The sequence below is a fragment of the Tauraco erythrolophus genome, chromosome Z (assembly GCF_009769465.1).
Source record: "Tauraco erythrolophus isolate bTauEry1 chromosome Z, bTauEry1.pri, whole genome shotgun sequence".
Taxonomy (NCBI): Eukaryota; Metazoa; Chordata; class Aves; order Musophagiformes; family Musophagidae; genus Tauraco; species Tauraco erythrolophus.
In genome coordinates this window covers 30,769,219-30,839,411 of record NC_141496.1, presented here as the reverse complement: position 1 = coordinate 30,839,411, position 70,193 = coordinate 30,769,219, and the positions used below count along the sequence as shown (strand labels likewise).

General features: G+C 44.5%; 4 protein-coding genes across 5 annotated transcripts; 2 read left to right on the top strand and 2 right to left on the bottom strand.

The window, feature by feature from the left end:
* Positions 1-5,034: 5,034 nt before the first annotated feature.
* FOXD1 (forkhead box D1) lies at positions 5,035-6,311 on the bottom strand. The gene is given in 2 exon segments (XM_086629790.1): positions 5,035-5,370; positions 5,373-6,311. Coding segments are annotated over 2 exon segments (1,275 nt in total).
* Positions 6,312-16,414: 10,103 nt separating this feature from the next.
* On the top strand, positions 16,415-23,243 carry BTF3 (basic transcription factor 3). 2 transcript variants are annotated; one of them, XM_086628962.1, is made up of 6 exons: positions 16,474-16,504; positions 16,812-16,880; positions 19,997-20,110; positions 20,303-20,504; positions 22,297-22,353; positions 22,878-23,243. In XM_086628962.1, exons 2-6 carry the CDS (start codon positions 16,812-16,814, stop codon positions 22,922-22,924), a joined length of 489 nt encoding a protein of 162 aa, XP_086485088.1. In that variant the 5' UTR covers positions 16,474-16,504; the 3' UTR covers positions 22,925-23,243. The 2 variants fall into 2 exon arrangements, with proteins under 2 accessions (XP_086485089.1, XP_086485088.1); XM_086628963.1 differs by lacking the exon at positions 16,812-16,880 and having other exon boundaries at positions 16,415-16,504.
* A 20,934-nt stretch (positions 23,244-44,177) lies between these two features.
* Positions 44,178-53,250, bottom strand: ANKRA2 (ankyrin repeat family A member 2). Its single transcript, XM_009988031.2, has 8 exons — positions 52,863-53,250; positions 50,636-50,794; positions 47,802-47,867; positions 46,322-46,419; positions 46,019-46,144; positions 45,552-45,618; positions 45,380-45,460; positions 44,178-44,322 (listed from the first exon to the last, which is right to left on the bottom strand). The coding sequence occupies exons 1-8, from the start codon at positions 53,158-53,160 to the stop codon at positions 44,267-44,269; spliced, it is 951 nt and encodes a 316-aa protein (XP_009986333.1). The 5' UTR covers positions 53,161-53,250; the 3' UTR covers positions 44,178-44,266.
* Positions 53,251-54,319: 1,069 nt separating this feature from the next.
* Positions 54,320-64,205, top strand: UTP15 (UTP15 small subunit processome component). Its single transcript, XM_086629291.1, has 12 exons — positions 54,320-54,435; positions 54,958-55,050; positions 55,135-55,319; positions 57,157-57,335; positions 57,609-57,734; positions 58,364-58,499; positions 59,648-59,732; positions 62,029-62,175; positions 62,362-62,463; positions 62,664-62,797; positions 63,310-63,368; positions 63,874-64,205. Exons 1-12 carry the CDS (start codon positions 54,346-54,348, stop codon positions 64,095-64,097), a joined length of 1,560 nt encoding a protein of 519 aa, XP_086485417.1. The 5' UTR covers positions 54,320-54,345; the 3' UTR covers positions 64,098-64,205.
* Positions 64,206-70,193: the final 5,988 nt, after the last annotated feature.

Sequence of the window (70,193 nt, the reverse complement as noted above, 5' to 3'; positions counted from 1 at the left end):
CCTGCTCCTACGGGCGGGCTCGGCGCGGAGCATCGCCGCGGCCGCGGAGACTCTGTCCCTCTGCGCAGCTGCGCACAACTCGCGGTGCCACCCGCGCTGCTGTAGCCGGGCGGGACGCGAGTTTTGCCATGGGGCTCCCTGCGCGCCACCCCCCCCCCCCCCCCCCCGATCCCCCCCGCCCCCGCCAACCGCGCAGCCTTTGCCTCTCCTCTTTTAGGTCGCGCCGGGAGCTGAGCGGTGACCGGGCCGGGTGGCAGAGGAGGGCGGAGGGTGCTGTGGTACCGGCAGCCGCAGCACCCCTCCGGGCGGGGACCGTCGGCGGGCCACGGAGCTCTTCTGCAAGAGAAAATCACGAACAAGGGGTTTATTGATTTGGGGCTCGCCTGCAGGTCTGCGCCTCCCCCCGGATCAATGGGCAAACATCTGCGCGGAGAGGCAACGAGCACATTTGCTGCCGCAATATGGATCCGAAAGCAGCTCGTTACCGTCGGCGGTGCCATTTTCCTGCGCACACGTACATACACACATTTACGCACGAATCTTCCCCCTGCATCTCAGTCGTGCTTTGCAGCGGAGGAAAGGGCACCGAGCAGAAAGTTCAGGGCGGCTGCTCGACGTGGCTCTCACGGTGGGGGTTGCGGAGGGGAAAGAACTTACGGAGAAGGGCGGAGAAGCCCTGAAGTCACCTGCGACAGGTCACCGGGGGCGTGCGGGTGAGGGGCGGCAGAGGGCGAGCGGCCACCTTCCTGCTCGGGAGGCGGCCGGCTGCGGCCTCACGGCGGCCGGTCCCCGCCGATCCCGGGGTCTCGCCGGGGCGAGAAACAGGGCGAAACTTCACTGCGGGCGGGGGAGCCGCTGGTTACAAGCTGAAAAACGGATCTGCTTTGGTTAGCCAGTCCCAACGAAGAGACCGTTTGGCTACTACCATAATTTCCATTACTTCTGTCAAATAAAATATTATCAGAGACTACTGAAGTACTTACTGTAAGCAGCAAGGGAAAGTATTACATACGGAGCGGAGCCTTCGGGCCGTGCCAAAGGACTATTAAACCAGACCCACTTTCCGACAGATCCCTCGCGCAGGCCTCAGGCTCGACAGGGGCAACCCTGCACGCTCTGCCCTCGCCACCAGCGCTGCAAGAAAAGGAGCAGCCGAGAGCAGGTGAGGTCCTGCGGTCCTCGCCCCCGCTTTCACCCACCAGACTCGGGGACGGGGCTGGCCCCGGGTACTTGAAATCAGCCTGGAAGGACAGGGAGTGCACCAGCCGACACCCTGCTGCTCCTAGGGGTGCCTCTCGCTGCACCAGAAAAACAACCAGGAGCGAATGTATGGCCCGAAGGAGCTGAAGATGGGGAAGGTTTGGGAGCAGACCAACGTCAGGGCCGGGGATCCGCGCAGAGGAGCCGACGCGGCTCCGCCAGAACCCCGGGCTGCGCTGCCCGCCGCAGCCCACGCCGGTCCCGGCAGAGCCGGCGCGATGTCGGGCCCCTGTGCACAAGGCGGGGGTAGTGCTCCGGCGGGAAGGGCTTAGTCTGCGGACGTGCAAACTAATCATCTCCGAAACGGGGGAGGGAAGGGGAAACTTATTTTATAGGGGATGTGGGAAGGGACCTAACACAGTCCTGCTTGAGAGAAACGTTATACAAGATGCTTGAAAAGAAATAATTTTTTAAAAAGTAATTAAAAATATATAAATCACCCAACAGAAACAAAGAAATATGTGGAAGGAAACGTTTCTGGATAGAGACACTGTGTGTGGCATAAAAAGCGATTGAATACATAAGGGCTTCATTAAATTCCCAATAGATAACATTTGGCTAAACCTATCCCTAGATTAAAACTCTGCATAATAGCACCATAAACTAAAAAGATTCTTTTTGTGTGGTCCTTCTGGAGGAACTGATTGAAACATTAGCCCCCATATAGAGCAATCCCCTCCCAATTCAGCTCCAGTAATTCGCCTCTCAGCCCTACGGGGATATGATGAGAAAAGGAGACGGGTTAATGAATCCACATTTTGTTGCTGGGAGGAGGAGAAGGAGGCGACACCATCCTGTTCGTCCCATCAGCTTGTTTATTAGGGCCCAGCCTATTTTTGAGGAATTGTTCGTCTGGGCTCCGTCCCTACGAGGACTACACGTTCTCTCTGTTCGCCTTGAAAACCGGAGGGGGGGCGGGGGGGGGGAAGGGGGTACGGCGAGCCATTTGCATGCGAATAGGCCGCCGCGGCCCAGCCGCGTTGCGAGCCCATCAAAGGGCTGCTGGGCCGGCGCCTTTTCGGGCGGCACCTGCGCCGGCATCGCCGCCGCGGTTCCACGGCGCAGCGCAGCGCAGCGGCGCGGGGAACCGGGACTGCCGGGCCCCGGGGCCGAGGCCGGGCGGCTTCCCCGTGGACTCGGAGAAAACCAGTGGAGGAGTCTTCCCCCGGCACCACAGCCCCCTTCCCGGACCCGTTTCCTCGGCTCTTGAAAAAAAAAAAGAAAAGAAATAAAGCTGCACAGCGTGTTGCAATGTGCTGCTGCCATCTTCCCTACCGACTCCCAGGTGAAGGCCCTGTCCGCACGGGACGCAAACGACCGGGGTAAAGCGTGGAAGGAACAAGTGGCCGAGCAGTTTTCCTGCCGTACACCTTTAAGCATGGCTTTCCTTTGAAGAGACTCGAGGGAAGGGCGGCGGGCACGCTCGGACCCCGCTCGGACCGGGCCGGCCTCCGCTCAAGGGATGGTTGCCGGTCTGCCCGGGGTTTGCCGCGGGGAAGGCAAGAGAAACAAATAACGGGTCGCCGGAACCTGCTCTTGCCATCTAACTGCATGGGGACAGCGTAAGGACTCACATGGCTTCTCGCCCCGGTCCGCTGCTGGAGCCAGAAGCCGGACCGACCGCATCCCGCCGCGGGGAGCCCGGTACCGCCGCGCTCACGGCTGCAGCCGCCCCCTCCCTCGCAAAACCTTTCCCTGCTTGATTTTAGCGGCGTCTCCGAGGGGCACCTAAGCCGGGCCTGGTACCCCGTGTTGAAGCGGCGCCCCGGCCCGGTGCATCCCCCCGGCCGGACCCAGGGAAAGCGAGTTAATCGGTCCCTCGTGAAAAGGATGCTCTCTCCCTGAAGGGCACGTAGGCGGTGCCTCTGGGATCTGTTCCCTTTAGTTCTAAAAATTAAACGGGACTCTACGTCCTTGTCCTCTACGGGATCCGGGACACCCAAATATGTCCTCCAGTTGTATAGTGAAAATGGAGACCAGCAGAGACCTTACGTCCAGTCTTTCCACTTATTGAAAACCATTAATTTAACCCTGCAATGCTACCAATGAAATAGAAAAGCATCACTTTTCTATCCAAGAGAGTACTTAAACCAAGGCAACGAGGTACTTAGATATGTAAAAGACGTAACCACACAACCTTCCCCTTCTCACTCCAAAGAGCACTAAAAGACATCCCTCCTTTTATTTTTCTTTTACGAAAATTCACATAATTTATCCCTGAGTCTACTAAATTGTTATAAATACAGTCGTACTTGAAAAACGCCTCTCTGATTTGAAAAACGAGTGTTCCTAGTCCACAACAAGCAACCACATGCCTGCACTTAAAACCCGCGATTCTCTTTTTGTGTCTAAACTTCTACTATTCGAGACGGGCTTTTTGGTTAAAAAATAATTCTGGTCTATGAAATAAATATCCATCGATCTTTTACCGGTTAAGATGAGAGTTCAGAATCAGAAAAGCTGCTTTCAGGGTTTGTTTCGTATACACTTACATATCCTTACTTCAATAGCTCGTGCACTTAATCAGCTCATCACATGACGATATTCCAATGCTCATTTTACATTATATGTATTGAAAAGTAGAAACACATGTCCCTATTATCCTCACAGAAACATAAGAGCCTAGGACAAATCTCTCTGAAGTTCAGTATGTGCCCCTTATTAGTAGTATTTTCCTTTGGGCCTCTTGAAAACCAAACTGTGATGCAGTTGTGATTTAGAACACACCCAAAAGCATAAAAATAGTTTAAAACTGGATTTTTAATCAATCCCCTGATTGGTGCCTTACAGAACTCGGCTTTACACCAGCGAGAGATATCTATTTCTATTTATTTCCTCTTTTGTCCTTGCTCATTCTTTTTATTTATTTTTTTCTTTCTTCTTTCGTCTTTCATTCTCTGCTAGGGTTAACAATGGTTTGACTGCAAAGATCATATTCTGATCTTCTTCTTCGCAGTCAAATCCAGAGATAATAAATTTCAAGCTGTAAAATTCCTTGGCTATCGTGCTATTAAACCCGAAGAAAAAAATATCAATGTCCCAAAGAAGGGAGAAGTATTAAAGAGGGAAGGGTCCGAAGCCAATTGTTTGGCTGGGCTCCTTTGGTTTGGGTTTGGTTTTGCCTTTTTTTTTTTCTTTTTTAAATTAAAAATTTTATTTTTGAAAATGTGTAAAAATTTTACATTAAAATGGTACAATAATACTTGCCAGTAATTTTTAACAATATTCCTTGTAAAGAATACGCATAAAGTACAAAATAAAAAACTCCGTAAGTCTATTATAATACAAAACACAGGTTAAAATAAGAAATGATAATCTTGACTTTCTTCTGTGTAAACATGTTAATCTTTTCTTTTATAAAAGTACATGAGACAAGTGTACTAAAATGAAAAAGTATTGCTTTGCTGTCCTCCCTCAAGCCTTTTTTTTTTTTTTTTCCTGTACATTAGTGTTTTCAAGCTCCTAGACCTGAGAATCTCTGAACTTTTAACGGTTTAGAGACGTTATTTATCACCATTTAAAAAAAAAAATAATTAAGGACTAAGGAGTAACTTTCCAATAGTAAGACTAAGACTGCCTGCCCGCGCAGCATCTAGACCTAGCTTTGCGAAAATACAGGTCCCGGGTGGCCCGCCTTCCGCGGCGGACGCCCCCCGAGCCCCGTAGCAATCCCCGTGCAAAGCCCACAGTCCCTCCGGGCGGCGTCCACCGGGCATCCGAGCGGCGGAGAAAGGAGATAACCCCGATCCTACCTTAGGAAAGACTCCCAAACCCTTAACAGTTAGAGATCCGAGCCGTGAAGCCGGGGGGGGCGGGCAGGGTGGCGGCGGGGGGCAGGCGGCCCCCGGCGCTCCCCAGCGAGCGGGCCAGCCCCGGCGCCGCGGCCGACTGCGAGGCGCAGCTGCTGCCGGGGCCGGGGCCGGGCCCCCCCCCGATGATGCTCTCGATGGAGAAGGGCGAGCGGGCCAGCGCCGCTCCGCTGCCGGGCTTGGCGACGTGCAGCGAGGCCGCCAGCGCCGGGCCCAGCGGGTGCGCGTAGCCGAAGGGCGTCCGTGCCAGCTCCGCCGCCGGCAGCAAGGGGCCCGGCGGCGCGGCGGCTGCGGCGGCGGCGGCGGGGGCAGCGCCGCGCCGGGGGCACTGCCGGGGGCGGCGGGGGGCTGGCGGGGCTGTGGGGAGGAGTGGTGGAAGGCTAAGAGGGTGGAGCGGGGGTGGTAGGGCTGGAGGCCGTAGCCGCAGCCGTAGGGTCCGTAGGCGCAGGGCGGCTGCTGCGGAGGCTGGGGCGGGGGCTGCGGGAGGAACGCGGCGGGGTCCACGGCGCGCAGCAGCAGCTCGGGTGCCGGGAGCTGCTGCCGCTTGAAGCGCTTTCGGCGGCGCAGGAAGCTCCCGTTGTCGAACATGTCGGCGGACTCGGGGTCCAGCGTCCAGTAGTTGCACTTGCCCAGGTTGCCGGATTCGCGGGGGATCTTGACGAAGCAGTCGTTGAGGGAGAGGTTGTGGCGGATGCTGTTCTGCCAGGCGGGGAACTTCTCCCGGTAGTAGGGGAAGCGCCCGCTGATGAACTCGCAGATCTCGCTCAGCGTCAGCCGCTTCTTGGGGCTATGCAGGATGGCCATGGTGATCAGGGCGATGTAGGAGTAGGGCGGCTTCACCAGACTGTTCTTGCCGCCGCGGCGCGCCCCGCCGCCACCGCCGCCGCCGCCGCCGCCGCCGCCGCCCGCCCCGCCGCCGCCCGCCGCCACCACCGCCTTCTGCGGGCCGCCCCGCGAGGGAGGCCGAGAGCCGCCGGCACCGTCCCCGCCGCCCGCCCCGCCGCCGCCACCTCCGCCGCGCACGGGCGACCGCGGCAGCAGGGCGTCGTCGTGAAGGTCGTCCACATCCTCCTCCTCCTCTTCCTCCTCCTCCTCCTCTTCCTCGTCCTCGGCGTAGGAGCGGCGGCGGCGGCGGGGCTGCGGCTCCTCGTCGTCCTCCTCGTCGTCCTCCTCCCCCACCACATCGATGTCGGTCTCCTCAGCCAGCGCCGACGCCTCGGACATCTCCGAGCTCAGGGTCATGGCGCGGCGACGGGGCAGCGCATTGGCGGCGGCCGGCGCGGCGGGCGGGCGGGCGCGCTCCCAGACGCCGCCAGGCCCCTGCGCCGCTCCGCGGAGAGCCGTCCCGTCGCCGCCGCAGCGGGCAGGCGGACCGCTCCGAGCCGCGCCGGCCCCCAGCGCCGCCGCCGCCGCGCCGCGGGAGCGCTCCCGCCGCCCGCTCGGAGGCGGCGGCTGGTTTGGGTTTTGTTTCGGGGTATTTTTTGCTGCTTTTTGGTTTTCTCTCTCTCTCTTTTTTTTTCTCCCTTCCCCTCCTCCTTTTTAGGGTCTTTTGGGGGTTGTTTTTGGTTGAGGTCGGGGTTTGGGGGGCGGGGGGGGGGGGGGCTGTGCCGCCGCGTCTGGAAGTCGGTTCCCCCTTCTTTCTCCTCACCTCAGCCCCCAGACATTAATGGATGCGGGGCAGGAGGGAGCGCGCCTAGTCCTGGGAGGAGGAGAGGGGAGGAGGCTGGCGAGGAGGGAGGGAGGAGGGGGCGGCTTGCGGGGCCTTAGGAAAGACGGTAAAAAGGCTGGGGCCGAGTCCCAGAGAGGGCGGCCTTCCTCCCCGCCTTATAGCGAGGGGGCCATCACATGGCTCCCAGCGTCAGAGCGCGGCGGGGCGAGCGGCGGCGCCGTGTCTCCCCCTCTACTCGGGGCGCCTCGCCGCCGCCCGGGTCCCCCGCCCTCGCCTCGCCAGGAGGGACTCTGGGGGCCCCGCGTGGCGACCCGGGCCGTCTTTAGTGGAAAAGAGGAGAAATAAAGACGACACCCCACCTCTCCGGAAAAAAAAAAAAAAAAAATCTAGTCTGTCCCAAAGTGCTGGAGCATCTTCCCAGGAGCCGTCCGGAGGGTGCCGGGAGCTCTGCGTCTTCATGGGCTGCCCCCAGGGACGGGGTGCTGCTTCCCGTGGGAAGGAGGAAAAACGGCTTTTTGCGCAGATTTCAGCTCCCCGCTGCTGTTTCCTCGCCCGGCGCTCCGCGGCGGGGGGCCGGTCTGCGGCGGGGGCTGTGGGAAAGCCCTGCCGCCGGAGTGCCGGCGAGGGCGGCCGGGGGCTGGCTTGGCGAGAAGGAGCGTTTGACGGGATGTTTCTCAAAGTCCTCTGAAAGAAAGTTGTGGGGTTTTACCCCCAAAATCAGGCCGGAGGGGCAGGCGGTGAGTTAATAAAATTCAGACTCCTGTCCGCGGGATGGTTTAGAGACATCTCTTTCCCCTGCCTTTCTATTCCCTCTCCAGGGTTTAATTCACTTAAGAAGGAAATAAAATATCTCTCAATGTCGACCTCGCAAGCTCTCAAGGAACTCCGCTAATCTCATAGTTTATTTGTAAGGCTATTGTTTTTAACGGGAGAGAAGCAGCTCCCTCCATGATGGGAAACACTAACAGAGAATTAGCGTTACCTCTTTCGTTTGCAAAGGAAAACAATTCATCGGCCTTTAAAATACCAGTTCTGCTTCGAGTGTAGGAGCAACACCCCCAAGAAAGCGACAAAAAGGACTGCTTCCTAATTAAGTCCGAGTTTCAGGTGATACATGTGCGGGCAGCGAAGATCGGGGACCCCTTTTATGAGAGGGCTGGCGGGGGGGGGGCGGGGGGGAGAAAATCAAAACCCAAACTTGGACGTAGATGCAATCACCGTGGTCTTAAAAAGAAAAACGTTTTGAAAATTCCCATCTCTCCCAGTTCCGGCAGGATAACCCACGATCAGGATCCGATTGGGGTGTGAGGAGGAGGGCATTTCGTGCTCCGGCAGAAACTGTCGTGAGAAGGGCGGACTGATGCCTAGCGTCCTTACTGCTCAGATCTCACTTCTCAAACAACTACAACTCAAACACACCATTTTCTTGAAATACGTTTTCGATATAGTGTCCTAATCTAAAGTTTCAAGCCACTCTGTTTCAAACTCAGTTCCATGGATTTACAACATAATCCTTTCTACTATTTCCAAATAATCCTATTTGCATTTTGTTCACTACTAAAGCGCCTGCAGGAGAGTATCACCAAAAGTTACAAAAGAGGGGAAAAAAAAAAAAAGAAAAAGAAAGGGGAAAAAAAAAGAAAAAAAAAAAGAAAAAAGAAGAAAAAAGCACTCTCAAACCCAGTAATTGACTATTTTTTCCTGTAGAAAGATTGATAATGTCACCCGAGATTTACAGTTCATAGGAAGTAAAATGCCTCTTTGAATTAGTTTTGGGGTCCTAGGGCAAGTTACTAAACGGAAGGCTGAAAGAGGACTTTTCCTCTCCGAGGGGTTTCTCCTCTTTACAAAGAGTATTTTTCCTTTTTACTCTCTTTTTGTTCCTTTAATTCTTGCTCTTCTCCCGGTACTTTCTGACGTGCCTGAACGTTTAAGACCATCTTAAAAACAAAAGCCACGCTCTTGAATAAGAACAACAGTGGAGTTTAAGAATTTTTTTGGGAAGAACCGCTGTAGCAACAGAGCAGAACCAGAAGAGCCGGTTCTCTCCGCGACCTCCTGCTAATACCCACGCAGGACGCACCGCTGTTTCACTGACCGTGTGACACCGGCTGCTCTTCGGCAGCACCGGCTGGCCGGGAGCACCGCGGCCCCGGTGTGCCGGGAGGGCCCCGGCTGGGGCGTGGGTCCTCCTGGACGTGACCAGTCGGGTGGCCTGGGCGCGGGGGAAGCTGGGGACCCTCCTGGCAGACTTGGGCAATACTGCAAGCCCTAGTCCGTCGCGGAGTGGGGGGCCGAGGGGCTTGCTTTGTGGGGGGCAGCTAAGCAGCCCCCAGCGAGGACAACTAAGACCTGGCCTTATCGCTGCACCTACAGATCGCGACTTGTCTTTGTGCGTCTTCTGCTTGCTCCCGTCCCCACCCGGCAGGTGCCTTCAAAAGGGCAAGTAAGAAAAGCAGGCGGGCGAGCGGCGGCGGCACGGCCACGAGCGGCGTTCCCCCGGGTAGGACCCCGCCGCCCGCCGCCCCCGGGGCCGCGGGGTTCGCCCCGTCCCGCCCCCCGCCGCCGGTCCCGCTCCGCTTCGCGCCGCTCCGCTCCCGGCGGTGCTCTGCGCGGACGGGGGATGCCACCTACCGGCAAGGAGCACCGGGCGCAGGCGGGTCGGCCGGCTCCGGGACGCCGTGTGTCGAGGGGCAGGGTGCTCGGCATGGCCCCCCTGCCCAAAGCAGCCTCTGGGAAGGGCAGGGTAGGACCTGCCTGTCCGGCGGGACTCCGCGACCCTAAGGAAAAGCGGCGTTTTGGAGGAGACCTGAGAAACATCCCCTCCATGGAAAGGCTGGAACTTCCCTGACTACCTTCCCGCCACCGTCCCGGGGCTCCGCCGCCCCGCAGAGCTCTCCAAGGGACCGCGGGGTTCCACCCCCGCCGCTTCATGAGCCACACACCCCCCTGTGAAACGGCCACCCCAGGCCCAGGACCTCGGGGGCTGTGTTCCTTGATTTCCTGCTGGTTGTGAATGATGTAACACAACGCGTACCTAAACCAAGAGCAGCACAGAAGTGAGATACGAAATGCAGGTATGCAGGTAGGGTTTATTTTTCTGTTGCTTGGGCTTATTAATAGTCATTATGAATTTTAATGATATGTTATACACGCAATTCCTGCATGCATGTACAGAACACCCCGCATTTTATCAGTGCAGTGCATGTATCAATCAAAGCACTCTGGTAATCCATACAAGTAGTCCTGGTGGCTTCCGCTCTTCACTTGAGCCCATGGCTCTCCCTGGCAGCAAGGCTGGGCCCCTGGTGTCCATGGCTCCATTGGGGCAGCGATGACAGGAGCTTCTCCGCAAGCCTCATCCCTCAGATCCAAATCTGAGAAGGAATTGGGCATTTCGGCTCCTCTCCACAGCTGGAGCTGGCTGGAGAGCCCCAGAAAGCCAGGGCATCCCGGCCCAGATGGTGCCTCCAGGGATGGTGGGCAGAAGCTAGACTGGGTGGACCTACCATCATCTCCCCTTGATGGGTTCTGGGGGATGGTGCCCTTCAGGATCCCCACAGCCTTCTAGGCCACACACCCTTTGTACAGCTGGGGAGCCTGTGCCTGAGGAGAGCACCTGGGAGCCATGTTGGGACAGGGAATAGATGAGCCTACAGACATTCCCTGGCCCTTCATTCAAAATCAAAGAGCACCTTAGGCATGGTTTGGGGCACTTTCACGCAGACACACTGGCTGAGGTGTTCAGAGTTTTCCAGAGCTGATCCTGACCATGCGGAAGTATGCCAGATCCACATAGTCAGCAGCCTGGTGGTGGTGTGCATCCATGGGTGATTTGTTGAGTATTCGACTAGACACCGCCTGTGGAAAGTGGGGTGGAGCCTGGCCACCAGCTGGAGCTGAAGAGCCTGCCCTGGGCTTGCTGCACCTTACAAGAAGAGCAACATCAAACGCTGCACTTCTTTTGGCTTGGCCTCGTACATCACACCCAAATCGGGGTCTCACCTGCAGAACCGGACTTTCTGTTATTGAAATAAAACAATCTCCTGAATACTTTACACTTTCTGTCAACATAGTTCCTTTGGCCGAAGACTGGACTGGATTCTGAGCTGCTTGTGTCATAGAAAGAAAAAATCCTGTAGCAATGACTGTGCTACAGGATGATGGTGTCTGTTGCACCAACAACTGTGGCCTCCATTACTCAGTATCACAGTGGCCACCATTTTAGCTCCACTTTTTCATGTGTTTATCGTGCACTTACCTTGCTGTGTAGTTTTGGGGGAAGGTAACAGTTCCCTTAAACCTTCTGCAGAGGCTGGGATTACAAACAGGGTCTGTGTCAGCAAAAAAAAAGAGCACCATTCTGGTGAGGGGTTGCAGCAGTCACTTGAAAAGCTGAGGAAGGCTGAAGGAAAATCTGGGGCTTCCTGCCATGCCTACTTCTTGAAAAAGAGTTTGTCGCCCTTGGAGATGACCCTACCCCCTCTCCCAGCCTTGTCAACTTTGTTTTTTTTTTTCTTCTTGATCAAGTTCATGGTTGGTTTTTAACTTCTTTTTTTTTTTTTTTTTTTCTTTTCTGCTTTTGTTCTATAATTTTTGCAGAGCAGATACATTTGCTGTGGCAGGTGAAAGTCACAACCTTTAAGGCCCTTTTGGATCTTTAATTTCTGTAAAATGTGATTAAATGTTGTCAGGACCCCTCTGCACTTCTTATCTAACAGAACACAAGGAGAGTTTATACCAGGTTAGATCAAGACCCGTCTAGCAGCATAAGCTGACCTCAACATCAGCCAATACCAGATGTTTAGGGAGGATGAGTGTGTAAAATTGATGCCTAGCTGCCAGAAATCTAGGTTTAATTTTGTTTGTTTGGTTGGTTGGTTTTTAACCAGAGATAACACCTGAATTTAATAGCCTGTGATGGAATTTCTTCTGTTAATTTGCCCAGTCACTTTTTGAAATCATGCACATTTACACCACTGAACATGTTCTGCAGTGAAATGTTTCCCAGCTCTAACCATGCGTGGTGTGAAGCGCCTCTTTTTGTTTGCTTTAAGCCAGTCACCTGCTCATTTAATCCAATGCGCTCTCATTGGTGTGCTAGAAAAGGCAAGCAACAACTGTTGTTAACCACCCTCTCCCTGCTGTTCACGACTTTGTAGATTTTATCACAGTTTTTTGATTGGTCAGCTCTTTTTCAGGCTGAGGGGTTCTGCTTCGGATGCACCAGATTAGCACAGAAGTAATTCTGTACCCCTGACAATCCTTGCCATCCTCTCCACCCTTTCTCATTCAGCTCAGGCTGTTTATTATTGCAATAATCCTCCAGAACAGCATGAGATGGCTAAATTTGCTTTTCCAGTTTTTATTTCAACTTATTATTCCTACTCTTTTAAGCCAGTGTCTGTTCCCAATGCTAGTGGAGGGATATCTGATTTTCAAAATGAAGCACTGGCCATCAGAGCTGATACAGCACGGTTCTTGTCGCATGAACAAATCATGTTTGTTTATGTTACATTTGATTTCATGACTCCACTGACTATTGAAAACCTTTCTAACATTCTCCCCATAAGCCCCAAATTCTTTGTCGTAGACAAGCGCTAGCAAATTAGGAAGCAGATCCCATAATTAGTGTCTCAGATATTTGAGGTATTTTCCATTTAACTCCGTAGTGATACAAGTAAGACCGAAGGAGTATGAGCCCATTCATAAATGCAGTGAATATTGGCAGGTGAGCTCTTCATTCACTTAGTAATCCTTGGGGATAAGCTATACTCTGAGCAAAGATAAATCCACCACAACTAAGTGCGTGGCAGGTTCCTGCCAGGGCTTGAGCGGACATAACAGCTAGCCGCTACAGAAGGAGAAAGGTCCTTCCCTCGTCCAGCCTCTTACCTTCCGCTGAGCACCAAGCTGGACCAGGAGGCCTAGAAAGCCAAAGGCAAAATCCAGAATGAATCGCACCTTCACAGTTGCCAAGACATTAGCCAAAGGTGGCACATTGGCAGCTATACATCTAAAGCAGGGCAAATTTAGTCCTACTTCATCCTGGGCTAAATGTGCCATCCTTGAGTGGGACTATGCTGATTTTGGGTCATGTCTTAATGATGTTTTTGACTTTTAACTAGTTGTCTTGGAAGCGATCAAAACATTTCTGTGATCATGGCTTAAATGATCAAGTCTCTTGAATCCTGTGTATAGAAATAATGCGTTTGAGTCTCTGACACCTCTGTATAAATGTAAGGTACCATCCTTTTCACACACAGCCAATGAGGAATATGGTGACTTCTGAGTGTTTCCTATTCTGTAGCAAGATCTTCAGCATTAAGTAAGACTAGCGTGAAAGCCTTTCATGCTACTGAAAAACTAGCTTTGGCAAGCCTTTACCAGTCGGATTAACATGAACTCCTAAGTATTCGGCGAGGCCTGTTTGAACCATGTTCAGTGAAGGCAGGGATTCTTCCTGTAGCACGTCTCTGACTACTCTGTAGTCAGCCTCTGCAGGGTGTTATAAACAGCAAGAGGCTTCCCACAGCTCTTGAAAGGCTTGTGATGTGGCTTGAAGCCCAGGTGTTTTGGGTTGCTGAGTTGGAGAGTTACACACATGGAGAGAAAAGGACACAGTTTGCTGAAGGGTGCTCTCTCTTCCTTGACACTGAAGTCTATTACGGATTACTCCATACGACTCACTGGTGCGTGGTACAACACTAATATATGAAATGAAAACAGCACTACACATAAGTCCAATCTTCCCAGGCTCCCATTCAATGTTTATATATTTGTTATCTCTTAAAAAGTTAAGAGTTCTTCAGTGCGTCTTATGTCTAGGCTTTCAGAGATATTTTCTTTTCCATTCATATCTCTCACAACACTTTTGCTCCTGCACCCCATAATGCCGCTACTTTCCTCCATTAAATTACTAACATATATACACATATTTTTCTAAATAACTTAGTGCTTTTCTCCTTATGTTCTGGAGTGTCTACATTAGGAGTGATAACATCATTATTCCCTGTGGTGCCCTGCTGATGCGCCATACGCTTCTTTCTTGAGTACCAAATGCGGCATTCTTTTGAACAAATGTTTCCTAATGAGATTTTGAATATCAGACAGATTTCCTTCACTACCTGAAAATACATTGAATATGTGTTCTTTGTGGTCACTGTCAATTCGGACAAATATTACTTCATTTTATCTTGATCACTTATGTTTATTTTCTGTGATTCATTTCCTGAATATGGTACTAAATTAACACACTTCTTAACGTACCCTGTTATGACTTATGTAGCACTGGCTATGTCTTTCAGGAGAGCTTTTCCACTGGCATTTTGACAGCAAATGTTGTCATTCTACCGCCATTAAACTTCTACATAATTTAGGAGACAATTTTCCCGAGTAACCATTTTAATGGTCTTTTTCCACTCCTATGCTGTTCCTGTGCAGTTAATGAACTTTGCTTTAGCAATGTATATTCTTTGATGGTTCCGAGATCCTAACTTTCACCCTTTTTCAGAACTGAAAAGACGCTTACTGAGCTCAGGCTCCGTTTCAGTGCTAGAGGCTTTGGATCTGTTTCATTTCTCAGCAGAAGTTCTTCAACTAAAACCAGGTTTAGGTTTATGTTTCCCATTATGCAATTACACAAAAAGGACTGGAGAAAGCAAGCCAATATTGTTTTAGCATTCTAAAATACTTTTTCTCTGATGCAAAGTTTGTTTTTTGAAGATCTGCTGTTTGATCCAGGAAACATAACCAAATCTTACAGAGTCCCTTGAACTGCAATTCTTGAATTGCTTCAGTTGACTCCTGATACAACTCAGTGATGTGGTTTTCAGGATAATTTGTCTTCAAAATCTCACATGAGGGAATATGAGATCATACCTCCAGCCCAGTTAATCCTAGGCTGACAGCTGGGACAGCACTTTCTATAGCTTCTATCTTGGAATAATCTTTCTGTGACTCATTTTCACTTCAGTGTTTCAGCCTATTAAAACATTTGCATGTCTGTAATCATCGATTGGCCTAGTAATTCTGAAATCTTTCTTACACATCGATGGCAGACTGTGATAAATCTGAAGCTGAAGTATTTATTGCTTCTACTTTCAATAGCCCGCAATGATTCAGGGTTGGGTTTTTTTTTGTTCATCTTGGCTCTATTCCCTTTTGCTGCAGGTATGTTGTTGCTTTCACCTTGCAATAAATTTGTAAGTTTCCTTTTTCGTTCAGAACAAACTTTGTCCTCCCCAAATCCCCCCTTACCCCAAATCTGTTTTGTTCCTTTCCTTCTGAATTAAGATAATGGGTTTGCCAGTTCAGACACAGTGATATGGGCTTCCTCCCCTCCATTCTTTTCTGAGCAAACTGATTCGCTGTCCAAGTTTTACAGACATGCTGGACCAAATTTCTGCAAGTTCCCTCGCCATCCTTTGCAGCTGTTCGACTTAGTGATGTTAGTCTGCTGAGAGGTTGCTCTTCAGCAGTGCCTTTTGAATCATCACCTCCTTGAGACCTCCTATCACCACCAGATGGAGTAATTTCGGGTTTATTATTCATTTTCACTAATTACTGAAGTCTCAATTTTAACAGCAATCAAAATCTTCTGTACAAATTAACACTAAGCTTCAGTATAGTGAAGAGATATAACAAGTACAAATAAAATTTACGTGCACACAAAAAGCACTGCCTTGCCAAAGCCTTGGCTCTGGGAATAACTAACATGGGACCCTTAACATTAACCAATAAAGAAGGGTAAATTAATTATTAACATAGTCTTACAGAAACAAGAACAAAGGGAAGAGTTTATTGAGGATATTCCAGAGAAGAACTGGTTTAAAAGACATTAAAATACAGGATGAGATGGCAAGGTCAGTAGTGTTTCTACTGACGCCAAGACGGCAATTGGGTTCGGTTGTGGTGAGGATGGGGGCAGGACCATGGACCAACACGGTTTCTCCTCTCTTGTGTCACTTGGTCAGTATGTGTAGCACTGATGAGGATACCGGCCTTCTTCCCCCATACATCTGCTCCTGCACCCTGCCGTGCAACACAGGTGCAAACTCTGCAAGGATCTCTTAGCTTTCTGCACGGCGAGAACATGCGAGACACAGACACGCGAGTTCCCAGTAGCTGTGAGATTAGTCCCACCAGACTCCTCAGAGGGAGCAAACAGGGACACATCGATAAACCTGTGGAGGGCCGAAATCCTTGACTGTGAATGGTCTCTGCCCTGAGGAACACGGGCTGAAGAACTGCGTTTACAAACACTCGAATGCAGCAGCAAGCGCTTCGGCTGGGGCCTTGGAGGTGTGCGCTTGGTTCTCAGAACGGGATTCAGACCACATAGCCAGGAAAGGAAAAGGGCGCCTTAAGACCTCCGTGACGGAAAACACTGCCCCAGGAGAAAAGCTCCGAGCGAAGCAGGGAGCGCGAGCGGAGGGTGTTCCCCGGCCAGCAGGAAGCGGTCGCACGTGGGTGCCGAGGGACGCGAACGGGGATGCGAAGCCAAAGCGAAAACCAGCGGAGACGGAGAGCAAAGGGGTACACGAAGGGCCACGGGGGCGCCCCGCGAGGCGGCCCCGCCCCCTCCGCGGAGGCTCCACCCCCCCCGCCGCCGCGGCGAGCGGCGCATGCGCCGTGCGCGGCGCTGTGCCTTCCTTCCTTCCGGCCGCCATCTCGCTCCCGCACGCGTGCTGTGCCCGCTTCCGCGCCCCGCCCGTGGCCCTCGCCTTTCCCCGCGCTCCGGCGCCGCCGTTACCGCCCGGGGAAGGTACAGACGAGACGGCGTGGGGCGGCTGGGGGCCGTCGTTGCGCGGTCGGGGGCTGCGGGTCGGTGGGTGGCGGCGGTGGTTACTGGGGGAAGGGAGGGCGGTCCTGGGCCGGGCCGGAGGGCAGCCTCTTGTCGCCTCAGTGGCGTTGCGCTGCGCGCGAGCGGGCCCCTTCCCGCCGCCGCGACGGGGCGGCGGCGCCCTCCTGCTGGGGAGGGGTAGTGCGGAGCCCCCGCCTGCCCCGCCGGTGGGCCCGCCGCCGGGCGCGTCCTGACTCGCCTTCCGCGGGCGCTCTCGTTGCTTCCGCAGATGAGAGAAACGATCATGAACCAAGAGAAGCTCGCCAAGCTGCAGGCCCAAGTGCGCATCGGTGGCAAGGTAGGCTGCCCGCCCTGCCCTCGGGACTGCGCGTCCCTGCACGCACACCAGGCCGAGTACGAGAGGCCCTGGAAACCCGGGTGGGGAGCAGCCCAAAGTGCGCTCGGCTTCGCTTAGCTGTCCTCAGGGGAAGCTGAGCTGCGGCAGGGATCTCTGGAGTCAGGTCTGTGGAAGCAGTATGTAGTAGGTGAACCTCCAGCCTTTTCTTTTGGGGTTTGATACAATATATTACAGCAGACTTGCAGCCGGTATTCTTGTATGGGCTATTTTAGAAGGCGTGGAGGTTTTGAAGTCAGTAGACCTTATAGCAAATGAGCTCGCATATAGTTATTGTAACATTTTAGAGGGTTGTGTTCCAGACTGTTGTCAGGTATCTTTAAGATGCCCATGGCTGTTCGTTTGTCTCTTAGGACAAAGTTGGAAATTCTGTACTTACTATACTCTTGTAATTGTAGACTAACATGCTCAGAAAACCTTTTTCTTGTGTTACGACATCTGAATATATGTAGCTGTGTGATTGCTTATAATCTGAAAATAAAAAGTGTGTTTAATATAGTCGTATGGTAGTAAACATTTTAATTGCAGTATTAGTTTTAAGGCAAGAGTTTGTTAGTATTGTTTGAGAGCCTGAGGAAGTGTGCACATAATATTTTAGAATGCTAACTAATCAACTGTTGCTAACAGAATTTCCAGGAGCTTTCATTCCTTTTGTGATTTTTTTTTTAATTTTGCCTTTAGCTGGAGACTTAGGCAACCTTAAATCAGGGTTAATGTAGTAATGAACTGGCTTGGTGATTTTGCATATTCTTTGTATGGGTTACTAGTTAAGCAGAGAAGTGCTGTATTGTATTGATGATTGTGTACATGTTACTGCCGCGTGTTTATTGACTATAGAGACTTTTAATGTTTGTCATGTAAGGGCATGCATTCAGATTACAGCTCTTGCAGCTCTCTGGTCAATATAGGTCTTTTAGAGACATTAAGCAAAAACTGCTACTCTCATATGAATTTGTCATTAATGTTTCTCATTGTTTGTAACTGGGTTATGTTAGAGTTGTTAGTGTCCAGTCAGTTTTCTAACTTCTACCAGTTAACTCAAACGGTATTGCAGCTGTTATATGACTGGGCAGCAACACATTCTCTTACTGCTAGCATGTGACAGATGGGCAACTGGAGTAAGACTTAGATTAGTAGTTATAGCATGTCATAACGGAGCTTAGTTTCACCTGTTTCTAGATATTTTATGTCAGATTTTACTGAAGCCTTATGATTGTGCAAGGAAGTATAGAGTGACACTTTCTGCTTTTTTAGAATGGTTAGGGTTGGAAGGGACCTTAAAGATCATCTAGTTCCAACCCCGCTGCTGTGGGCAGAGAAATCCTCCACTACACCAGGTTGCCCAAAGCCTTATCCAACCTGGCCTTGAACACTTCCAGGGATGGGGCATCCACAACTTCTCTGGGCAACCTGTTCCAGTGCCGCAACACCCTCAATGTAAAAAATTTCTTCCTTATCTCTAATCAAAATCTCCCCTCTTTCAGTTTGAATCCATTGCCCCTTGTCCTGTCACTACAAACGCTTGTAAAAAGTCCCTCTCCAGCTTTCCTGGAGGCCCCCTTTAAGTACTGGAAAGCTGCAATAAGATCACCCCGGAGCCTTCTCTTCTTCAGGCTGAACAACCCCAACTCTCTCAGCCTGTACCTTGTAGGTACAAATGTCTTCTGATATGGGACAGTGTCCTGGTTTCAGCTGGGACAGTTAGCTCTTCTTTTTAGCAGCTGGAAGAGCTCCGTATTTGGTTTTAGTCTGAGATTTGCTCTAAGAAGAACGCTGACAGCGCACTGATGTTTATAGTTGGCACTGAGGTCTCAAGGACTTTTCAGCTGCCATGTTCTTGCCAGTGTGCAGGAGCACAACGGGATAGGGTGGAGCATGGCCGGGACGGGGGGTCCATGACTCTCCTTATGATTTGTACTTAGACTTAGGATTGAGGGCCAAACTGGCCAATTAGTATTCCATGTCATGCAGCATCATGCCCAGTATAAAAGCGAGGATCAGCTGGAAAGAAGGGCTTTTGCTCTTCTGGGACTCTCACTTTCGGACTCTCAGAGTGCTCTCTCTCTTTGTCTCTTATTTCCGGGCCTCTCGCTCGCCCAGGATTGTGGTGTCAGGACTTATCTGTTTTGGAATTCTTAATTCGGGGCCAGACAGGCCTTGGTCAAGGAGTGGTGAGCAATTACACCGTATATCGTTTGTATATGTTTATCATTGTACATATATGTACATATATATATTGGTAGCGGTGGTACTAAGTTGTTCTTATCTCAACCCACAGGTCTCTTTCTTTTTCTCCTTTAATTCTCTTCCTCATCCCCAGGGGGTGGGGGAAGGTGAGTGAGCGGCTGTGAGGAGTTTAGTTGCCAGAGCAGCCTAAACCATGACAGACAGTTATTTCACATGGAGCGATATAGAGGTCTGTGTCTGTAGGGGAATGTAACCTTTGCTTGTTTTGCTTTCTAAATGAGTGGCCTGAAATACTGTGTAGAAATAATTTTGTAAAACAACATTTTGGGAAAATAAGTGTTTTTCGGCTATGTAAGCCCATCAGATGGGAGATGTCTATTTGGAATAAAAATTGAGTATTTTGATTTTTCTTGTATTCATTTGGTAATGATGTGTTGACGACTTTATGGCCTCTGACTATTATCAAAATCTGGCTACAGCTGAAGAAAGACGATCTAAGGAAAAATTCATAAGCTTCAGAAATTACTTAAAATTGTGCTCATTCTTCAGTTTTATGCCTCTAATAACAGACAAGGGTAAACTTGCATTTTTTTTTCTACGACGCTGTAGAATCCCTATAAAAATTGTGGAATAAATGTTCTCTGGTGCACTGCTTCCTAAAGCCCCATGCTTCTCACAGACATGCAAAGCTTGCCTTATAGCAAGGGAAAGACTACTGCAGTGCAGTTGAAGGGGTGGGGTTGGGTGCACTGTAACGCAGAACTTTGTATGTTAAGTTCATTTGTAGATGGCTTCGTAGTAGTTACACAGCCCTGAGGATTAGAGTTTGTGAAGAACTAATTAAGTATTAATTTGTAACTTTTTTTGCAAAGGGTACTGCCCGCAGAAAGAAGAAGGTTGTCCATAGAACAGCTACAGCAGATGATAAGAAGCTTCAGTTTTCTTTGAAGAAACTGGGAGTCAACAATATTTCTGGAATTGAAGAGGTAATTGCTTCAAAGGGAAAAATACTTTTCTATATAGAAATAGAAAATATATCAAAATAAATTTCCTGTTAACATCCTAAACTTGTCTGTAAGTTGTCAGTAGGTCTTTATTGAGCTTTAAGAACTTCAGTTTCCTGTTAAATTGAAAAATCTTGCTAAACTGATTGAAATACTGAATTTTGTTTCTTGCAGGTAAACATGTTTACCAACCAAGGAACAGTCATTCACTTCAATAATCCTAAAGTTCAGGCATCTCTGGCTGCAAACACTTTCACTATAACTGGCCATGCGGAGACAAAGCAGTTGACAGAAATGCTTCCTAGCATCTTAAACCAGCTCGGAGCTGACAGTCTGACCAGCCTGAGGAGATTGGCAGAAGCCTTACCCAAGCAATGTAAGTTGAAACTAGAATGTGTTTCATGCTGGCAGCTGACATGAGACTTGTGTGGCAGCAGTGAAATTCAGTGCACTCTTGCTGTCTGCAAGTATGTTATAAAATGGTTTTAAAGAAATGGAACTCTTAGATCTTATTTATAGCTCAAATCCAATGACAAGTATAACCAAATAAAGCAGAGGCACCTGTTAGCATATCTTGCAGCTGGTCTAAGACTGGAAAGCTGTAGCCAGACTCGATTTTGTGGTAGTTTACTTCTTGATGTGTCTGCCATATTTTGACGTACGTCATTCTCTAAAGCTAAGTAGATGAGTTACTGTGAAAGAGTTAGGCTTTGAAGAAAGATAAACTTTCAGTGTGTCTGTTTTGACACTTGGAATGGAAACATGAGTCGTGGGGAAGCGGACTTGACCACAGACATCTTGCAACTGCTTTACACACAGACTTGTTGCATGAGCTTTTTGATAGTTAGGAGGTAATTACACGGTATTTGTAAGGAAGTATGTTATAATTTCTGTGTGTGTAGAACAGGACTGGCATGAGCATTAAGCTAGATACACCAACTTCCAATTCCATCCTTAAATTAGTACAAGAACATGAACACTTGCTCTTTGTAAAACTGTGGGAGAAGTAGAAGAGGGACTTAAGTGTGTGATGTTTGGGAACAGTGCTGCTGCTACAGCGTGAGAATTAGGCATGAAAGTAAACTTTGTCTGGTCTTGGAGATAAGAGAGAATGCAGAAAATTTAGGATGAAGTAACATGGTTTACTTTTGAAATGTCATATTTAACTTTGCGATGCACGTAAGCTAACAACTTTCTGCTGTTGCCAAAAAAAAAAAGGGAGATTAGCAGTGACCTTGTCCCAAGCCCTTTCAGATGAAAGTTTATGCATTCATCTGTTTTGGTTCTCTAGAAGGTTCTCTCTCATACAGGTGTAGTATGAACCCATCTCTTTTCTTGAAAACTGAGAATGATTAATTAGGATAAAACTGAGGTGGCGAAGAGTATGAGACAGCTAAGAATAGCAGTAAAAGTAGTGGCACGGGCACCCAGGGACCTGAGGTACCTATTCTTAGCATTATACTGCTGCAGTTCAACAGATGCTCATTGGTCTGCTACAAGGGACATGGTTAAGTCTCACTAGCTCTGGCAAACACAGTGGCAATGATTAAGAAATTACTGAGTCAGAACTGTAGACCAGAACACGTGGTTACCTCAGCCACCTAAGTGTTAAGTTGTGCATCCAGTTCCATATTCCTCTGACTTTGCTAGGGGACCATAGTTATCTTTAAGTACCTCTAGGCGTGTGTGTCTGCCTGCAGCTTCACAGTTACAGTGAAGCTTCAATTTTCCTTGAAGGTCTAGGATCATAAGATCCTTCTGTTCCCTTAAAACTGTATGTAAAATACATAAACCGTGAGAAGCACAGAGTAGTCAAATGAACCAAGCTGCTTTTAAGAGAAATTGGTAAAATCAGTCTCTGCACTTGTAGCTGAAAACGATTACCACGCAAGGCACTCGGTATACCTAGACACAAGATGGTGACTAGTATGCTGGGTTAGCATGCATCTTCTTGTTTCCCTGCTGGGCTGTTTGAGCATTATCAGTAACAAAGGGATTGTGAGCTTCCTAGGTTAGTTGAAGACTTCTGTTCAACTGGAGAACTGGATAAGGCATTGCACTTCAGCTCAGAATCTTGGATAATGGTTTCAAAAACCAAAAAGCAAAACAACTAATCAAGAATCCGAATGTGAGCTTGACTGATGCTTTTGAACTACTTACTCTTGCAGCTGTGGATGGAAAAGCACCACTTGCTACTGGTGAAGATGATGATGATGAAGTTCCAGGTAAGAACAAGCATGAACTGAGGAGAAGGGAGTGAATTTTGCTAAGAGAATCTATGTAGTATAAGATTAAGCCAAGGATGGTGAGAGTATGGACTAGACACTCGCTGTCACAGAATTTCTGTGAGCAGAGTGTTTCATTGTTGTCAGACATCATGAGGGACTTAGAGACTTGAGCTAGCATTTTTATCCTGTGTAAAAGTAATAGCTATGGCTAAGATAAGTATTTGATATTCGGTAAGAAGGGTGGGAAGAATCTATCTTCTGGGTATCACTTTGCCCAGTTGTGGGCATAGCGAAGTTAAATTCTCTTAGAGTTGTGCTTTATAGTGAACCAGCCAAAACTACTTGTTTGAGCAAGAAGAATGAAACATGAAGTTCTTAAGAGTTGTTTGATCTGTGTATTATAAGCTGAAAGTTTTTTGTGTTGTAAGTACTTGATATGAGGTAGAACTTTGAGGAAAAAGCTAAAACGTTTGGCAAAGGAGAAGTATGTCAAACTTTTAATTTCAACATTCTTTTTCTAGATCTGGTTGAAAACTTCGATGAAGCTTCAAAGAATGAGGCAAACTGAACCAAGTGTCACTTTCTGAATAAAGTTAAAACTTGAAAAGGCTACATGGAGCTGCTATTTTCTATTGTGACTGCTTTGATTTTATTTTTATTTCCTGATGAGATATCAAGATCTGTGATACTTGGAAACTTCTTGAACCTGCAGCTCTTTAGTTACTGCTTGTACACAATATTATTTTTGTGGCCTGACTGAACCAAACCTATGCTTTGAAATAAGTTTGCTAACGAATCTCTGCCTAGACTCAATTTTTGAGTACCTTGTATACAAGCAAAACCCTGTCTTTAATGAACTTTGGCATACAATAAAAATATAAAAGAAACTCTCTGGTGTGGCTTCTTGTCAGAAAAGCAGGACAAAAACATTGGCCATAAATATTAAACAATCATAAAAGGTCTTCCTTTTCTGCAGAGCAACTTTTTACTGTGTTAGAAAACGTCCTGTGCATAATAGAACATTTTAGACTTAATCGGTGAATTCCCAGTGTTTGCAGGTAAGAGCTGCATACGCTCTAAGCACTTTGTAATCTACTGAATTTAAGAAATAGCTCTGTATTCTGGAAATAATTATTGATCGTTAAATATAACATAAAATGTGCAATTTGAGAGAACTTTGCTTGACCTTGAAGAACAGCTGCAAGCTGTTGGTGTCTTGAGTGAACTAGGTACTAATGTTAAAACTTCTAATCTGCAGGGAGTGTTTAATAGATACTTCCAGCGTGAAACTGTTTAATGAGTTAAATAAACTTACCCAGTGTTTTAATTTTACTCGTTTGAAAATGTGAATTTTGTGGGGGAATGAAGTATAGGAAGGGGAAAAGCCTTAACAGAATTGATAATGGCTCTTAATTAAGTCCGTATTAGCATCTTCAGGTCTATTAGCTAATAATTATATTGGGATAGTTCAGGAGTATGTTCTTCCTATTGCTTTAGTGTGTTCCAGAGAAAACGAGAACTTGTGTTTTCAGCACAAGGAAGACTTTTCAATTCCAGTCTGACCTTTACATTGCTGGAGCTTCCAGGGGTGAGGCCTAAACTTTATGTCTGGGAATCTTTAATGTTAATGGTAGATCAGATCTGTTCTGTAACAGAAGCCAAGCTAGAATAGAAGAGCACTCAACTACCAGCCTTTTAAGGTTGGCTCTAGAGCAAATAACTTCTGGAAGTGGAAATTCATCCTGACTTGTACAGGATAAAATTCATGGTAAAACTTTGCTATAGCTGTAAGTTCTCCTTGTGCCTGGGAAAAGGTGGGGCTGTGTCTGACTTGACAAGCGTGTTTGTCATAGTGTAAGTCGTTGCTGTTGGGAAACAGTGGAGGAACTTGTTCAAGCTGTGCAACTCCTGTGGTCTGAGGTAAGACAGCTGCCTGATGTATGACGTGACTGAAGTCAGGCGCAAGAACTTGCGGTAACAATTTTCAGTTTACTTGTCTTGGTTTCCAAGCACTTTATCAGTAAATTACACTTTTAGCATTGAATTAATTAAAATAAAGTGCATACATTGAATTGTGGCAATAAGGCAGAAAAACTAAACTAAACAAATTTGAGTTCTGAAATGAGTGCGGTGACTTTAAGCTAATTTCCCTGTAAAAAGTGAGACCCAAATTCTACAGAGTTGTTCACAGTTCTGTGACCTGTTGAGTCAATAAATGTGTGCTGATTTTTTTTTTTTTTTTAGAAATCAATGTGTTGCCCATTTTGTGATTCAGATATGTCAGTCTTCAGAATACTTCATTTAACCCACTGTAGCTCTTGCTTTTGAAATGTTTCATACTGGTTTCTGTCTCATGAAGTGACTTAGTGTCCTGCTTGAATGATCTAGACAGTGTTAGCCTTTTCCCCACTGTCAGACATACTTGGTGCTTAAAAAATAAGATCCTTGCTAAACCAGTATATTTGAAATGCAAAACAATGCTAATCCAGTGATAAGCAGCATGGGACATGTCTGTGGAAGTCTATGTGCTAGGTATGTTCCCGATCAGGAAATGCTGGCTTACCTCTGCATCCTCAAACTGCGACTCGAGCATCCAGACACGATGGAAATGTGAACTTGATTGTAGCCTATTCTAAATGGAAGTAGTTCTCTTTACAGTAGTCTTCCTGCCTAACACTCAAATGCTCAGTCATGGACTCAACGCTGTAATTATTTTTTCTTTGTAAGGTGTTTTGTTGTAAACTTCCTAGTCTGTCTTCAGGAAATCTGGAAATTGTTGTGTTGATACTTCTCCTTAGCTTGAACCTCTATGTAACAATACTGTAATTATGCCATTGCGGATTCACATCTGTAGTCTTGCACAAGGAAAATGGCTTCCAAATACCGTGGACAATGGAGAAATGAAAACAGATGCCTGCATTTCTATTGAAACAAAGGTTCGTTTGAGCTTTTTATTTTTAAAAAGCGAAGGGAATGTTATGGTTCTGTCGCATTATGCTTCTCACAGCTTGACTCCAATGCAATAGTGGGTACTAGTGAGATTTTTTTATCACTTTTGCAATAGATTTTTAGAAATATCTTCATAATTGTTAATTTTATGCTTCAAGGGCTTTGCTCTGGTTTAAAATTAGTATATTCTAATAAAAAAACTCAAAATAATTTTGGAAGATGGTGAAACTTATGTATTCTATTAAGCTAGTGTGGTGCATATGTAAAAATAAAAAGTTCCTATTACGGTTTTAAAATAACATTGTTTTAAAGCTTTAGAAGATGTCTTCAGTTATTACGGGTTGGATTTTTTTTCTTAGTTTTATGAGTTTGAGTTTTGTCTCTTAGGAAATGTTCCCAGTGAGAATTCTACTTAATTAGTACTGCTTATTTAACTTACGTGACCAAGGAAGATCACTTGAGTTGGTTTAAAGTGTTCACAGCTCAATACCTCTGATACTAAATCAATGCTTTTGTATCTTACTGTGTTGATTTGCTGGGGGCATGGGGGAAGTTCAGGTAGGTCCCACTTACTTCTGTGAAATTTTGTGCTAATAAAGTGTGTTTTCTGGGTGGAACATCTTATAGACGTTTCACATTTCGTAAAGCGTTTTCCTTTATCTCTGCTGAAAACTGAAGTGTCATGTTATGGTATAGATAGAGTGAAAAGGGACATTTGAAATTAAGAGGATAGCTTGTATTTGTTGTCATTGAGGCAGTGGAAAAATCAAAAGAAGAACAAGATGTGCTCAGAACAGCGACTAGGAAAAAAAGCTTATGTGTGTGAATGTTGTAGGTGGTGGGAGGTGAGTGGGGGAAGTTAGTATTTTTCAAGGGAGGAGGGGGGAGTGATTGAGAAGCCAGAACACAGAAGCTGGGTTGATCCTCCTGTTTGTGAGAATGGATTTGAACAAGTTATGAAACTAGAGAGTTAATATTCAGCACAGATAGGGAAGCCTGCAGAGAAGTCTGTGTTGATGATGAGTAGATTACAGCCTCAAGTAACTTGTGTCCTGGTTTTGGCGGGGATGGAGTTATTTTTCTTTTTCGTAGCTAGAGTAGCGCTGTGTTTTGGATTTCATATGGGATTTGATATGAGAAGAATGTTGATAATACACTGATGTTTTTAGTTGTTGCTAAGAAATCATGAACTTTTTCAACTTTCTATGCTTTGCTAGTGTGCAGGTGCACAAGAAGCTAGAAGGGAACATTGAGCAACTGATCCAAATTGGCCAATGGGGTATTTCATACCATGCAATGTCCTGCTCAATGTACAACTGAGGGTTGGCCTGGAAGTTCTCTCTCTCTCCCTGCCCCTCCCCCCCTCCCCCCCCCCCCAGGATTGTGGTTTTGGGATTTCTCTCCTCTGGGATCACTGTCCAGGGACGAGGTGGGTATTGGTCAGCAAGTGGCAAGCAATTGCACTGTGCATCCCTTGTTTGCATATTATTTATCATTATTATTTTATTTTTTAATTTCAGTTATTAAATTGTTCTTACTTAAACCCACAAGTGTCCTTGCCTTTACATCTCCAATTCTCTTCTCTGTTCCCTGGGGGAGGGTGAGTGAGTCGCTGCATGGTGTTTAGTTGCTGGCCGGGTTAAAACCACAACAACTGGCAAGATGGTGGCATATGGAAAGAGAGATTTTTAAGCAACGTATTTTAAAATACTAACAAATAATTGACGTGTCTTGGGCTTACATAAATGCATGCAATGTGGGTCCTGATTTTTCTAAGCTGTTCTTTGTTCATTTTCAGATCTATTGTTTCAGCCACATCCAGCAATTTGTGAGAGTTACTGAAAGTGTTTCCCATTGGATGTGACAGTTGAAAGATCCTGACCTGTAATGGAGGTTGGACTCAGGACAGAAGTCTTTTATACAAAAAAGGAGCTGACACTGCAGCTGAGCCAAGCTTACTTAGCGAAGTTTGACCGATCTATAGCATGAGAGAGTATCATGATTAGTTTGACTGTGGGTCGAACTCATTAACTTTAAAGATGGATAAAAAGTGGATGCATCTAGAAGCTCTGAGAATCAGGAATATAGATATTTCTGTGTATTCTCATCAGCTTTAAGCTGTGGTTTCTTTGTAGTGTAAGCTACTTGCAGTCTCATCATGGAAGTCTTGCGTTGCTTTGTTAATATTTTGCCTTCATGTATGGATTATCATTAGAGAATGACCTCACTGAATAGAAGGAAGACAGTTTATGTAATACCATTACTGTACTGTCTTGCTGTGATCTGTTCTTTTGTGAGAAATAGATTTAACAAATGCAACTTAGGTATTGCCTTTACGTTGCAGCGCAGGTATCCTGGCAATGAAAATGCCATTCTGACAATGTTTGTGTAGTGCAGGGATTAATAATGCTTCTGCAGGTGAGTGACAGCCCTAACTTTTGCATTGCTAGTGAATCTGAACAAAGCACGCGTTAATTAGTGTTGTAATGGTATAAGCACTGATTGTTATTTTTGTAGCATATGTCTATTTCTTATGTAGGCGGAAGGCAGAATTCTGGGACTTTTTACTGCTACTCAGATGTTGGCCTGGTTGGAGGTCAGTTTGATCATACAACACAGTGCTTTTGCTTTTGATATCAAGTAACCAACATTTGCAACACCTTACACAGTCAAGGATTTGATATGCTACGCAGGAGATTGGCAGATAAGGGCAGAAGAGTCTGCTACACTTGAAATCCCTATCCTACGTTTCTGTTATGTATAAGGTAGCGTTTTGGTTGGTTGGGGTTTTTTTTGAGGACTGGAAAAATGTGGATGTGGGTTGTGCCCTACTCTCCCAGTTGTTAGGAGACAGCTGAAGTTGAGTTGAAGAGGTCTTACGTTTTATGGTTAGAGGCCTATACAGTTGTTCATGGAGCTGCACCTGAGTTGTTAATGTCTAGTGGTCTTACTCTGGAATCTCAAAAACTTCAGCCATGTATACCTGAGCAGTCTCCTGCTTCACAACCAACGTATGGCAAGTGTTTGCACCTGTTTATTATCACTGGGTTTAAAATGATGCAATAAGATTAAGCAAGATTTGAAAGTGCTGGAAGTATCTTCTGAAACAGAGAAGTCTGCTTTGCTTTCCTGTTATTTCCAGCAGCCGCATCAGACAATTGCAGAGGTAACAGTGAGGCTCGAGGATCTGATCTTCTCTCAGCAGTAGAGAGAGAAGATGTTTTGTGAGCTGATGTTTTGCAGTCAGTTCCTAATAATTATGCATTAAGTAAGACTGCTGTCACCTTTAAGAACCCAGCTGAGATCCAGGAGGACTTCTTGCACTCTTAACTTGTGACTGTGCAGGACAAAGATAATGTAAAGATGGTGGTGTGCGCCAAAGTCTATGCTAGGTCTGTGACTTTAGTGTTTGATATCTGTGGTGTTACACACCTGTTGACTGTAACTAGCAGTCACAGTAGAATGGTGTGGGTAATGCATATGGTGATTAAGGTCTTCCTTGTCTCTGCAGTATGGTTGCCTCTGTGGGACTAGCAGGAGTTAAAACCAGTAATGCCTCATTAGAGCAATACGGCTGTGATACATAGCAGACTTGAGTGGGTAGGAACCATTGTTATAGTATTTATTGCAAACAACTATGTTTTAAGGACTTCTGCATTTGTGCTGATTTCTAACATTGGCTCCACCTATAAAGGTCAGTCAACTCACATTTTGTTGTCTTGTAGTTGGGGGATTCATCTGCCCCCACCAGGAATGAGTCTTATTGTGTAAACATATGGTGAGAGACAGCTACTGCCTCAGGGCTCCTGATCCTGCAAAGGAAATGTAAACATAGAATCACCAAATGGTTTGGGTTGGAAAGTACCTTAAAGATCATCTAGTTCCAACCCCCTTGCCATGGTCAGGGACACCTTCCATGAAATCAGGTTCCTCAAAGCCTCATCCAACCTGGCCTTGAACGCTTCCAGGGATAGGGCAGCCACAACTTCTCTGGGCAACCTGTTCCATTGCCTCACCACCCTCAATGTAAAAAATTTCTTCCTTATATCTAATCTAAATCTACCCTTTTTCAGTTTAAAGCCATTATACCTTGTCCTATCACTGCATTCCTAAACTGAAAATGAGGTGAAGTGAAAAAATTGAACAGTTGTGGCAGCAGAGTGGCAGGCTTATAGATTTGAGGTGTCTGTTACAAGTTTTTGCCCCTGGGACAGTTGGCGTCCAAAGCAGCAGGGAGGAGTTAACGTGAAAATTCATTTATTTCCCTTCTGGCTGCTTTGCACCACTTAGTGTAAGGACTGGGAGATGGTACAGTTTTTGCTGATTTAGTGAAGTTCCTAAACAGCATGAAACCAGCATAGCCAGCTCATGCAGCTGGGGTTTGCCTTTAGCGTATGTTGGGGGCAGCATTTGGATAAACAATCTCTATGTACATCTGCAGCATTTCATGCTCCAGTAATTCCTACCCGGGGTGAGGATCTTTAAGATTTTTTTTATGTGTTTTTTACTGTTTGTAGAAGCTGGAGTAGCCTACAGGTCTCAAGATTCACTGAGTCATCTTCTTCCACCAGCATATAAAATTCAGACTTGCTTAGATGTGACCTTGTGCACGTATATGCTGGTGTCTAGGCTGACCTCTGTCAGGAACTGTAGACTAGATGGATTGTCATTCTGCTTTAGTCTGTCAGCCCTCTCACATGCGTAGAATAGACCCTCTACTCCCATTATATTTGTTCCTCATATTTTAGCGTTGTCCTGTTTTAATTATTTGTACCTTGAAAATTAACCGCTATTATTTATTTCAAAACCTGGAATTGTTTTTGCTTTTGTTTTTTCAGTTATGTCCCATCTCAGCAGCTCTGTAATTTCATCAGGAAATACAGTATATTTGACAGACAAACTGTGTCAGCAGGCTGTAAGTTAAATTCCAAGGGGCACGTGAGCCTTCAAGGATGCACCAGTGTGTTTTCTGGGAGGCTGTGGATCTTGAAACCTTCACATCTTGTGTGAGCAGAAAAGCACAATGCTTCTAAAGATACCTTTTTGTTTGGAAAAAACAGCCTCTTTTTGGAGACACTGGCAATATTATGTCTGTGATTTTACTCTATATTCATGATAGACATTATACCACAGATGCACATAGCTGGGCAAGCTGGTTTTGTGAGCATTTTCAGAATCAGCTGTGTTTTAAGTCCTTTAGGTTATAACATCTAAGATAATCTAGGTATAGCCCAATGGCTACAAATGCAGGGTGCAGGGGTTTATAGAGTTTAGCCAGAGCTTGCCCATTTTTCAACTGTACTAGAAGCCTGGCTAACTTCTGGCACATCAGTTTGTGACACATCATCCAGTATCCTCTAGCTGACAATAATAAAGAAAGCTTGAGTCAAGCCATTGGCTGATATGATAGGTCCTCCCAAAATACTTGCAAATGATATATACTAGAATTTGCATGAAAATGATACTGTCCTGTAAGCTGTATCTTCTGCTTAGGAAACAGAAATGTTGATGTGCTAGAAAAACTTGGGGGCTGTCAAAAGCACATCATGTGTCTGTCTTTGCCATGTTTTGATTTCAGTGCTAGAAAAAGAGCATGTGTTGTTGGTTTATGTAATGAATCAAACCAATATTCCCCACAGTGCAGGTCAGGATTTTTTTTTTTTTTTTCCAGAGGATTATTCAGAGATAGGTTTCTTCTTGCAGGAAAAGGATGAGCTGTACAGCACAGTTCCACAGCTGTAATCCACCTTGTTGCTGTGCCCAGTTTACATCTCCCTTTCTGTTGGGCTCTGCAACCTTCCCTGCTGATTTCTGCATGCATGGTTGGCTTCATCACTGCTCGTCTGCTGAAGATTGACTGACATGCTTTACAGTCCTGTGTGCCCGGAGAGTTGCTAGCTTAATTTGGTGACAACTCACCCTCAACAGAAAGATCTATTCAGACGTCATTCCTAGGACTAACCCCTAACAATATCTTTCATCTTTAAAGTTCCAAGTGACTGGATTCCTAATTCACCCAGTTATACATTCATTGCCAGACAGAGCAGTGTACTTCCTGAAAGCGTTATGTGCTGCGCAGCAGGAGGTGCATGCAAGCGGAACTGCTATAACAATACTAATGATGATCATTCTAGTGACGGGCTGTGTCTGCACTCCAGTGATTTATACTGTTGTTGTAAAGGAAAAAAAGTCTGCCTGCAATGTTCAGGAAAAACTCTGTTGGAACACCCCTAACAATCAGCTTCCTAGTGAAAAATGCAGAACAGATTTTAGTCTATCATCCCAGTAAATACAGTCTTTCTCGTTTTTCTATCTCTTATCCTTTACGATTTCATGACAATATGGAGTTGTATCTGGTTCATGCAAGGGATTAGCTAGAGCTGTGAATGTGAACTGCTTAGGCGGAACAAGTTACCTGGAATTAGGGTCAACTTTCATAGTTGCTCTACTTCTGACGTTTCTGGTTCCAAGTGCTATTATGAAACAATTGTGGAAAATAAGTAGTAGTTCTGGCTTTAGTTTACAGCTGTCTCTTCGGGCTGCGAGTTAAGCATCATCATCAGGGTTTAAAGAAGTGAGCTTCAAGATTGCTTAAAGGTTACTGGGAGAAAATAGGACCAAGGCACAGTAAAACAGCTTTGGAAATGCAAAATCGTTGCGTGCCATAAGTAGAAGTTTGTCTGTGTTGCTTCTCAGCCGAGTAAGAATAAGGTTCAGTGGCTGATTTCCATCTCCCTGGAGTTGAGTAACAGCATTTCTTACCATTGGGATACCAACTGCTGAATTACCTGAAAAAAACAAGTGCCATGGGAGGGGGGTAAACCTTGCATCGTGGCCCTGCGACAGAGTTTGCCTCTGTTCCCACAGCAGGGACCTGAGATCACCTCGCATGGATCTTGGAAAAGGCAATGAGCAGAGGCCTTATCTTCAATCACTTAGCTCCTGCTGTGGGCATCAGCTCCCTGTGCAGCATGAGGAGGTGCAGGATACTGTTGTGTGTTTGTTTGGTGATTTTGTTTTGTTTTGTTTTTTAATACCAAGTTAAAACCCACAGGAGGCTGAAGGGAGATGAGGCTCTGCCCTGGGAAGGTCTGGCAGGAGGTTGCTGTTTTCTGTAACTGTCTCAGAAATACAAGTGGGGAATTCAAAGTACAAGACAGATGAACAAAGAAGGCAACAGAGTGGAACTAGTAACAGGCCCAGGGAAAACCAGAACAGACAGGGAAGAGCCTTACAAAGTGCTCATCAAATTTACATGCAAATAGTAATGCTAACATTGTACATGATGAACTCCTCACTTGACTGAATCCTGTCTGGATGAAAATGTATGCATTTAAAGTTTTGTTTCTGTCACCTGACACTGAGGGGACAAACAGGTTCTTTTAGGGATCCTTGGCAGAATGATGACGGCACTAAGTTGTAGTACAATTAAAGCATTTCTTCCTTAGTGAGATATTATGATTAGTATAGCACAGAATTTGATTAGAATGGCACAGGATTTCTAGAAGCAGAATCAATGTAGTACAATTTACAGGTAGCATTTTATTTACAGGTAGAATTTTATAACACAAGTTATGGTTTGTAATCAACCTGGACCCTCTGCAGATCGGGTCAAATCTTAATACATGGTTTGCTGTGTCAATGTAACAATCATAATCTAGGTTTGAAAATCAGGCAAAAGAATCTGAGTCACTTCCTCAGTCCTTGGAGGAAACATGATAGTTGAGGTGTCCCTGTCTGCCAGAAGGTCCCAAGTCTCACTGTCCAGCAGCAGTTCTGGTCCAAGTTCTCCCTTAGCAGTTGTAACTGCTTAGTTTTACAGAACGTGCTCTGGGTGCTGTTATGCTGCCTGGTTCTGTGACGGCGTCATCAACAACACCAGCTTGGCCTGATGCCTGGGACCTTCAAGGCCGGCAGGGAAGGGAACAATCAGTCTGGTGCCCAGGAACCTTGAGGCCAGCAGGGAAGTGAAGAAGAATTCTGTTTGGTTTGTCTACATCATGCACAGGTCCGTCAGGGCCTGATAATGAGAAGAAAGGGCACAAACACATGACCCAGTTGGTCACAGAGAATGGCTGCTTGCCTTATGCTATGTCTTTATGCTAACGTTAGTTATGCTAACCACATTTGCAGGGGTTTGGAGCAGGCAGTACCAGTCACAGGTCCTTTAATAATTGCTCTACAGACAGAATCTTAACTACTTTTAATCAAATATTAACAACCGATTTATGGTTATTCTTTACTTTCTTCATCGGTTCGGTTTCTATCTCAGCCATCGCCTACGAGAAATCAGAATTTGTTTCAGCAATTACGAAGTGGGGGATGTATAAAATTTTGTTTTCTCCTTGGCAGAATTGTTTTGCACCTATATTATTGCCCTCTGTGAAAAGGGCTGCTTGCTGCTTTAGCTTTCTTTTACCTCCCTGCTGGACAGATAAAGCCTGTCTTGCACTGTAAGGTTTCTAAGCTTTTGCAGCCTGTAGTAGCTGTAAATGAATGTTAATTCTGACGAACGTCGGGCCCACTGCATTGCAGATAAGAGTTTGTTTGTTGTGTACTCCCTCTGTTAAATAGACCAGAATACCCTGCGAAGTCAAACGCGAATGAATGAGACAAAGACTTTTGTGCAGCTCTGAAGCATTTGGCTGTTAATACCACATGAAACTGTGCTAGGCAATCTGCTTTGTGAGGCAGAGTTCGTGACATCTGTGATTGCACGCTGCACACTGAATTTGGCAAAAGTAATTTAGTTAATCAGGAAAAGCAACTTGTTTGTTAACATTCTGAAAATACAGGATGCTGCTGTTCAAGTTCAAATGTAAAATATTTTATTAACATTCTTGTAAGAAATTACATTGTCAGGAGCTTTTGGTAAAAGGTTTGGAGAGAATAAATGTGGAGTTAAGATCTTGACTGCAGAATTTTCAGACTCCTCTGGTCTTGTGGCATGCTGTGGCAAGGAAAGGCTGCTGCCCTCAGACCCGTCGGTGTGGTTCAAAGGTAGTTCCTAGTGTCTTCTCCCTGCCTTCAGAAGCTACAGAAATGGTTCACTAAAACAAAATCACCAGGCTGACGTTTCAAAACACTTAGCGATGCTGAATCAGGGGCTTTGCAATTTTTACCACTACAAAGAAAGAAAACTGAATACTGAGAAGTGTTTACACCAAGAGAAACAAAAATTCATTATTGTGCGTCAGAAACAAAGTATGTGGAGTGAAAGATGCCGTTCATATATAAAATCAACAGTTGTCTGTGCTTTCTTGACAGTGATTTTTTTCCCTGTGAGTAAAGCTTTTTCTTTGCATAGATATCCCCCCTGCCCCAGTTTGCTAACTCATGACAAAATTTTCCTCAGGGTGTCTGAATCATAGCTAATGAAATACTGGGGGCTGTTCCCTGCAGGGCCCTCACAAGAGCCACAGAAAACTTCAATTCCATGTTTAGTGCCTTACAAGCATAATGTTATGCTACAGAAAGGGCTCTTAATGCAGGAAACAGCTTCTGAAAGATGACCATCTTCATGACTTTGTACTCGCTTTTGTGGGAAGTGTGATGATGACTACCTGACAGTTGCTTGAAATTCTACAGCAAAAAAGATGGAAGAATTTTACATTTTGCTGTCTTAATCTACTTTGCTTTATTTCGGTATCTTCCCATGTAATTAAAAAATGCATTTTCTGGGATACATTTTCAGGCAATAGTTAAGAATTAGTCAGTTTATTTCCTATATATTAACTCAATGCTGACTGAAATTCAAGACAAAACACAAAGCAGATACTGAAAGTTCATCATTTAGAACAAGTACTTTACTGCAACACAAATAATGTAGGGACAGAATTTGCTTTTTCTTATGCATACTAAGTATGCCTATACATAAGATGTCTTAAAATTGATGAGAAATGCCTCATGTTACAATATTTCAAGAGAACACAGTTTGCATTTTATTTGCATTGCTTTTCAACAAACATAGAAGTTTTAACATTTGTTTTTACAAAGGCCGTTAAATCTCAGTATTTCTAATATGCACCTTTACAGTAATTGCCACTTCATGTTATTTTATTTTAAAATTACTTACAGTAAGACATATTTTTTCTAGATTTTAAATATGAAACAATTTCTTTCTCTTGCTTCCAAGGCATGCCAGATTTACTGTTTCTTTCATCTGATTTAATCATGCGTGATACAGTAAAACTGGTGTAAACCCCACATAAAAATACAAGTGTCAAAGCCTAGGAGACAGACAATACTCACTTAAATGCAGCAAAGATTTCACCAACAGTTGCAAGATCAGTTACATTTTCTTGCTTCACCTCCCTTAAGGCTCATTCCATTTCAGATTTTGTTTTCCTGAAAGAAATGGATCTCTGAACTGGCTCTCTCACAACCAGCGATTTGGAGGTTAATTCTGACCTGATTTACACCTTCTAAACACCACAGATGTTTCAGTACAGAGTCAGAGAGGAATTTGGCCAGAAATTCAGGTTTAATCCATGTAGGTTTGGATTTTTTTTCTACGTTTTCACCTATTGTATGGTCAGTCACTTTGAAATAACAAAGTTAGTATTTTGAGTTAATTATTTCTCCGGCTCTGACTCAAAGAACTCGGCTGGATTATTCCCCAGCCTTCCAGTACCTTTGGTCAGGATCACAATGCATGTACTTGAAACTCTCTTTCTTTTGTGTATGGGATGACTTTGAAATAGAAAAATTAAAATGGTAGAAACACTATACTAGGAATACAGTAATTTACCTGGGTCCGCTCAGGTCTTGTGAGCTTTAGGTGGAGAGTAAATTGGAGGCTGGGCTCACTCCCCATGGACTGGGGAAGAAAGGCAGGGATTAAGGATGTGTGTATGTGAATAGATGACAGGCCTCTAGTGGACACAAGGGAGAAATGCTTATGGAAACACGCCAACACTGCATAGGCGACCCGTTATGTCCTGTCAGGGAAAAAGCTGCTGAGAAGTCTCTTTCAAAAGCTTATCTGTTCTTTGTGCAAAACTATTACATGTCCCATCACTCAGGGTAGTTTTGATTAAGTGCAGGGGTCCCAAATAAAACAGTTACCAGTGCCTCATTTTTAAACTAATTTCAAAATTATAATTGCTGTTTTAACTAAATAGCTATACTGGGGCATGCCCCCAAACTAGAGGACGAGAGGCTGAAGAGCAGCCCCTCAGAAAGAGATCTGGGGGGGGTGGTTGGGTGGATGGCAAGTTGAATATGAGTCAACAGTGTGCCCTGGCAGCCAAAAGGGCCAACTGTGTTCTGGGGGCCATCAAGCACAGCACAGCCAGCTGGTTGAGGAAGGTGATTGTCCCAATCTACACTGCGCTAGTCTGGCCCCACCTCGAGTACTGTGTGCAGTTGTGAGCACTTCAGTATAAGAAGGACATCAAACTATTAAGAGTGTGTCCAGAGGAGGATGATGACCATGACGGTGAAAGGTCTCGAGGGCAAGACTTAGGAGGAGCAGCTGAGGTCACTTGGTTTGCTCAGCTTAGAGAAGAGAAGGCTGAGGGGTGACAGGACACAAGGAGATGAAATGAAGCTGCATCAGGGCAAGTTCAGATTTGACATCAGGAAAAGGTTCTTCACTGAGCAGGTGGCCAGTCACTGGAACAGGCTCCCCCGGGAAGTAGTCACGGCACCAAGCCTGTCAGAGTTCAAGGAGCACCTGGATGATGCTCTTAGTCATATGGTTTAGTTTTAGGTAGTCCTGCGAGGAGCACAGAGTTGGACTAAATGATCCTTATGGGTCCCTTCCAACTCTAGATATTCTATGATTCTGTGATCCAAAGAACCACACTTCGGCTGAAGAAGGCTGGAATGCAGTAGGCTCTGGCTTCTCTTCCCATACAGATGCCTGCTTTCAGCCACTGCAGGGAGGATATTTAGGAGCTAGGAATTCTGCACTTGCAGTGAGGCTTCCAGAGAAATTTCTACCTAGAACATTTGGGCCTAATTGTTTCAGGACTACAACAGTAATGCAGAGGCAGGTGGAAAAAAATCAGGTAGCAATTAAACTACCATATCAAAGTCCTTCAATTTATTACCAACTTCTTACAAAATCAGACAAAGCCAAAAGCTAACACAGTAATACTAAATAGGCATCTTGAAAACAATCACACATGGTGCACATTTCAGTATTATTAACAGTGAAGACATTTTATTATTAACCTCTTATTATTAACAGTGAAGACATCAGGAGGACCAAGTGGATGAGGCCCTACATAGGCAGATAGGAGGTGCTGCTTGTTCACAAGCCCTGGTCCTCATGGGGGATTTTAACTACCCTGATACCAGTTGGAAAAACAACACGGCAGGGAGCACGCAATCCAGAAGATTTCTGGAATGCATTAACGATAACTTCCTTATCCAAGTGATAGAGGAACCAATGAGCAGAGGTGCCATGTTAGACCTCGTTCTCTTCAATAGGGAATGGCTGGTAGGTAATGTTGAACTCATGGGTAGCCTTGGCTGCAGTGACCATGAGATGGTGGAGTTTGAGATCCTAAGGGCAGCTAAGAGGGGGAAGCTCAGGAAGCTTGAAACCCTCGTTTTCAGAAGAGCTGACTTTCGCCCCTTCAGGAACTGCCTTGGTAGTGTGCCATGGGATAAAGCCCTGGAGGAACTGGGAGCCCAAGATTGCTGGTTGACTTTCAAGGATCATCTCCAAGTTCAAAGGCATTGCATCCCTAAAAGGAAGAAATCAGGCAAAAACACCAGGAGACCTATATGGATAAACAAAGAACTCCTGGCTAAAATCAAATACAAAAGGGGTTTACACAAAGCATGGAAACAGGGACTGGTAACTTGGGATGAGTACAAGGAAGTTGCTCGTGTACTCAGAGACCAGGTTAGAAAAGCTAAGGCCCTGACAGAGTCAAATCTGGCCAGCGATATTAGAAATAACAGAAAAGGATTTTATAGGTGTGTGAGAGAAAAAAGAAAAACGAGAGAGAATGTGGGGCCTCTCCGGAAGGATACAGGTGACCTGGTTACTGAGGACATGGAAAAGGCTGAAATATTCAACAACATTTTTGCCTCAGTCTTCACTGGCAACCACTTGAACCACACCACCCAAATCACAGAGGATGTTGGCTGGGTCTGGGAGAGTGAAGAACCACCCAGGGTAGGAGTAGATCAGGTCTGGGAACACCTAGAGAACCTGAAGGTGCACAAGTCCATGGGACCTGATGAGATACATCCATGGGTCCTGAAGGAACTGGTGGCTGAAGTTGCTAGGTCACTAGCCATCATATTTGAGAGGTCCTGGCAGTCTGGTGAGGTTCCTACAGACTGGAAAAGGGCCAACATAACCCCCATCTTTAAAAAAGGGACCAAGGACAACCCGGGAAACTACAGACCAGTCAGCCGTACCTCTGTGCCAGCTAAAATCATGGAACAGGTTCTCCTGGTAGCTGAACTAAGGCACATAAAAAAACCCCAAGTGGTTGGTGACAGCCAACATGGCTTCACTAGGGGCAAGTCGTGCCTGACTAATTTAGTGGCCTTCTACAACAAAGCTACAGCGCTGGTTGACGTGGGTAAAGCAACAGATGTCATTTTCCTGGACTTGTTGTCCTAGTTTTAGCTGGGAGTGACCGGTTGTGTGTGGGATTCGGCCTAACCCACAAGACTTGTGCAAGGCGTTTGACACTGTCTCACATGACATCCTTGTCTCTAAAATGGAGAGACACGGATTTGACCGATGGACCACTTGGTGGATAAAGAACTGGCTGGATGGTCGCACTCAAAGAGTTGTGGTCAATGGTGCGATGTCTACATGGAGACCAGTGTCAAGCGGTGTCCCTCAGGGGTCTGTTCTGGGTCCAGTGCTGTTCACCATCTTTGTCAGCGACATGGATGACGGCATTGAGCGCACCCTCAGTAAGTTTGCTGACGACACCAAGTTGTGTGGTGCCATGGACTCACTTGAGGGAAGAGATGCCATCCAGAGGGACCCTGATAGGCTTGAGAAATGGGCCAGTGCTAAATGCATGAGCTTCAACAAGTCAAAATGCAAGGTCCTTCACCTGGGTCGGGCCAATCTTAGGCACAAATACACACTGGACACAGAGTGGGTTGAGAGTAGCCCTGAAGAGAAGGATTTGGGGTTGTTTACAGATGAGAAGCTCAACATGAGCCGGCAGTGCGCTCATGCGGCCCAGAAGGCCAACCACATCCTGGGATGTATCAAGAGAAGCGTGGTCAGCAGGTCAAGAGAGGTGATTCTCCCCCTTTACTCTGCTCTTGTGAGACCCGACCTTGAATACTGCATCCAGTTCTGGTGTCCCCACCATAAGAGAGACATAGATCTGTTGGAGCGTGTTCAGAGGAGGGCCACAAAGATGATCCAGGGGCTGGAGCACCTCTGCTACGAGGACAGGTTGCGGGAGCTGGGATTGTTGAGCCTTGAAAAGAGAAGACTTCGGGGGGACCTAATAGCTGCCTTCCAATACCTGAAGGGAACCTACAGGAAGGCTGGGGAGGGACTTTTTACAAGAGTGTCCACTGATAGGACAAAGGGAAATGGGTTTAAGTTGAAGGAGAACAGATTTAGATTAGATTTTAGGAAGAAATTCTTCAGTACGAGGGTGGTAAGACTTTGGAACAAATTGCCCAGAGAAGTTGTGGATGCCCCCTCCCTGGAGGTGTTCAAGGCCAGGTTGGACGGAGCCTTGAGTAGCCTGATCTAGTTGAGAGGTGTCCCTGCCCATGACAGGGAGGTTGGATTAGATGATCTCTAAGGTCCCTTTCAGCCTATGCCATTCTATGATTCTATGATTCTATGATCTATATTCTATGGTGATATACCCCAGTACCTAAACGAATTTCTTCCTGTGGAATATAGAATCATAGAATGGTTTGGGTCAGAAGGGACGTGAAAGATCCTCTAGTTCCAGCCCCCCTGTCATGGGCAGGGACACCTTCCACTAGATAAGGTTGCTCAAAGCCACAGCCAACCTGGTCTTGAAAATACTGCCAGGGATGGGGCATCCACAACTTCTCTGGGCAACCTGTTCCAGTGCCTCACCGCCCTCAGAGGAAAGAATTTCTTCCTTAGATCTAGTTGAAATCTACCCTCTTTCAGTTTAAAGGCATTGTCCCTTGTCCTATCACTACACGCCCTTGTAAAAAGTCCCTCTCGAGCTTTCCTGTAGGTCCCCTTAAAGTACTGGAAGGCTGCTAGAAGGTCCCTCTGGAGCCTTCTCTTCTCCAGGCTGAAAAGCCCCAACTCTCTCAGCCTGTCTTCATAGCAGAGGTGCTCCAGCCTTTGGATCATCTTCATGGCCCTCCTCTGGACTCTCTCCAACAGCTCCATGTTGTTCTTGTGTTGGAAACCCCACAGCTGAACGCATGTCCTGGTTTTATAGAATCATAGAATGGTTAGGGCTGGAAGGGACCTTCAAAGGTCATCTAGTCCAACCCCCCTGCAAGGAACAGGGATATCTCCAACTAGATCAGGTTGCTCAGGGCCTCGTCCAACCTGGCCTTGAACGTCTCCAGGGATGGAGCATCCACCACCTCTCTGGGCAACCTGTTCCAGTGTTCTACAACTCTCATGGTAAAAAATTTTTTCCTAATATCCAATCTGAATCTACCTCCCTCTATTTTAAAACCATTACCCCTTGTCCTATCACAACAGGCCCTCCTGAACAGCCTCTCCCCATCTTTCCTGTAGGCCCCCTTGAGGTACTGGAAGATCGCTATAAGGTCACCCCGGAGCCTCCTCTTCTCCAGGCTGAACAGCCCCAACTCTTTCAGCCTGTCCTCATAGGAAAGGTGCTCCAGCCCTCTTATCATCTTCGTGGCCCCTCCTTTGGACCCTCTCCAACTGGTCCATGTCCTTCTTATGTTGGGGGCTCCAGAACTGGACACAGTACCTCACGACCTCACGACCCTTTTAGCTGGGACCGGGTTAGGTCTTCTTTTTAGCAGCTAGAAGAGCTCCGTGTTTTGGTTTTACTCCGAGGCTCGCTCTGAGAAGAATGCTGATAGCAAGTTGATGTTTGTGGTTGGACATGAAACTCCAAGGATTTTTCAGTGTGCCGGAGTGCAGAAGCACGGCGGGATAAGGGGGGAGCATAGCCGGGACAAGGGGGACACGATTCCCCTTGTGATTTGTGATGGAACTTAAGATTGAGGGCCAAACTGGCCAATTAGTATTCCATATCATGCAGCGTCATGCCCAGTATAAAAGTAAGGGTCAGCCGGAAAGAAGGGCTTTTGCGCTTTGGCTCTTTCGCGCTTGCTGTGCTTTTGCTCTATTGCCTTTTTTTCCCCCCTCTCTCTCTCCCAGTACTCCCACTCTCGGAGTACTCTCTCTCTCTCTGCCCCTCTCTATTTTGGAGCCTCGCATTCATCCGGGATTGCAGCTTCGGGACGAGACAGGCTTCGCATACGAGGGGGTGGTGAGCATCTACACTGTGTATTAAATCATCTGTATTAAATCCTTCTTATCTCAACCCACGGGTTTCCCGTTTATCCTTTAATTCTCTCCCTCATTCCTGGGGGTGGGGGAGGGAGAGTGACCGGCTGTATGGGAGGGTCAGCCTAACCCACGACAACGCAGTATTCCACGTGGGGTCTCACGAGAGCAGAGTAGAGGGACAGAATCACCTCCCTTGACCTGCTGGCCATGCTGCTTCGGATGCAGCTCAGGATATGGCTGGCCTTCTGAGCTGCCAGCGGACATTGCTGGCTCATGTTGAGTTTCTCATTGACCAACACTCCCAAATCCTTCTCCTCAGGGCTGCTCTCAAACCATTCTCCGCCCTGCCTGTACTTGTGTTTGGGATTGCCCCGACCCACGTGCAGGACCTTGCACTTGGCCTTGTTGAACTTCATGAGGTTCTCACAGGCCCACCTCTCCAGTCTGTCCAGGTCCCTCTGGATGGCATCCCTTCCCTCCAGCGTGTCCACAACACTGCACAGCTTGGTGTCATCTGCAAACTTGCTGAGTGTGCACTCGATCCCACTGTCCATGTTGCCGATGAAGATACTAAACCGCATTGGCTCCAATACCGACCCCTGAGGAACACCACTCATCACTGGCCTCCACTTCGACATCAAGTCTTTGAGTGCGACCATCCAGCCAACTCCTTATCCACTGAGTGGTCCATACGTAAAATCCATGTCTCTCCAGTTTAGAGACAAGGATGTCGTGTGGGACAGTATCAAATGCTTTGGACAAGTCCAAGTAGATGACGTCGGTTGCTCTTCCCTTATCCACCAACACTGTAACTCCATCATAGTACGCCACCAAAGTTGTCAGGCACAATTTGCCCTTAGTGAAACCATGCTGGCTGTCACCAATCACCTCCTTATTTTCCATGTGCCCTAGTATAGTTGCCAGGAGGATCTGCTCCATGATCTTGCCCGGCACACAGGTGAGACTGACTAGCCTGTAGTTCCCCAGGTCTTCTTTTTCCCCCTTTTTAAAAATGGGGGCTATGCTTCCCCTTTTCCAGTCAGTAGGAACTTCACCATACTGCCACAACTTCTCAAATATGATGGATAATGGTTTAGCAACTTCATCTGCCAGTTCCCTCAGGACTTGCAGATGCATTTCGGCAGGTTCCATGTACTTCTGCACCCACAGCTTGCTCAGATGGTCTCAAACCTGATCTTCCCCTACAGTGGGCGGTTCTTCATTCTCCCAGTCCCTGCCTTTGCCTTCTGTCACTTGGGCTGTGCAGCTGGAGCTCTTGCCAGTGAAGACTGAGGCAAAAAAGTCATTGAGTACCTCAGCCTTCTCCACATCCCAGGTAACCAGGTCTCCCGTTTCCTTTTGGAGGGGGACCATGTTTTTCCTAGTTTGTCTTTTATCACTGACCACCTATGTAAGTTTTTCTTGTTGCCTGTGATGTCTCTGGCCAGATTTAATTCTATCAGGGCTTTAGCTTTCCTAACCTGAACCCTTGTTGCTTGCACAATTTCTCTATATTCTTCCCAGGCTACCTGTCCTTGCTTCCACCCTCTGCAGGCTTCCTTTTCGTGTCCTAGTTGGTCCAGGAGCTCCTTGTTCATCCATGCAGGCCCCTTGGTGTTCCTGCCTGACTTTCTTTTTGTTGGGATGCACCGCTCCTGAGCTTGGAGGAGGTGATCCTTGAATATTAGCCAGCTTTTCTGGGCCCCTCTTCCCTCCAGGGCTTCCTCCCATCGTACTCTACCAAGCAGATCCCTAAAGAAGTCAAAGTCTGCTCTCCTGAAACCCAGGGTAGTGAGCTTGCTGAGCACCCTCCTTGCTTCCCTAAGAATCTGGAACTCCACCATTTCATAGTCACTACAGCCAAGGCTGCCCTTCAGTGTCACTTTCCCCACCAGCCCTTCCTTGTTGGTGAGAACAAGATCCAGCAAAGCACCTCTTCTAGTTGGTTCCTCTATCACTTGGAGAAGGAAGTTATTTATCATCAATGGATTCCAGGAACCTCCTGGATTGCCTATGCCCTGCTGTGTTGTCCCTCCAACAGGTATCGGGGTGGCTGAAGTGCCCCAGGAGGACCTGGGCTCATGAACATGAGGCTGCTCCTATCTGTCTGTAGAGGGCCTCATCCACTCAGTCTTCCTCATCACATGGCCCGTAGCAGACTCCCACTACTATGTCATATGTATCAACGATGTCATGAAGTAGGACACTTGGCACAGTGCCACCCACTGCACTCAGTGTAAAAATTTAGATAGTCAAAACTGGTTTTATATACAATGTTTTTCATGCATGACAACTGACCTTTTCTTCTAAAATTATATAAAAAATATTTAAGAAACGGATGACATCACATATTTCTACGAACAACAATGAAAGAAGAGGAAGAATATTAAAAAGCTTAACAAAAACCAGCAAATAGTTGAACTGAGATAAAGTTACAGAACAACCAACTTGTCACCGATTATAGGGCTAAACAGCAGTTCAAATCTCCAAGCTGAGAACTGATACCTGCAGAAGAGCCAACCATTATTCCTTGATATTTTGAAGTAGCCTTAATAAATGAGACTCAATAACCTGTTGAACTAAAGCAGAGAAAAAAAACAAACAGGTTAATCGGTGTTCAATGTTTTTTCATATTTTTAATGTTGTACTATTTTTTCCCGGCAGATGACGACTTGTCCTGTACAACCATTTAATAAAAAACAGACAGGAATAAATTCACTCTGAGAAGAGTTTGCATTCCTTCAGAAATAAAAGCCTCATACAATGCAAAACCAATACACCCAGTAAGGCAGATGATGTTTTTTTGGAGGTGATGATCTGTTCTCTGGTTTGAATAGGCAGATAGCATAAGGAAAGCAAATTTTTAAGCCTGTAAATGGCAAGTAGGCAAAAACGTTTATTAGAAACTACTTCTGTGGAATATTTTGAGATTGAACTCTTGAAGTAGTTCTACATCTAGATATCTGTGAAGTTACTGTCTCCTCCATAAGCACAGGGCTCTGCTTGGAGGAGCTACATGTGCAGCGCTGAGCTTATTTTTGGATTCAGTTCATTTCTGTACTGGCAGACATTTCGCAGCTTTCAAAATGAAGGCAGCACGAGGGAAAAACAATGAAGAGTCTCTCTTTGCCTCTGTTTTCCAGAATCAAGTAAGGTAGCTTAATTCATTGATCCCAGCACTATTACTGTGCGCCTCCAAGATAAACTAGAGCTAGAGCTAGTCTGACAGGGGAAGAAGGTTTTGCAAACTACATCACATCATGCCAATCAACAGAACGCCAGGATGAGCTGTTCAGGAAGGCTGCAGGCCTCCTACATCGTCCAGTGCAACACACACTCCTTTGCACAGAGTGGGGTAGCAGCTCAGATCCCCTTGTCTGGATCACGGCTGCATCAGCCCTACACACTATTATTTGTGCCCATAGATGTAGATCCAGGTCAGTGACATTTTCTTACCAGGTACCGGGCTTTCAGAGACAGGGATGGAAACTCCTGCTCATTTGGGGCCAATACATTTAGGTGTATTAAGACTTGTAGGATAGGGACCTTCTTACAGCTGCAAAACCTCTGCTAGCAGCTACACAAAAAAGGAGCAGTAAAAATAAAAAGCAAAGAATTTACATTTGCAATACTCACCACTCCGATAGCCCAAGGCTACAGCCAAATCCATGGAATTATAGCCAGCATCTGTTTCGATGGTTGGATCAGCACCACTTTCTATGTAAAACAGGAAGAGAAACTCAGATTTCTGACAATGATAACTGGTAGTACGTTATTACTGATAATTCGGTTTGGACAGTCTGCTTACCGAGGAGAATTTTTACACATTTCACATGGTTCCCATGTACCGCATATAGCAGAGGTGTGCCTCCATTCTGCAAAAGCAGAGAAAAGCCTTAGACCCTTAATGATCGAGCAGTCTGCAACTGCAATTCCTTAACACACCAGTATACTTCTATGTATCAGTAAGAGACTTCACAGGTTTTATAAAAATGAGGTTCCATTTTGGTTCTTTACAGCTTTCATCTTTTTTGTCCACTGTTTAGACGATAACGTTCACCCTTCTGCAAGGACTCAGCGTTACTCTCCTTTTATCAAGAAGTCAGAACTAGTAGGGCCAACTTCTCTCATCCTTTGGAAGTTTTCAAACTCTATTTCTATTTCAAACTATTTCAGAAGAGGAAGAACAACTTTCAAACCCAAGCCAGTGCTGTGCCCTGTTTCAAATTTATAACCAAAGCACCCTCTGACATAAAAAACAAGCTACAGCCTTACCCAGTCATACTCATTGACATCAACTCCACAGTCAAGTAGCATTTTGACAATATCTGTGTATCCTTTACTGCAAGCTAGTGAGAGGGCACTTTCTCGCCCTTTCCCCAAAATCTGAGGATCTGCACCCTGAAAATAATAATTAAAACAAAAAAATCAAATTAACCATGCTTTTTTTTTAATGTCAGGTTTTACACAGAACTTAGGTTTAAAACTTTAAAGCGTATAGCAGCATCGACAAACTTAGGAATGCAAGTTGAACTAAAAAGTAAATAAATTTAAAATGAAGTGTGTTTTTTTCCTTACGTTCTGGAGGAGAAATTCCACTACTGCTATCTGCCCATGAGCTGCAGCCCACATCAGAGGGGTAAATCCTTCTTCATCCTTATGATTGATTACATTTTCTGTTTAAAGAAAAACATGCAACTTAATAACCACTTTCACTAATGCACTGTATGAACTGGTGAAATGCGTTGACATACCCATGGTGCATGGACTGAGGTACCAGTGTGTCCTAAAAGTCATTCTCATCTTAACTTTAAAAACAACATTTTTCCACTGGTGGTGCAAATATCTTTGTACGAGAAATAAAAAACCATCCAACTGACCAAAGTAAAACTTAATATTTGGGTTTATTTATTATTTTTTAAGCTTTATAAATCAAGCTCTGTTTTTACTCAGGAATGTTACAAGTTGTCTGTAAGCTGGGCTTTACCTCTGGAAAGAACAGGACTGCTTGAAAAATAATTAGGTACATTCTGTATTATACTGTAGAAAATGTTTTTTTCAATAGAGTGAACCTTACAATCTTGTAGAGAATTAGCTTATAAAGCAATATAGACAGTATAACTCCATTCCCCTCAAAGTTCATGTAATTAATAGGATGTTTTGTGGAAACAAAATTAAGGTCTACTTCTAGTGCAGCTGGAAGAAGGAAAAAGGACTTATTTTAACAATTGGCTGACTGAAATAGTTGCATTGGATTTTCTTTAATAACTAAGTTATTACTAACTTAAAAAAAAAAAATCCCTATGCTTATCATAGCACCATGTGTTTTTAACTGTTTGCTTTCCATATACATGGCTCGTTACAAAGTATAGAGACTCAGCAACTCATTACCTGCTTTCTAGTAAACATTTCAACAAAGATGCACTGAAAGCATGGCTGATTACTAATAGTACAAGAATATTCTATTAATGGTACTCAAATACGTTATGTAGAGTTCAAATTTTGTATATATATTATGGACACACAAACATCAGACTGAAGACTATCACAGAACTCAGAAGGAGTAGCACTACTATATTGCAGGTGTGAGCCATGGCTTAAATTACCACCATATAGCTCTATATGTTGACTGATTAAATAGAACTGGAAAGCCACCATTAATAGAAATATGTTTTAAATTAAAAACATAATTTTAAAACCCCAAAAAACTCTTCTGACAGAACTAACAGATTCTCCTTTCCTCCTCCTTTCTCCCCAGTTATACAGGTAGTTTTCATGGACTACTTATATAACTGGGAGCAGGGGGAGGAAAGGATTTAGCTAAAACTCCTATGAACACTAATATTTAATTTAAAACCCAAATCATACCAATGAGTTAATAAAGGCTAATGTGAAACAATGATCCACATCTACAAAGAAGAGATATACCTCAAATATCCTTCAATTTGTACCAGAATTGAGGACATCTTTAAATACAGCTTTGGGGGAAAAGTCAAGCACAACAGGGTATAAACACCCCAAAGAAAAAAGGAAGCCATTTAACCTCCCTCTGTCTCACCTTGTTCAATACGTGTGGCCAGATACAACATTTCTCCCTGAGCAGCCAGCTGATGAACCGATAAAGCTGCAAAAAGGGAAGCAAACACACGAGTTACACCAATTTTCATTCTGCTCTGTTTGAAGCTGGGCATAACATGTCCATTGGCTTCAGCAGTACAGAAATTGGATTTAAGAGGGTAGAAAGGTTTTGCCTTACACTCTGAACTGGAATCACTATCTTAAAAATGGAAGTTTCCAGAGTTTCACAGTTTTAGGTAATTTTTTAACCAATGTATAAATCATACTACAATGCAAAGGTAATTTGCAAGGCAACATGTCAATGCCTCTACGCTAACGCATGCAGCATGGGTAAGAGGAGCAAGAGGAAGCCAGTCAGTCTCACCTCTGTGCCCAGCAAGATCATGGAGCAGATCCTCCTGGCAACTATGCTAAGGAACATGGAAAATAAGGAGGTGATTGGTGACAGCCAACATGGCTTCACTAAGGGCAAATCCCGCCTGACTAATTTGGTAACCTTCTATGATGAGGTTACAGTATTGACGGATAAGGGGAAGAGCAACTGACATCATCTACCTGGACTTGTCCAAAGCATTTGATACTGTCCCACATGAAATCCTTGTCTCTAAACTGGCGAGACATGGATTTGATGGATGGACCACTCAGTGGATAAGGAATTGACTGGATGGTGGCACTCAAAGAGTTGCAGTGAACGGTTCAATGTCCAAGTGGAGGCCAGTGATGAGTGGTGTTCCTCAGGGGTCAGTACTGGAGCCAGTGCAGTTTAACATCTTTGTTGGAGACATGGACAGTGGGATCGAGTGCACCCTCAGCAAGTTTGCTTGGTGACACCAAGCCATGTGGTGTTGTGGATACGCTGGAGGGAAGGGATGCCATCCAGAGGGACCTTGACAGGCTGGAAAGGTGGGCCTGTGAGAACCTCATGAAGTTCAACAAGGCCAAAAGCAAGGTCCTGCACGTGGGTCGGCACAATCCCAAACATAAGTACAGGCTGGGCAGAGAATGGATTGAGAGCAGCCCTGAGGAAAAGGACTTGGGAGTGCTGGTGGATGAGAAGGTCAACAGGAGCCAGCAATGTGCGCTGGCAGCTCAGAAAGCCAACCGTATCCTGGGCTGTATCAAAAGAAGTGTGGCCAGCAGGTCGAGGGAAATGATTCTGCCCCTCTGCTCTCGTGAGACCCCACCTGGAATACTGCGTTCAGCTCTGGAGTCCCCAACACAAGAAGGACATGGAGCTGCTGGAGTAGGTCCAGAGGAGGGCCACGAAGATGATCTGAGGGCTGCAGCACCTCTGCTATGAAGACAGGCTGAGAGAGTTGGGGCTGTTCAGCCTGGAGAAGAGAAGGCTTCGGGGTGATCTTATTGCAGCCTTCCAGTACTTAAAGGGGGCCTGCGGGAAAGCTGGAGAGGGACTTTTACAAAGGCATGTAGTGATAGGACAAGGGGTAATGGCTTTAAACTGAAAGAGGGTAGATTTAGATTAGAGATAAGGAAGAAATTCTTCCCTCTGAGGGTGGTGAGGCACTGGAACAGGTTGCCCAGAGAAGTTGTGGATGCCCCATCCCTGGAAGCGTTCAAGGCCAGACTGGATGAGGCTTTGGGCAACCTGGTGTAATGGAGGGTGTCCCTGCCCATGGCAGGGGGGTTGGAACTAGATGATCTTTGAGGTCCCTTCCAACCCTAACCATTCTATGATTCTATGAACATGTTCTCTTCTCTGCTGCTTGGTCAGCAACCCAAGATCACATTAAGAATCTTTATCAAATGCAAATAAGCCTCTTTTAATAAATTAAGGCTGTGTAGTTTAAAAATTACATCTAAAAGAGATCACATGCCATCAGGAGACCTGTTCAATAAAGCCTGTAGCATGACTCTTGCTCACTATGATGTGGAATAGATCAGACATTACAAAACTATACACAATATAACATCCACAGGGAAGAAAAAGGTTGTTGTTATTTTATTTTTTTTTTAATAAGAAGTACCCAGCATTAAAAGCAGAATAATTCTTAAGAGATTATGAAGAAAAAATATCTGATCCCACAGTAAACTCTCCACAGATGTGTGGCTTTGATAGTTACAACTTACCGCCGGTCTGAAAAGTGCTCTAATAAATTATCCGCATTATACAGTAACAAAATTAGCTAATGATTACATAACACGTATACGTTCACTGTCCTTCTCCTACTCACTACATGAAGTTTGATTTTATGTTTTTTTTTCAGAAAGACTGCATTTTTTTTTGCTCAGAGGCCTATGTTGCAGCTCCAGATTAATTTTTCCCATGCAAGCGGCCTTTTTTTTTAAACATTAGACTTACAATTTATAGAAGAAGGAAATTATAGATAAATGACTTATAAAGAATATGCTTGACAGTAAGAGTAACAAAACTCCATAAATAACACTTCCTTCCTGACCTTCAAGATCTGTGACAATCAAGACACTTGCAGTAGTCTGTAGCACTTACTGATCATCTAATTTTAATAAATTTTACAAGATGCACAAGTTCTGGAAACAAGTATATAAAGCACATTAACTTAAAGCTTACAAAGAATCAGCAAAATCTTTACCTATATTTTTAAAATCAAGAATTGGATACTTTCTGGAAAACATACTTCAGTCATGATTTCAATACAGCAAGTGGATTACTATTGTATAGTTGGAACCATGTGAAATCAGACAAGACTATCTCAATTTTTTCCTCCTGTATTAAAGTTCATTACAACACCAAAGAAAAAAAAAAAAAAAATCTGTCACGCATCTAACATACAGTTCACAAAACCATTATTAACAGTAAGGCATAAAGATACTTACAGTTTACAAGCAGAGGTGTTGTAGAGACTTCGTTTCCCCTGTGTTTGTTAGTTAGGGTAGTTGATTGTTTTATTGGTGAGAAATGCTTAGTAGTTGACGGAGTATAAACATGTCTTACTTGGATACCAGGGGAAGGAGAAGTGTGGATGTTGCATTCAGCTACATTGAACAGAGAAAACAGACAGGGTTTTAGTATTAGTGAGAGCATTAAAAGCAAGCCACAGATTCTAAGTCAAACTAGAAAGCACCAGCATCACAAGATCTTTAAAACCCACGTTAAGTAAGCTTTGTGACACGTGCTTTTTCCACCGCATGTTGCGCGACTTGAACAAAGGGCTGTATTCATTTCTAGCATGAAACAATGCTGCCAACCCACACATTTGGTATGGTGCGACGCCACCTAGAGACAAGCTCAATGAGGTAAGCCTTTGTCTAGGTTTTCAACACGCCTGGCATTGATTTATCAGGTAGGATGGCTCTACTTAGCCTGTTACATCCTTACTAATACCCTCCAGTGCAATAACATGATGCAGCTCTGGTCAGCCATGCAGTCAGGTAACTGCTCAGCTCACCCCTTTGCCTGCTCCTTAAGTAGTCCACTGCATGGGTGAAGATGGCCTTCACCCATTTTCTTCACCAGGCGTTTTGCCACCTCTGTTGGATAAGATTTTAACTGCATTATGAATGTTTTATGAATACTTGTCCAGCAGGAAGAGAGATATTCCACACTAATTGACGTATAATGCAACAGCAGGTCACTGCTTAGAATTCAAGAAGTCATTCCGTGCTGCTGCGCTCATCTGTACTAACTTCTCTCTCTCTCTCTCTCTCTCCCCCCCCCCCCCCCCCCCCCTCTCCCCCACTCTCTCTCATCTTGGCTTCTAATTCTCAGAACTAGCTTTTGGTTTTGAGAAGCAGCTGAGAAGCCAAATAATTTTTCAGAAGCTAACTGATTAAATACTGGAAAGACATACTGAAGGATAAAACTCCATTATTGGCTAAATTGATTTGACACCAGCGTGCACTAGTAATTAACGACTGGAAGTTAGTTAATACGCACACTGAATTCACGCTGTAGGGTACTTCAGGATCCTAAAGCCAATGACGAATTCAGGGAGAGAAACAATTAAAAGAAGTAGAGGGTAACAGGCTGAAAAGAAAACTACATTTTGTTTGCCAGTCAAACAGCTACAGCTGATGTGATCAAATTAAGAGTCCTACCAGGGAATTTTGACCTGCGGACCCTGGATCCGCAGGACTACTTCTAAGGGGTTCACGAATGTCACCTAAGGAAAACCACCCTATCGCTGATGGGTCTAATTTTGCCATTCAGGTCTGCAGCTCCACTAGTAAGCACTTGGGGCCTGCAAACCAAAAAGTCTGAAAATGACAATGGCTGAACTGCAGCGAAACAATACAAATCAGAGAAACCATCAAAATCCACAACAGGTCTGTCTGTATTTGTGTTTGTTACAGGAAATGGGTCAAATTCAACCTCGTGAAAAGATACATCACTAACAGTCTGAAACATGACAGTGAGCACTGGAAACCACAATTGTTAAGGAGAAATAGATGGAAGTCCTAATTCTGTTCTCTATTGATATGCTCAGTCATGAAAAAGCACAGATCAATTCTGATGAAGCTGCCCAGCAGTGGCTGCAGATTAGCTGCAGGGATCTGGAACTGGAGCAAAATTTGCTTTCAAGTAGTGTGAACGTGAACTGGCAAGCCAGTTGCTACAACTGTAGGCTTTGTACAGCCATATTGAAAAAACAAAGTCAACTGCATGACCTATGTTATTCTGTCATCGTACTAGTGGAAAGATAGAACATGCTGCAGAAAGCTACTAAAGTTGCATGGTCATATAGTGATTTCAGTAGTGTTTTGTAAAGATACACACATTCCACAATGGGTAGCATGTTGTAGGACGTGCTACACAAAAGAAGTAAGCTTGTTTTCATAATCAGCACCAGCTCTCACTAAATTAAATTAGAGACTTTTTACGCCACTACTTTTTCAATCAAAAAATAAGTTAAAAAACAATCTGGAGGAAAATTACTTTTACACTGATAATCCGTTAAGCATATAATAAAAATGTTAGGGGAACAAATCTTAGAAAACTATTACTGATTAACACACATATAAGACAGAGTCTTTTTTTTAAAAACATAACAGCTTAACAGGATGACACTGTCCACACATAACAATTTGTACCATAAAGTTCAACCTTTAAATAAGACAGATGCCACTTCAAGATCGGAGTTAACTTGGTCTTGAATATTTTTGCTGTCCTCCTCATTCAAAGATTTCACAAATCGTGAGCAGACATTCATATCGAATCTATTGGGCAAAATGAATTTCATTCCCATGGTGACACTCTGAGCTGGGCCTTCCTCTGTGCTAGAGTCAAGCTGATGCTCCACTTTAATGTCCGGCATGGGTGGAAGGCTGTAGCTAGTGGGACATTCTTCTACAATTAACTGGGCCCCAGCATCTAAGTTTGTTGAAGATGCCACGGCCTCCATCACGCAGAAGTTTTATGCAAAATGTTTCTTCACAGTTTCTAGCCAAAAGCAGTTCTGGCCAACCAAGCTGTATCTAAAGTGATCCGGATGTTTGAACAACCTGCAACTGAACACACGTAACATCGGTTAACAACATTCTGGTGAAGCAACGCATACAAGTACACCACGCTTGGCTGTGTTTCAGCTGACAGCATTTGGTTTTGACAGTCAAAACCTCGGGGAGGTATCAATCTTACTGCTGTCACAAGCCATGGACCAAATCCTGCCCTTAAATTTTATCCTTAAATGGATATTTAAGCCAAATTCCATATCGAAGCCAGTAGGAGTTCCATCTAGGAGGCATTTCAGAGTACTAGTCCGGCCGCAATAAAAAACCCAGCACCACCAACCACGTTTATACTAAGACAGGAACACGTTATAAGAAGATTACTTTATTGCCCCAAAACATTACGACTTGAAGGAAAAGTTGAAGTGACTTCATGTCCCTTTACGGCTCTAAGTCCTTCCATAACCTGAGTGAAATAAACGGCTTCTACCACGCTCGTTAAGAAAACGACTGATCTCCTTTAGACGGCACAACACCTCAGAATACGCGGGATTCCTGACAGCGCGGCGGGAAGCCCACCGGCGGGGCCGGCTCCGCGGGCAGGCAGAGCAGAGCGGCCCGGCCGCCTCGGCGCTCCCGGAGTCCCCTCCCGCACCGCAGGCCGCCGCCGCCGCCCTCCGCAGCCGCTGCGGAGCACCCGCCACCCGGGAAACCCTCCGGCAGAGCGCGCCCGCGGCTCCGCTCCCCCACACCGGCCTCACCTCGGCGGCGCCGCCGCCGCCGCCCCGGCCGCGGGCGGACAGGGGAAGTGACGTCCTGCGGCCCCACCGCGCCAGGACGGAAGTGAAGCGCGGTGGCCGCGGTGGCGATTGGCTTGGGAGGGTCGCTTCCTGATGACGTACGGCCCACACGTGCGCGGCGGCGCTCCTCGAGGGAGGTGCGGGGCTCGCCATAGCGGCGGCGGCGGCGCGCAGCGTGGCCTTCGCCCCCGAGACCGCGCGGGTCGGTGCGGCCTGGTGCGGCCCTCCCGGAGAGCCACCTGCCCGGCCCGGCCCGTAGGCGGGAGCGCGGCTGCCGCTCCTCGGGCAGGCGCCGCGCAGATCCCCGCCTCGCCCCGCGGCCGCCGCTCCCGCTGAGCCATGGCCACCTATAAGCCGGTGGTGGTCCAGACGGTCCCGAAGCTCGGGGAGAGGATCACGCAGGACACGGTGTACTGGCGGGGCTACAAGGTAGGAAGGAGGCTGCGGCGCGGGGCGCTGGGGACGGCGGGCGGCGGGGCTGGCGCGGGTCGGCGCCCCGGTCCCTGCTTCTTCCACTAGCTCTGGCGGCTTCCCTTGGGAAGCTGTTCTTTAATATCGCCCCGGAACCTGTTAAAACGGCTTCCCAGGAAACGAGGCTGACTTGTGCCCCAGATTGGCCCAACAGACGTAGTTGTCCTGGAATTTTTTTTTTTTTTTTTACTGCTTTCGTGTGAGTAATTAAAGTATTTTTAAACTTGCGTGAGTGAATAAGGTTGGTTTTTCCTCAAAACACGTAATTAATGGGTCGATTGTAATGTGTGAATTGGAAAAAATGATAAGAGCGAAAGTAGCCTGGCAAAAGAGAAACTCGGCAGGATTGTAGTTCAAAAATGACTTGGTTTTAAATGAAACCATGATCTTTCTGTAGGAAAAATAGGTTTTTGTTTGGCCGGTTTTGGTTTTGGTGGTGTGGTTGTGTGCATTTGATGATCTTTATCCCAATTGTTTTAGACACCCGTTCAGATAAAGGAGTTTGGTGCTATAAAGAAAATTGACTTCTCCCCCGTTCCTCCATATAACTATGCCGTCACAGCCTCCTCAAGGGTAAGTGACTTTTGTGACTTTTCTGTGTTCTTCTTCTTCAGTTGGTGTCATATGAGCGAACTTAATGGCTTCTTGTTTTGCTAGATCCACATTTATGGCCGTTACTCTCAGGAACCAGTCAAAACCTTTTCTCGCTTCAAAGATGCTGCGTATTGTGCCACGTACAGAGATGATGGCAATCTGCTTGTTGCTGGCAGTGAGGAAGGCAGCATTCACCTCTTTGACATTAGTGGAAGAGCGCCGCTGAGACAATTTGATGGTCATACTAAGTAAGACAGTGTTGGGTTTTTTTTATTCGTGTGCATAAGCTTGATTGCTGTATTTACTTATGTGTGCTTTGCATGTGGCTGAAAATCTGAATAATGTCGATCTATGTTGCTTGTAACTGTATGTCATGGGTTAGGCCACTCCGGCAGCCAAACCCTACACGCTCACTCACCCTCCCCCAACCCCAGGGATGAGGGAGAGAATCAAAGAAGAAAAAGAAAAGAGACCCGTGGGTTGAGATAAGAACAATTTACTACTACTGCTACCAATATATATATGTACGGATATGTACAAGGATAAATATATACAAATGAGTGATATACGGTGTAATTGCTCACCACCCCTTGACGGAGGCCTGTCTCGTCCTGAACTAATGATCTCGAAACAGATAAGTCCCGATACCGCAATCCCGGATGAACAGGAGGCACGAAATAGAAAGCGAGCGAGAGAGAAAGCACTCTGAGAGTCCTGGAAGGGCAAAAAGCCTTTCTTTCCGGCTGATCCTCACTTTTTTACTGGGTATGACGCTGCATGATATGGAATACTAATTGGCCAGTTTGGCCCTCAGTCTTAAGTTCAAGTACAAATCGTAAGGAGAGTCATGGACTCCCTGTCCCGGCCATGCTCCCCCCTATCCTGTTGTGCTCCTGCACACTGGCAAGAACACGGCAGCTGAAAAGTCCTTGAGACCTCAGTGCCAACTATAAACATCAGTGCGCTGTCAGCGTTCTTCTCAGAGCCAGCCTCTGAGTAAAACCAAAACACGGAGCTCTTCCAGCTGCTAAAAAGAAGAGCTAACTCTGTCCCAGCTAAAACCAGGACACTGTCTCACATAGATTTTACTGAAAAGTAGATTTTGAAATTTAATTCAGAATTGGAATGGCTTTTTAAAATCTTAAAAATCAATTGAGTACATGGAAGAATAAACGCGTTTGCTAATTCAGGTAGATGCCTATTAATATGTTATGTAGACATAGTCTTGTAACTACATGATGCTGGATAAGCACATTTTATTTGATGCTGGCAGGAGAAGAATTCTATAAAAGTGGCTAAACAAAAACAGTGAAGAAATATGCCAGGAGGAGTAGGAATGCCTTTAAAAAAGCCAAAACAGGAACAGTGCATGATGGTGGGGTGGGGTTGAGGTGGGGAAGGAGTTAGAAAAGGAGTTCTGATGTACCAGTGAGAAGACAATGATAACGCTTAGCTTAAACAGATGGCTGTGCTGTGGAAGACCAATACATGTTTTATCTATCTAGGACAGCAACAAATCCCTTTTCACAGGAAAGCACAGACTTTAAAAGTGTTTCTGTTTGAGGTCTGTAGTTGTAGACTGGGTGTTTTGTCCTAACCATGAGGTTAATGGTAACACGATTTAGGGTATCTGTGTTTTCTGTCAAAGTCATTCTCTGCTGGGATGTTGTGATGATAGTACGGATTTAAATAGTGATTTTAAAGGACAAGAAGAGTGTCCAATCCAGTTGTACTTAAAACTCACTATTATAATTTTTTTCTAAAGGACAGTGCTAGTACACAGACCTCTGTGTAACAAATGCAGAATTTACAGCTTTTGAATGAGCATCTAGTAGACCTGTAAAACCTTTTAAGGCAGATCATATCAATGCTTAGGCAAGCATCTGTCAGCATGACCCTTTTCTGGCTGGAAATATAAAAACTAAAGTGTTTTTAAACTCTAAAGTGAGGCTTTGTAACTTCCAACAGTAAATACTTTGCACTTTTAAGTTAGCAAGAATACTTTAATAAGCTTTTCATACAGACTAACTGTTCTAGAAACAAGTATATATCTTAACTTTGGATATTGTGGACTTTGTTTTCTAGAGCTGTTCATGTAGTGGGTTTCCTGTCTGATAAATACCGGATATTTTCTGGTGGTGATGATTATTCGTCAAATCTGTGGGATATTCCGAGTGCTACAGAGATCGTCTCATACAGCGAACATACTGACTATGTGAGATGTGGCTGTGCAAGTAAAGTGAATGCAGATGTCTTTATAACAGGTTTGATTTTCTTTTTTATATATGCTTCTTTTGGATTGAATTGAAGGAAAATGCAGAAAGATAGTTTTTCTTACAGTAGGATCTTAAGTATGGTAAGAAGAATTAGGTTGCCTGAAGGCTGTGAATTAACCAAGGTAAACCACAAAGTGTTCTAAGCATATGGTTTAAAACTGTTTCTGTTTGGCAGGAGCTCCTTTAGATTGTAGGACATGGCTGTTTTAGTTCCTGAAGTAACTGAAATGGTGAAACTGAAGCCATTTATGGTGTTTGCAGGTTCCTATGATCACACTGTGAAACTATTTGACGCACGAACAAAAAGTAGTGTCATGACAATAGAACATGGCCAGCCTGTGGAGAGTGTGCTTCTGTTCCCATCTGGTGGGCTTCTAGTGTCTGCAGGTACGTCAGTAAAATCAAATTTCTTTTCTGTGGCCTTAATTTGAGAAATATTTCAGCGCTGCTGTTTTATGTAGTGTTTTTGTTCAGTAATGAAGGGGTAGTTGATGCAACAGCTGGGTTTCTCAAAGTTCTTCGTTAAGAATTTGTGTTGATCTGGAGGGTGAAAGTAGAGGTCTTTTTGTTTCTGATAGTCATTTTCTTGTAGTTGGTCTGAAAAAAAAGACATTTTTAATGACAAGATACAGACTTTATTAGCTCAGTGCTAAAGTGAAGGAATGAACATACTTAAGAAGTTTTGAAAAGATGGGGCTGTATCTTTCTCTTAATGATGGCAAAGCTTTTAAATCTGTTCTTGTCATTGCATCAGAGGTCCTGTAGCCCAGTGGTATCTAGATTATTTTTGGTGAAGACTATGTTGAATCATTCAACTGTGCCTGCAGAATGGCCTAAAAAAGAGCAGGCTTGTAATATGTCTTGTCCCAGGAGATAGTCGTAATGGATGGGGATGGTGAGTAGATACAGAAAACTCTGTGTTATGAAGGAGGAGCTGTATCACTCTGTCAGAACTTCTCCAGAGAAGTGTAAATGCATACGTATGTCAAACTGTTTTGTGTGCTTCTTTCTCACAGGAGGTCGATATGTCAAAGTTTGGGATGTATTAAAAGGTGGACAATTACTAGTTTCACTTAAAAATCACCATAAAACTGTAACTTGTTTATGCCTGAACAGCTCTGGACAGAGGTTATTGTCAGGATCCCTGGACAGGTTAGTATATTTTGTGGCTTTATTATGATTTAAATCTTGAGAACTTTTTTCCTTTTACACTTATTATACATCAGTGCCAAGCTGTACATGTTTTTTGTGCTTTAACGCTTTTAACTGTTAGGGATACAACTTCCTTGAAAATACGTCTTGTGGCCAAGGTACATACTGCAAGATACATTAACCTTTTCCTCTTATTAGCGTGAACGTTAGTAGGGGTTGCATGTGCCATTTGGGAATGTGCGTGGGGAACTTCTGAATAAGCATTCATTTTTCTGTGAATTTCTAAAGTGACCTTTGCAGTCTCTGTAAAGTAACCATTCTTAACTTTAATACAGTTTAAATAACTGAAAGTATATTAGTATTCACCTTTAAAAGAGCCTATTTTTTATGTCTCTGTGCTGTTCCTTTTTGTACCCAAGGTGCACAGGTGAACTGTGTCCTTGCTCTTTTGTTTGTTTGGGTTGAGTTGTTGAGTAGTGGTACTCAATCTGTTGTCTCAGATATTAGAAATATGAAGTGGTCTGAAATGGCAGTGGTCTGTTCCCCTCCCCTCCCTCCCTCCTTCCCTCCCTCCCATGCTTCCTCGGGCTTTATGATTGCAGAGTATAAGGTGAAGGATCACAGTAGCCGTGCAGTGATTTGTCATTCAGTGCTCACAACACTAACTTTCATACTTGTTGTAAGATAATGTTTTGTTTTACCATTTGTTAAATATTTCCTGCCTTCAATTAAAGAGCAGCTGGATACAAGAATATCTATGGATTTACTTCCAGAAATTGTCAATAGATCTTATATTCAAAATTTAAGAACAGATTTGAAGAAATGCTATCTTAGTGTTTCCTAATAAGCATTGCTGAAGTAAGATAGTAGTAACTACATCTGCCTTCAATTTCTTCTTCTGTCTTTGCCCCTTTTTCATCTTTTTTGGGTAAGGGTAATCCTTTCTTGACTTCTGTGTATCTTTTGACAGAACTTTTCTGTTGCAGGAGAAGTAATAACTAAGAAGCTCAGTGATAGTCTGAAGAATGCTTTGTGTAAATGCTTGGTTTCCTTAAATGACCTATAGAAATTGAAAGTTATGAAATTCCTGTGAAGTGTCTATAGTAAGGCATTAGTAACGAGGTTTTAATCATTGCTCTTCCGTATAGGCATGTGAAGATCTACAGTACTACTTCCTACAAAGTAGTCCACAGCTTTAACTATGCAACATCCATCCTCAGTCTTGCATTGTCGGTAAGTACATTAGAAATCTTTCTAGGCAAGGTAATTACTGATACCTTTTAAGTCACTGAAGTAATTCATTTTTGCTTTCGTTGCTCTTGGGTGTTCTAGAAGAATGCTGTACATGCAAAGTAGGATGACAGAATATATTCCTCCTGAGTAAAAAATGTATTAAGAGGCTTTAAAGGTAATACATTCAGATACCAGATATTATCTCATTAGATCTGTACAAAATATTGTGTTTATCAAGGACAGTATATGTTATAAGGAAAGTACTCAGTTTAGAAGGGAAGTCCCTTGACTTTAGGAAGATTGTACTCATCTTTTGCCTTTTAAGAGCCTTGTGAGTCCTCTTGTATGACAGTGGTAAAAGAAGGAAAGTAGTTCATTTGTTGAAGAAATTTAGAATAGGGAAAACTCGTCTTAAAAGTTGTTGGTGTCAGTTTGATCTGAGGAGGAAAAGAGGAGAGGGCATGAGGTGTGAGCATAAACAAACTCGTTTGCCAAGGCATGTGTCTTACTGTCTGGGAAACAGAAATCAAGAGTCTCATTTCTCTGAAACATGTGTTCCAATGGGTAAGTGACCTGCTGGCCAGAAATTTGGAAGCTAGCACCACTTTTTGACTGAATGCTGTTGTCATGTAGTCCCTGTTATGTAGCCTCTGAAGGACATGTAAAAGGAACTGTGAGGGATCTTTACTACCTTTGCTATTGTCCTGCTCTTCTGGGACATGGGGGAAGGTGTGTGTGGATGGGGTGTCTTCCTCTCTTTATTTCCTACCTTGTTCCCTAGGAAGCTAGAGCTAAATGAGTTTTGGATTGTTTTGATTGAGGTGAAGAGTACAGAACCAAAAAAAACCCCATACCCTTAAAGTCTCTACAGCAGCTGCAAAACGTGCAGTACCTGTATCTTGACATGTCTAGAGCTGTGTATGTGTCTTTTGAAACATAATCTTGTGTTTGTTGTTAACTAAAACCCTTGAGTTGTAAATGATCATATGAGAACGTAAGACTGGCTCTACTGAGTCAAGCCAAAGGCTGGTCTTATTCTAGATGCTGTTTCAAACTATAGCCATTTGTAAATGTGTGTGGAAAACTGAAAACCAGGCAAGTGTGTATGATAGGTTTCCAGGTATTTTCCCAAAATTATGTTCAGATGAGAAGTTAGCTCATCAGAGTGTGTAATTTCTGTGTAATTCAAATAATTTCTCTTACGTAAACCTGCTCAGTTGTCCAGAGCTTGGACAAAATTTACCCTTCACTAGCTTGCTTGACAAGGACTTTCACATTTCTACTACTTGTGTGAAGAATTGTCTTCTTTTGTTCCATTTGAACCTTCATTAGCTTCATCTGATGCCCCTAAGTGAGACACTGACCAGCTGATCTCCATCCGTTCCTGTGATTGTTCTGTAGGCTTTTATAATATCCCTCAATTGACATTTTTTTTCCACGTACTGAAGAGTTCTGTCTCAAATCAAGCCAACCTTTAATTCTTCTTATAGTTTTTTTTGATTCTTTTATTCTGAATCTGCTACTGGTTTTGGAGAATGACTTGCATAGGTTTTAAGATATAGGTAAACAATGGATTTATTCAGTGGCATGATGACTTTGTAGTTTTTATTTCTTCTGCAGTAAATCCTGACACACTTTTTTTTCTCTTTTCTTACTAACAGTTGAGCATTAAGCTAATGTTTAATGTTTTTGTGGAATTACCTGTTAGGAGTAACAGATCAGAAGTCACTATTTTATATGTGAAGTCAGTGTCTTTCTCCAGTGCATCATTTAGAATTGCAACTTGTATTATCAAATACATGCAGCCTTTGTTATGTAGATGAAATTTATACCATCGACTGGTATTTTGAACAACTTTTCACTTGTTTCTCAAAATCCTGTTGTTGCATGATAGCTTTCTCATAGGTGGTGCTGATGTCTCCTGTATGGCATGTAATAGCCAAAGGCATTTGTACAGCATTGAAAAAAAAAAAAAACCAAACCAACTGTCATAGATTATATTTACAGAAGGATGTTAATACATATTTGAGCTTGCTTTACTAGTCAGGCTGTAGTGCCTCTAGGCACTGTTAAAGGTTTATTAGAAGTATAATGTTGCTTATGGTCATAGTCTTGAAGCTGTCCCTGTTCTGAACAAGGTATTTGACCACGGGAACTCATAGAAGTGCCTTCCAACTTAAGTTATTCTGTGATATTGTGATTATAGCCTTATCATGAAGCATAAGAAATTAAACATTTGTGTGGCAGAGCATGCATCCTCAACCTCATCCTTAACTCTGTGATTTCTTCATTTTAGCCTGAAGATGAAACCATAGTCGTAGGCATGACCAATGGGGTGCTGAATGTTAAACACAGAAAACCTGAAGAAAGAGAAAAATCTCAAAAGAAGAGACAGCCAGCATATAGAACCTATGTGAAAGGAAGAACTTACATGCCAAGACAGGTATAGAGGGGTGAGAAAATGTATACAAAAGCACTCCTCAAAATTTCTTTTTTTTTTTTTTGTATGTGCTAAGTTGAAGAAAGGGAAGGGAGGGAAGATACAAAGACATATAATCTTGTTCATGGTAATACATTTAATCAATTGTGTGTGTGTTTGTCTTATTCTGAACTCATCTTTTGATTCTAGGAAGATTTCTGTGTCAGTAAACCTGTAAAACGTGTGTTGAGGAAATACGACAAGCTGCTGAAGACCTTTCAGTCTTCCAAGGCCCTTGATGCAGTACTGGAGGTAAGGCGTTGTTTTTTGTCTCATCAGCATTGTGAGTGGTGATCTGACACAGATTTTTTTCTGTCAAACTGATTTTATTTCAGTGTATAACTAGAAAGTAATAAAACTTCTATGGGTTCCGTTTTGGTTTGGCTAATGTTAGCCCCGTTTTGTGTGTAAAGATGTTGCTTTGGTAGTTAACTCTTCCTGTCTTTGTCCAGCCACCCATCAGGCTTTATACTCCTGAAGTTACAGTTGCCGTCATGCAGGAACTACATCGCAGAGGAACGCTGAGGAGCGCGCTTGCAGGCCGAGACGAGAAGCAAATTAATCTCCTCCTTACCTTTGTGGCAAGGTATTATTATAACCTGAGTTTCCTCTGACTCTTTTGAGACCTGTGTTTCTTAACAGCTTTTGCCACAGTGTCTTGGCAGATCACAGGTGGAACACTAGTACTCTTGAAATCTGGCATGCCTTCTGCTTTCTGATATCAAGGTCTGGGATTTCACTCCTGGTACTGAACTAGTTTATCTGTTAGCACAAAAAAATTTTGCTGATAGTATGATAGAGTATATTTTACTTTGCCAGGCATTCTGCTCTCAGTCTATTATTTTCTGTCTCCTTGATGAAATTTGTGTCTTCATGCATCTTGAGGCTTTTGCCAGGCCTCCAACCTCCACTGCCTTCCTGAAAGGAGTAGGGTAAACACCACATGTAGCTTTCTTTGACTCGCATCTCTGACTGCTGTTCTGTGATGTCTCTTCATGAAGAAAAAATTGTGTGTATGCCTATATGAGAAAGCTGCTTGCTAGTGGGAGGAGGGCATTGGCAAAACTAGTAAAATTGGGATGTCTTCTAATTTTGCAGGCGTGTGATTGAGCCTAGATTTACTCCTGTACTGGTGACTGTTGCAGATATGATCACTGGTAAGTAAAACACAAAAGAGATTCTCAAAGCCATGTAGCTAGCTTGGAAATAAGGTAGAAAGTGCTGAATTTTTAAGAAACCAAACCTTTATGGGTTTGTTTGTAAGTATGAACTCAGTGTCAGGAGAGTGATCCAAAAGGAGATGTTGCCAGTTAAATTTGACCGTCAGTATCTTATTTGCACTGACTGCAGGAAGCCCCTCATAGTCTCAGAGTATCTTTGTACTTCGTGTTGCTATACGTACATAGTACAAGTTCTGCTTGGGTAAAAATTGGGTAAAAGTAGTATTTGACGTCATAAAAATGTCTGTTTCTGTTAGTTTGGCTTACTGTTACTGTGAGTACATATCAATAATTAACTGTTTTCACAACACTGTTAAAAGTTGTCTTATTTGTCCACAGCATTGGACATGTACCAGACTACTTAAATGTATCTCTAATTAGGTAATGTAATTTTCATGGTTTTATAAATGCATAGATTCTTAAGTGACTTTTTTCTTTACAGACATTTATCAGCCTGTGGTTGGGCAGTCAGCGATTGTTGATAGACAATTCTTAAGACTTCAGGAAGCCATAGGAAAAGAGATTGACTATCAAGAGGAACTGCTAGAAGTTTTGGGAATGATGGATACGCTGTTTGCTACTTTTACTGAGAAGAGAGCTGCTTATCTAGAAGAGAACAAAAGTAATGGTCTTACAGAGACCATTGAAACGAATATGAATAACTGACTGACAACCCTCACAATGAATTTTAACAAAAATAATGTGGAGTTGAAATATGTGACCTGTTCTCCTGGTAACTTTTTATAATAATGATTTTTAAAATAAGCCCCTCTATGTTGGAAGTTCTGTCTTCCAAGCTGTTTTTGAATAGTTTGAATTACTGAAGACAGAGAAAGAAGGACGTTTTCAAGATTTTTCCATGTAATATTTTTCAAACAATTGAATTTTGAAGTTATATTCCGAAGTTATGTAACTTTTTTTAAGGAGTGTTTTATGCGTCCAAAATAATTATTTAATTCAGAGAAAGAGTAAAGAATTTTCAGGTTTTATTTACCAGAAAATAATTGAGTTTTGTCTAGTTTTAATGTATCATTGTCCTTATTTAAGGTTAATATCCCATCTTACATACTTGGACATGGAATAAAACCATGTATGCATTGGATAAAACTTGTCTACATTGTGTTTACTCTCCCTGCTTCATCTCCATTTGAGGCTTCTGTGAATTCATAGGAAACAGCAAAATGACTCGAGAACAAGTGCATGTTATTTTTCTCTTTTGTTTAGTGCAATAGAAGAAATATGCTTATATATATTGAAAAATTTGTTATTTTTTAAAGAGTGCATATACATTTCTGAATTACAGTTATCTAGAAAATAGATAATTCTTACTTCTAAAGGGAAAATAATTAATGTAGTAAGTAAACTGCACACCAGTGCAAAAATCATGAAGTAAATAAATTTTTGTGTAATTCTATCACTCTCAGTGATTCAGTTTGAGTCTACATTGTTATCAATATGTATTTGAATACTGAGATAATGGTTTATTTTAACTTCAAGCAGTGCTGGAGAAGGATGGTATATTTTGGAAGACAGGTGTGGCAAAGGCTGCTCAACACATGCAGGATGACAGTAGGGTAGAACCTTGTCCTTAACCTGTTTTCTGTGACTTGCGTTTTCCCTGAGGCCTGGAATTTTTCTGAAGTATAATAAGAATTTACTGCAAAAGGAATTTGCTGAAGTGTGGCGGTAGAAGGTGGGTATCAGTGGTAGAAATAACTTGGACAGTTTCACAAGTTCTGCCTAAAATCTTAACAATCTTCAAAAAGTGTGGAGCCATATCTGGTCTGCCCTTAAATTAGTATGTGAGCAATATATGTTCCTGGCTATGGTGATTTGCTGGTTTTGAAGGCTTAAGATGATAATAGGTAATAATAAGGAGTGTGTTCACGCAAACTTTAAACTTTTAGTTTCCTTGCTGCTTGCTTTACTATTTTTATCTTATTTCTGCTATTATACCTAAACTTTCTTTTGTCTTTTAGCAAATCTGTGTACTACTTTTAATTGGGTGACTTAATCAAGCAATATCTCTTAAGAGACTTCAGACAAAATGAATTTTTTGAGGGGATGCTCTTCTTGGAGCCTCCTTATTCCATGACCCTTCAGTAGTGCTTGGAGTTGCAGGTGGGCATTTCTCTTGGCAGCCTAGTGTTCCATGGCTTGAGAACCACTGACCTTGACATCAAACATGTTCTTACTGACAATATTCACGTCTAAAGTGTGTATCCATTGTAGTGCCTCAAAATCTGATGTGTAGCTAGCAGAACCATAGGAAGAAGTTAGATTTAAAATAGCAGATTAGTTTCATGTAAGTTGGAGAGAAAACGATTTGATAGATGGACTTTTTAGTGGATGAGGAACTGGTTGGATGATCACATTCATAGAGTAGTGGTCAATGGCTCAATGTCCAGATGGAGATTCAAGTGTCAGTATGGGGGCCGGTACTGTTTAATGTCTTCATCAGTGACATAGTGGGATCGAGTGCACCCTCAGCAAGTTTGCAGATGACATCAAACTGAGTGGTGCGGTTGACATGCCTGAGGGATGGGATGGCCCATATGAACCTCATGAAATTCAATAATGCCAACTGCAAGGTTCTGCACATGGATCGGGGCAACCCCCAGTATCAGTACAGACTGGGGATGAAAAGATTGAGACCAGCCCTCCAGGGAAGGACTTGGGAGTGCTGGTGGATGAAAAGTTGGACATGAGCCAGCGATGTGCACTCACTGCCCAGAAAGCCAACTGTATCCTGGGCTGCATCAAAAGAAGTGTGGCCAGCAGGTCGAGGGAGATGATTTTGCCCCTCTGCTCCACTCTGGTGAGTCCCCACCTGAAGTACTGTGTTCAGCTCTGGAGCCCTGAATATAAGGACATGGAGCTGTTAGACACAGCTGTTAGCTGTTAGTGGGTCCACAGAATCACAGAATGTTAGGGATTGGAAGGGACCTCAAAGGATCATCTAGTCCAATCCCCCTGCCGGAGCAGGACCACCTAGATTAGATCACACAAGAACGTGTCCAGGTGGGTTTTGAACATCTCCAGAGAAGGAGACTCCACAACCTCTCTGGGCAGCCTGTTCCAGTGTTCTGTTACCCTTACTGGGAAGAAGTTCTTCTTCATGTTTAAGCAGAACCTCCTATGTTCCAGCTTACATCCATTTTCCCTTGTCCTATCATTGGATGCCACTGAGAAGAGCCTGGCTCCATCCTCATGACAGTCACCCTTCACATATTTATAAACATTAATGAGGCTCCCCCCTCAGTCTCCTCTTCTCCAAGCTAAAGAGACCCAGCTCCCTCAGCCTTTCCTCATAAGGGAGATGCTCCACTCCCTTAATCATCTTTGTGGCCCTGCACTGGACTCTCTCAAGCACTTCCTTGTCGTTCTTGAACTGAGGGGCCCAGAACTGGACACAATATTCCACATGCGGCCTCACTAGGGCAGAGTAGAGGGGGAGGAGAACCTCTCTGGACCTACTAACCACACCCCTTCTAATACACCCCAGGATGCCATTGGCCTTCTTGGCCACAAGGGCACATTGCTGGCTCATGGTCATCCTGCTGTCCACCAGGACCCCCAGGTCAATTTCCTCTGTGCTGCTCCCCAACAGTTCAGTCCCCAACTTGTACTGGTACATGGGGTTGTTCTTACCCAAATGCAAGACTCTACACTTGCCCTTGTTGTATTTCATTAAATTTCTCCCCACCCAACTCTCCAGCCTGTCCAGGTCTCTCTGAATGACAGCACAGCCTTCAGGTGTGTCAGTCACTCCTCCCAGTTTAGTGTCATCAGCAAACTTGCTGACTATTCACTCTATTCCCTCATCCAAGTCATCCAAGTCATTGATGAATATGTTGAACAATACTGGTCCCAGTACCGAACCTTGAGGGACTCCACTGGATACAGGCCTCCAACTGGACTCTGTCCCATTGACCACTACTCTCTGGTCCAGAGGAAGGCCACGCAGATGATCTGAGGGCCTATGAAGATGGGCTGAGACAGCTGGGGTTGTTCAGCCTGGAGAAGCGAAGGCTCTGGGCAGACCTGATTGCAGCCTTTCAGTCCTTAAAAGGGCCTTACAAGAAAGATAAGGACAGACTTTTTAATAAGGTCTGTAGCCATAGGGCAAGGGGTAATGGATTTGAACTAACAGAGAGTAGATTCAGACTAGATGGAAGGAAGAAATTTCCTGTGATGAGGGTGGTGAAACATGGGGACAGGTTGCCCACAGAGGTGACAGATGCCCCATCCCTGGAAACATTCAAGGTCAGCTTGGACAGAGCTCTGAGCACCCTGATCTAGTGGAAGATGTCCCCACAGGAGAGGTTGGACTAGATGATCCTTAAAGGTCCTTTTCAACCCAAACTATTCTATGATTCTATGATCTTATGGTAATTTGATTTATCATGATGTTTACCATTCATGTTATTCTACCCAGTGAGTTTGCCAAGGTAGAGCTGGAAACAAGTGTGAGATGTCATCTACACAAATGGAAATCTGATCAAAACAGAAAAAAGAAATGCTGTTTGAGATCTTATTTTCTAACAAGACTACTAAAATGAAATTTTGAAGACTCTTATCTAACTGGCCAACTGATGTTCTGCTACTTGAGTAGAAGCAGCCAGTTGTATTATGAATTCTACCGGATTCATTACCTCTGCATTGAAAGCTAGTATTTGTTCAGGTGACACCTAGTCTGCTTGCCAAACTTTTTTGTTCTCTGTGTCTCTGCTCTTGTCTGTTAGGAAAATTAGTACAGGCTTTTTTTTTTTTTTTCAATTTATTAAGATTTTTTTTTTCATGATGTAAGTTTTTCTTCAGTATCTATATAATTAAGTTACAGAGGAGCCAGAATAAGATGCTGTTGTTACCACTGTGGTGCTTGTTGTTCGTGTTCTGATTTTATTTAATTATAATATTAATATAAAACTTCAGATTTTGGCTTTTTTATAAGCTACTGGTTGAATAAAATAGTAGGAAAAAAAGTTCCTTTAGGTAACAGTTTGCAGTGTTCTCTCTGTGGTGGTGAATGTTTAAAATTCATTACTGCAGTGCCAGACATGTATATTTTTGTTTTACAGGTGAAAATTTAATTTATTTAAATAAAAATGTAATTATTTTTCCAGTAGTGCATTACCTTATGCCTCCGAATCTAGTATGTTGAAGCATTAGGATGGAATGTCATGAACTGGAATAGTTAAAATAGTTAATTGTGCATTGGATTGGAGGGGATGTAATGCTGGGTGTCCTGTTTGGGAAAGGATATTCTTTATTCTATATATTCGGCTTATATAGAAAAGTGAGGATTTATTGCACACAGCATTTTCCTTGATTTCTAGGTAATTTGGAAATTAGCAGGCTGATTTGTCTTTGAAATATAGTTAATAAATTATCTTTTCCCAGAGCTGATAGTTACAGACAAAAAGTGTGTCTTTTTTTTTTGATATCCTTTTCATAGGAAGCATTTTGCAGCTGTTTATTGGAGAGGGAAGACCTTCCCACCCCTGAATATTGTTATGGCTCAGGAGCGCAGGTGGCTTGGAGGATTGCCAGAAAAGAGGCTTCTCCAATTGGATGCATCCAGAAATAGACAAGGTTTCAACAAGAATAGTAAATTCGGGACTTCTCATTCCTGTATTCAGTCACCTGAATTACATTAGAGAAGGAGGGAGATGAGCTGGTTGGTGACTTAGTTGATTTTATCAACCTTTCGACTGAGTATTTCTCAAGGAGGACACTGATCTTTTTTCCTTGGACTAATTTTGCTAATGAGTGAACTTTTTATTGTTACATTTCTTACACATTCTAACTTCCTGAGGGTACGTACCTTTGTATTTCAACAGAAATGCTTTGAAGGCCATGCTGCTAGAATTTACTAAATTGTATTGCTCAAATTGTTCAAACCTGAGAGTAACTAACGATGAGAAAACTGAGAGTAACTAATGATGAGAAAACAGAAAATACTGAAATATTTATGATCTAACATTATGATTGAGCTATGCAGAGTGTTTCAAAAACGAAACTGAAACCTTATAAAAAGGAGAATCTGAGATGACATTGGTCCATTGCTTGATGAGAGATGTAGACAAAGTGGAGATGCTTAATGCCTTCTTTGCCCTGTCCTCAGCAGTGATGATGGGCCCTGGGACACTCGGAGCCTTGCGTTGGAAGACTGTGACTGGGAGAATGACAAACTCCCAGCTGACCCTGAACTTGTTTGAGACTTACTGCTCCAGCTGGATGTGCATAAATCTACGGGGCCTAACGGGATTCATCCAAGGGTACTGAAAGAGCTGGTGAATGTCATCATGGGACTTCTCTCTGTTATTTTTCAACAGCCTTGGGTGTCTGGAGAGGTCCTAGTTGACTGGAAGCTGTCAAATGTCTTGATTTTCAGGAAGGGAAAGAGGGAAGACCCTGGTAATTAGAGGCCTGTCAGAGAAGTTACTGGGAGTTACTGAAAAACACTTGAGAGACAATGCAGTCATTGGTCATAGCTAGCCCACATTTACAAGGGGAAAGTCCTGCTTAATCAACTTAATTTCCTTTTATGACAAGGCCACTCATCTCGGTGGCCAAGGGAGGCCAGTAGATGTGGTGGGTTTGGATTTTAGCAAAGCTTTCGATACTATGTCTCACAGTATCCTTGTGGATAAACTGTTCAGCACACAGCTAGACAAGTCCATAATATCTTGGGTGAGCAACTGGCTGACAGATCAGGCTCAAAGAGTTACAGTACGTGGGCTTACATCAAGCCAGTCA

Excerpts from the sequence above, each read along its gene's own strand:
- BTF3 (XM_086628962.1), top strand. The coding sequence starts at position 16,812 with ATGAGAGAAACGATCATGAACCAAGAGAAGCTCGCCAAGCTGCAGGCC. Across the intron at positions 20,505-22,296 it reads AGAAGCCTTACCCAAGCAAT|CTGTGGATGGAAAAGCACCA; the intron begins GTAAGTTGAAAC and ends TTACTCTTGCAG. Across the intron at positions 22,354-22,877 it reads TGATGATGATGAAGTTCCAG|ATCTGGTTGAAAACTTCGAT; the intron begins GTAAGAACAAGC and ends TTCTTTTTCTAG.
- ANKRA2 (XM_009988031.2), bottom strand. The coding sequence starts at position 53,160 with ATGGAGGCCGTGGCATCTTCAACAAACTTAGATGCTGGGGCCCAGTTA. Across the intron at positions 45,619-46,018 it reads ATGTCAATGAGTATGACTGG|AATGGAGGCACACCTCTGCT; the intron begins GTAAGGCTGTAG and ends CTGCTTTTGCAG. Across the intron at positions 45,461-45,551 it reads ATGTGTAAAAATTCTCCTCG|AAAGTGGTGCTGATCCAACC; the intron begins GTAAGCAGACTG and ends TGTTTTACATAG.
- UTP15 (XM_086629291.1), top strand. The coding sequence starts at position 54,346 with ATGGCCACCTATAAGCCGGTGGTGGTCCAGACGGTCCCGAAGCTCGGG. Across the intron at positions 57,336-57,608 it reads TGCAGATGTCTTTATAACAG|GTTCCTATGATCACACTGTG; the intron begins GTTTGATTTTCT and ends TGGTGTTTGCAG. Across the intron at positions 63,369-63,873 it reads TGTTGCAGATATGATCACTG|ACATTTATCAGCCTGTGGTT; the intron begins GTAAGTAAAACA and ends TTTTCTTTACAG.